Here is a 72,089-nt window from a genome sequence, read left to right as displayed (position 1 = left end):
AACTCAAATAGGGCTTTCTGTGTAATGAGCAGAGTCTTAAAGATTATTCTTTTCCTTACAGGGGGCCAATGAAGGCTCCTCAGAAGGTAGGGCACATGCGCATTTCGAGGGACCTCAAAGATGGTATGGTCTGCTGCATTCTGGACAAGCTGAAGCCTATCCAGCAAATAGCTAGGCATGCCAAGATAGAGACCGTTCCCGTAGTCCAGCCTGGATATAATTAGAGCTTGAATCAACTGTTGTCTGGCAGCTCTGGATAGAAAGAACAACAATTTCTGCAGAAGACACTGCAGAGCAAAACAGGTGCCTACCACTGCATTAACTGAGTGTGAAAAATAAACCCTGCTTGGTTGGTTGTGCATGTTTGTGTTAAGGTTGGAGTTTTCATCTACTGGCAGTTGAGTCGCCATGATTTACTAGCACAAAGCACAAAGGGTTGAAAATCTGCTGTAAAGTAAGAACGTGCACAGAGTAGCATGGTCCATGCTGATTCCTTGCAAACTGTACTCTATGAGGATGGATATCTGTGAAGTACTTTCTCTCAGAGATCTTTTTTTAGATCAAGCTTTCGAGACCCTTGAATATATTTTAGTATATACTTCTTTTTAGGTCAAGCTTTCAAGATCTCTTTTAAATGTTTTAGTACATACTTCTTTGTGGGCTTACTGCTTTTTATTGGTTTGTTTCAGTGTCCTTAAAAATCCTTGCTTGCCAGTGGTCAATCTTTTCTATTTGTCCCTCCTTTTCAAACCATGGAGCAGTGTCCTCAGTACTTGTACCCTTCCATTTGTCTCATTGTAGCATCTGTTTAGGGACTACTTTTCCCTTTCTCTCAGAGCATTTGACCAGAGAGCTAGATGTTTTCAGTTGTTCTGAGCTCAGGCTTTGGTTTATTTTAACAGGGCTGTAATTCTTGTTATCTACTCCCATTTACTGTGCTCCCCGTGTGCCTGCAGAGGTACTTAATCTCCCAGTGCCGTTCCCCTCCTCCCCATGTCAATTCCCTCCACCCCTGTAAGTACTGGACTAGTGTTTACATCTTCAATAGCTCACGTTCTCTTTCACTCTGCATGGTGTCCTTCCGGCCCGCTCCTCCGATTGGCTGGCTTTAATCCTGACTGCAGAGATCCAGCATTGTGATGAGACATCCTCTTTCACCAAGACGTCCTGCGGTCAGAGCGATTTCATATGGGGGATTGTAGTGTGGCAGCTGGGTCAGACATGTGCTATGCATTGTGCCAACCCTGCCACCACCACCACATGGCAGGGTCTTCTTACTGGGAATCTGACTGCACTTAGTTCGCAGCGCAATATAAGTATTTTCAGTAATTCATCCATTTAATTTCTACGTTCACCAACCCCTTCTCCCGCCCACCCTTTCACTAGATTGTCAGTCTCTGGCTGGGTTTCTATTTCTGGCTCTCTTACACTATCCAAGCATGTCTGTTTTCATGCAACTCCTTCCCTCTTTCATGCATTTCCTTCTCCTCTCTCCGTCCCTCGCTCTGTCCCTCCCTTCCACCTTGCTCTCACTCTTCCTGTCACTCCTTTTACTCCGTCGTTACTTCCTCCCCTCTGTTCCTTTGTTGCACCTTTATTCATCCCTTCTTTTTGCCCTCTCTTCCTCCTTGATGCCTTCTTCCCGCAACCTCACCTTCCTTTCTTCTTTCCTCCTTCCCTTTTCATCTCCTGTGTTCTCATTTCCTTCTTTCACTCACTTGCTTCATCTTTTCTCATTCCGTCCTGTCGTTTATGATACCCTCTCTCCCGTGAACCCTCTACACTCCGACCCCTGGGTCATACTACCGTATTCTGAATCGAGCAGCACCCTGACAAACATTCCCCATTTCGCTCTGTTCCAAGCTCTGTAGCGCAATATATTTTATGGATCACTGACAGAATTTCGACCTCAGAAATATCGACCTACAAGAATATCGAGTCAACAATATCGAGGGCAAAAATATCGACATCCTATCTACAACATGGTAAGTACAAAAATATCGAAAAAATAATATCGATGTAAAAAATATTGATGTCAAAAATATCGATTTTTTTATATATATAAATGTAAAAGTAAGTATATAACACTAATAAATAAAATATACATATTTAAAAGTATCTAATAATGTTTAAAATTAATAAATAATACATATATATTAATAATACATTAATTAAAAATATACAGTAAAGATATAATACATATGTACTGAACAATAAGTATTAATAATTAATTTACTAATTTATAAATTAATGAAATATATTCTAATTTACTAATACATTTACAAACATAAAACAATAACATAAATAAAATGTAAGTAATATAAAAAATAAAATAAACGTGATATTTTAACAATTAATTATATAAAACGTTGGATAGCGTAAGGGTAAAAATTACTATTCCTACTCCAGAGAGTGGAACAGTAGGGAAAGCGTTTGATAGCGTAGGGATAAAATTACTATTCCCACTCCAGAGAGTGCAACAGTCGAGAAAACTGACCCTGAACCCAAAAAACACCCCTTTACCCACGAACTGAAAACTGACCCTGAACCCTAAAAATAGCCCCTTACCCAACAACTGAAAACTGACCCTGAACCCTAAAAATACCCCTTTACCCAAAAACTGAAAACTGACCCTGAACCCTAAAAATACCCCTTTACCCAAGAACTGAAAACTGACCCTGAACCCTAAAAATACCCCTTTACCCAAGAACTGAAAACTGACCCTGAACCCTAAAAATACCCCTTTACCCATGAACTGAAAACTGACCCTGAACCCTAAAAATACCCCTTTACCCAAGAACTGAAAACTGACCCTGAACAAACTTGTTAGGTAACAGGGAAATAGGGCGCACAGCTGAGAGTATGGCTAAAGTGTAGAATTCAAGCGTATCTAAATTGATTGCTACTAGGCTGGAGAAGGGATGTTACCTATACCCCTAAGGTATCCTGAACTTATCCAAGATAAAACTTTATAGATATTCCTGCCGAGCAATCAGAATTATTTGACGGTATTTATGAACAACATGTATAATATTTTTGCAAATTTCATAAGACAAGTATGAAAGCAAGAGTCCAAAGTCTCATCCAATAAGTTTCCAGACTCCCGGGTCTTGTAATATGACGATCCGTATTTTAATTTCAACTCTCAAAATTCAATCCAAGTTCAAATTCAAAGATCCAAAATCACAATTCCATCCAAAATACTGGGTGCAATGTTCAAAACAATATTCAAACTTCCAAGGAAAAACAGTCACTGCAGCCAACACGTGTTTTTCGTAGGGCATTAATCTCATGCCACATAACTTCATCAGGGCTGCAAGCCAAAATGATAAAATAGTAGTGAATATACCGACAATAATCAAGCTAGGAAAGTACTTAAAATTAAGTCACCACCTAAGTGAAAGGAAAACATAGTACCCTTAATCTCGTGACACATTAAAAAATACAGTAGAATTACAATATGTGACAGTCCCGGTGTCTGATCAGTAAAAGCAGCAAAACAATCTGAAATATTGCCAAATTCAGTAAATGTAGTGGTAAGTTACCTAATTTACAATAAAGTTTCCATCATCACCCTGAACCCTAAAAATACCCCTTTACCCAAAAACTGAAAACTGACCCTGAACCCTAAAAATACCCATTTACCCAAGAACTGAAAACTGACCCTGAACCCTAAAAAAACCCCTTTACCCATGAACTGAAAACTGACCCTGAACCCTAAAAATACCCCTTTACCCAAGAACTGAAAACTGACCCTGAACCCTAAAAATACCCCTTTACCCATGAACTGAAAACTGACCCTGAACCCTAAAAATACCCCTTTACCCAAGAACTGAAAACTGACCCTGAACCCTAAAAATACCCCTTTACCCATGAACTGAAAACTGACCCTGAACCCTAAAAATACCCCTTTACCCATGAACTGAAAACTGACCCTGAACCCTAAAAATACCCCTTTACCCAAAAACTGAAAAGTGACCCTGTACACTAAAAATACCCTTTTACCCAAAAACCCAAAAATGACCCTGAACCCTAAAAATACTCCTTAACCCAAAGTTAAATAATATTATTTAATTAGCAATAATAACTAATTAACAATAACAATAAAGTAAATATATTAGCACATAAGCTGTAATTAATATAATTTAATAATTAATATCATTTTTCCCCAATTAATTAATTAACGGTAACTAAAAATTATATATATAAATAAATTACTCTAATTAATGTAATTAACTAATTAATATTATTTAATTACCAATTAATTACTAATTTAAAATATGTACAAAATTATAATAATTAATTAACTAATTAATATTAATTATTTGCCAATTAATTAGTTATAAATATTTAAAAACATATATTAATTAATAAATTATTATTAAATTACTCCCCACCCTATTCCCCTATAAACCCACATCCCGCTACAGAAAATATATATCAATTAATCAATTAATTATTTCCCAATTAATCAATATTAATTAGCAAATAATTATAATTAATTAATTAATCCTACTAATTATTAATCAACTTACCATAATTAAATTACTTCCCACCCTATTCCCCTATAAACCCACAACCCGCTCCGGTACTAAAACATCAAATTTCCTTATAAATTTATATATTAATATAGAAAATGTATACACATATAATAGTAATTATTTTAAATACTTAAATTAAACATATAGCACATACATAATAAAAAACTATAAAATAATACAAATATCGATATTAGTGTCATCGAAATTATTAACATCGATATATATGCTATCGATATTACTAACTTCGATATTACTTACATCGATATTAAGTATTTCGATATTACTTACCTTGGGTCGATATTCTGTCCTACGATATTCTTGCCTTCGATATTATGCTCCTTCGATATTTCAGACTCGATATTATGGTAGGTCGATATTTCCAACTCGATATTTTGACTGTCTACCATATTTTGTCAATATGTGTAAATTCAAAACTGGTAAACAGAGACTGTTTACATTAAATAGTCAAGCAAACTGTCACTCCGCTGAGAAGTTAACAGGGTTATCGTCTGTCCGGTTTCTAAACTTTGAAGTATTCTGATTCCATGTAACGAGTTTCCGGAGCCCAGTACCTTAACTACAGGTATACGGCAAGTGCGCCACGTCTCCTCTTCCCTCGGTTTCACTGACTAGTCTGACTGACCCCTCCTTACTCCTGTTCCTCGGGGTCCTTGAGTGCACGCTCTGTTCTCCTCCCTGTGTGTTCTTGACTGTGCCTTCCTTTCCCAATTCCCTCTGTGTGCCTCCATTCCTGCAATGTCCCTCAATACACCCTTGTAGTGACCTCTTCATCAATGAGATGACATCCAGGAAGTGGTATGTAAGCATTTATTTGACTCGTAGTTCAGGAGATAAAAGTGCATGCAGCAGAACAAGCAGGTAACAGTACAATGAAGGCACGACATTCCTACAATGCTCAGAACAGCACACGAGATTCCATTACATAGTACAGTTCTAATAAACATTAAAGAAACATACCATTACCCCCTCATGGGTCCTCCCCGTCCCAGTCCTAACAACGTGAGGCAGTCCTGCCTCCACCCAGCCAATCACAACGCCAGTATTCAAAAGTTACATAAGCCCCTCCCACCTACCACCATGCCTGTTTTTTTTCTGCTCCGACGGCTGTCGGAACGCTGGTGCTCCCGGTTCCTGTTTCTGTTTCTGGCTTTCTTCAGGACGGTGCCGTGAGTGTTTCATTTGCAGTTTTATGCGTTTGCGTTATTTACTGTGTGATTTTCACAGGAGTATTTCATTTGCAGTTTTTTACTTCTGCATTGTTTCCTGTGGGTTTTTCTCTCTGCGCGGCTGCTCCGGTCCCCCGGTCAGCTGCGCTCCTGTTCTGGGGTCAGGGACTCTCCCCGTTCATGTGCTGGGCTGGGGCGGGGAGTTTTCGTGGTGTCCTGGCCCCGGGTCGTTCCGGCGCTGTGGTTCTAGTGCAGCGTCCGGCCCCCACGGTCATGGTCTTTTGACCTGGGGCTGTGGGTGGAGACTACAGGGCTGCCCATTGTAATTTTCACCGGTCTCACGTTGTGTGATTTGGTGATTGGGGGCAGTGTTGCTTGGAGGTTGCTGGGCACTTCCTTTGTTGTGTGGTGAGTTCCTGTTTGGTTCGATTGCTCGGGTTCACTCACCATGTGTGAAGGGTCGTCTTCACCTGTGCCTGCCTGGGCTGTTTCCATGCGGCATTGTTTCCAGGTTCTGTCGGTGGATGACATTTTTGCAGATTCTGGGGCTGCGCTGAATACTGTGAAGGGCTACTGGTGTTCACGAGATCTTCCTGCCTATGCTGTCCGATTACCTGGGTTGATATAGTTTCAATCTGTGCTTTTCCACAGTTGTTGGTATTGGCTGCCCAGTATGCGCTGCCAGGGCCTACTTTGCGTTGTCCTGAGGATAGGTCTTTATTAGGGTGATGCTGGGTTGTGGCCCTGGATCCCTGGATGCTGTGGGGTTTTCCGCACAGTTTGTTTACTCTGTGGGGGTTGACCTTTTCCTTCCATGTTGTCCTGTTGGATATCCTGTCTGTTGCATGGCTTGCGGCAGTTATGCAGGGTTTTCCTTGTTTTCTGGGATGGTGGTTTCGCCTGGCGGACTTTGTCTCTCACTTTCCTGCATTTCCATGTGTTGCTTTTTCTTTTGGGGTGCGTGCTGGCTCTTGTTCGGCCTGTGCTTCGCTGTTCCTTCTCATGGGTTGTGTGGAGTTTGGCTGTTTGCGGGCCTTCCTTCCTGTCTTGGCTTGATGGGTTGAGTCTTCTCCTCGGCTGACCTGGTCCTGGCTTCTTGGTCCACTGTCTGTTTTTCTGTGGCTCCTTGGCTTTTTGGCTCCCTCTACTGACAGTCTGTGTGGTGGTGCTCTGTCTTCCTCTCGGCCCTTTCGTGGTCGGGGGTGGGGGAGGCTGTGTTCCGTTTGGTTCCCGGCCTCTGTTGCGCCTACGGCTGCCCCTGGGTGTTGGTCGTCCAGGGTTTTGGGTATTGTTGTGCCCTGGGAGGGTGGTCTCTGTGACCTGGTGGTTGCGGTTTGTGTCTCTTTTTCTTTGGGTCTGTGTCCCACTCCTGGTGTTCATCTGGCAGTGGGTTCCCTGTCTCCGTTGCTGTTTTTGTTACGGTTTTGGGGGCTCGGATCCATTGTTCCTGGCTTGTTGGTCTGGTTTGCTTTCCGACTGGTGGGTCCTGTCGGTCTTCGCTCTTGGTTTCCGGATTCCTTTCCGGGCTGTCCCCCTTTTTGGGCTGTTTTCACGGTTGCTCCGTTGTCCTTTGACCCGTGTTGCATTTACCTTCTTCTTTGGGCGTCTGTCTCTTTTTGTCTCTGGGCGCTGTTGTGCTGGTTCCGGTGGCGGAGCGGGCCAAGGTTCCTCTTCCTCTTTGTTCTTGGTCCTGGCGCCCGTTGGTTCCTTTCTGCACGGTTCTGTGTCCCGGGGCTTTATACCATTTGGTGCCGCTGGTCGGTTGTTCCCCTTGCGGTCTGTCAATCCCCTCTTCCTGGTGGGTGTTTTTTATTTTTTATTTTTTTTGGGCTTCCCTGGATTTGGGTGTTGTCTGTTTTTCACGTTCCATCCGTCTGGCTGGTCCGCGGTTCCTGCGGTTTGCTGTGGATGGGTTCCTTTCTCTGTTTCGGGTGTTGCCTTTCGGCCTCTCTCCTGTTCCCCGGGTTTTTTCCGTGGAGCTGGCTCCTGCTGTGCAGGTTTTTTGCTGGTTGGCGGTTCCGCTCTGCTTGCACCTGTTCTTTGTACTGCAGGGTTAGGTCTGGTCCATGCCTGGGTGGGTGACCGCCTGGGGGGTGCTGTTGGCTTTTCCCTATGTGGCTTTTGTCCGGTTTCTGCTTCCACCCTCCTTGTGACTGTTCTGGCGATGGTGGCGTTGTTGCCTTGCTCCAGTTACTGGGGTTCATTGTGGTTCTGGCCATTTTTCTTCTGGTTCCTGTTCGGGGCCTTCGGTTTCTCGGGGGCCTGTTCGTCACTTTCCGGCACGCTTATTTACCGCCCTCCCGCCCCCCCGAATCAGTTCCACGTCTGCTTACCCTCAAACATAGCCGAACGCCTTAATCCCTCATCTAACTTTACCGTTTTAGGTGATTTTAATTTCCATTTCGACTCGGATTTGGACCACATAGCCACTACTCTAACAGAAGACCTCGCAGCTCTACAATTGACCCAAAAAGTTACCTTCCCCACCCATGTTAAGGGTCATCTGCTGGACCCGGTTTTTAGCAACTGCATCGGCCTTACAACAGGATCACCCATCCACTTGCCTTGGACCGATCATTTTTTGATCCCTATCAGCTGGTCTGCACTGAAACCCTCTAAATTGACACCGACCACAAGACTCACTAGAGCTTGGTCTCACCTCGCAATTGACAAATGGACTAATTTACTTGCTGAGAATCCCCCCCTAATCAAAGATAACCCTAACCTTGCTAATCTGGCTTATTCTAATTGGATCACTCAGTCTCTAGACGTAGCTCTCCCCAAAAAAAAAATCACACTAAAACGACTTCAAAAAACTGCCCCATGGTATACTGAAGATCTCAGAGCCAAGAAACGCTGCTGTAGGCAGTCTGAAAGAAGCTGGCGAGCTGATTATTCCTTAGAAAAAAAAAATCTCTATCATGAAGCCATCAGGGAATACAAAATGTTGATAAAATCGACCCAAGCCGCTTACTTTTCGGAGAAAATCTCCCTTGCTAAATCCAAACCTAAGGAAATTTTTAAGATCATAAAAAAACTGACCAAACAGTCCCCCTGTGATCAGGCAGATAAGTCCACCACCCATTGTAACGACGTCGCTGAATTCTTTCATCAGAAAATAAATACCATTTACTCTGCTTTCCCACCGAACAACCTCACCCTCTCAATTCCTACTTGTCCCCCCATGACTCCCACTCTTCACTCACCTATATTAACACATTTCCCCCCACTAGAGCTAGCTACTCTTGAGCCCCTAGCACGGAGTGTTAAATCTGGTTCCCCCAACGACCCAGCACCTCCAGACATAATAATGGCAGCATCTCAAACTACTCTGCCTAAAATTAAGGACATCCTAAACGCCTCCATTTCATCTAGCGTGGTCCCGACTGCCTGGAAGCAGGCTATGGTCAGAGCCCTAGTGAAGAAGCCCAACTTGGACCCTAATGATCTGAGTAATTATCGCCCCATATCCCTGCTCCCATGGATCAGCAAGATTCTGGAAAAATATATCAATAAACAACTAATCACTTTCCTGGAAGATCACCAACTACTGGACCCGACCCAGACGGGCTTCAGACCCAAGCATGGGACCGAGACCGCACTCCTTATGGTCACTGAGGAAGCGAGAAAGATCTTGGATCAAGGAGGATCAGTGGCAGTGATCCTCCTTGATCTCAGCGCAGCCTTTGACACGGTTAGCCATAACACTCTGCTATATCGCATGTCCCAGGTTGGGATTGAAGACAAAGCCTTGTCCTGGTTCAAATCTTTCCTCCAAGACAGATCCTTCTGTGTGTTTGAAGACGACTCTGTCTCTGCCAGCAGACCTTTGAAATGTGGAGTCCCTCAGGGATCATCTCTAAGCCCTGCACTTTTTAACCTGTACATGAGGCCACTGGCTGACGTCGTCCGTCCGTATGGGATTAAGATCATTTCCTACGCGGACGATACGCAGCTGGTGGTCTCCATGACTCAGGAAGCCACTCCATCGGCTCCAGGCGGGCTTAGAGAGTGCCTTGAGGAAGTGAAGACCTGGATGTCCCTTTCTTCGTTAAAACTGAATGGGGACAAAACGGAGCTGATGCTCCTGGGCTCCCCAGACCCCAGCATTCCCCCCTCTTTATGGCCACCCAGTCTGGGCCCCCCACCTACTCCCAAAAACAGCATTAAAAGCCTTGGAGTGTGGCTGGACAGATCCCTGTCCTTTAATACGCAGTCCACAAAACTTTCGGCCACCTGCTTTGGCATCATGAAAATGCTGAAAAGAATCCTCCCCCTCCTTCCCTGGGATGCCAAACAAACTGCCATACAAGGCTTAATTCAATCGCGACTCGACTTCAACAACATACTTTATCTTGGTGCCCCCGAATCCACCCTCAGAAGGCTCCAGATAGTTCAAAACTGCGCAGCACGCATTCTATTAGACCTTCCCCGCAGACAGTCAGTGAGAGCAGGCCTGACTACCCTCCACTGGCTACCGGTGCGACAGAGGGTCCTGTTTAAAGCCATGTGCACTGCGCACCAGGCCTTCTGGAACACTGGCCCTAAAATTACCCAAGACTTAATTACCCATTATGTGCCCAACAGAAGCCTCCGCTCCAGTCAAACATTTCTTGCAAAAACCCCCAAAATAAAAAGATCCAGATCCGGAGGCAGGACCTTCTCCTTCAACGGTGCTAGAGCCTGGAACGCCCTCCCACTGCACCTTAGAGCTAATTCCAACCTCTCAACCTTCCGCAGACAACTAAAGACCCATTTATTTCACTCAATCTAGCTAATCTCATCCCTAATTCTCCTTCTAAGCCTGCTGTAGGTATTCGGTTCTCCTAGCGCTTGGACGCCTCCGGGCAGCAATTCGCGCTATACAAATGTACAAAAAAAAAAAAAAAAAAAAAACTTTGCAGGGGGTTGTTTTCACCCTCCGGCTCGGTTCTCTTCCCTGTTGGCTCTTTTGTGGGTCCTGCTGGGTCACCCTTCTGCCCTTTGGGGTTGGTTGCGGTTCCAGGAGGTGGTGGCTGCCTCCACGGCTGTGGTTCCTTGGGTTTGCCTGTTCCTCCTGTCCTTGGTGTTTCTTCTGATTGGCTCTTTGGGTCCTTTTCCATGCAGGTTACATGGCTCTGGTTCCTCTCTCCCCTGTTCTGGTTCCTACTTTGGCCTGGTGGCTTTGCTCTCCCGACCTGGTGTTTGGGGTGCGTTTTCAGCTCCCTTCTCTCCTCTTGTTGTCCTTGGACGCCTGTCCTTGGGGTTGGGCGCCACGTTGGGGTCCTTGGTGGCGGCCGAGTTTTTTGATTCGTGCTGGCCTTCCCGTGGCTATTTGCTGCTTGGGCCTTCTTGGGGGGACCAGTTGCATGTCTCTGTTCCTGCTGGCTTCCATGTGTTGTTTCCACGACACTATGGCTCATTGGTGTGTCTTGTGCCTCTGGTGGTTCGGGTTCCCGCAGCTCTCTCTGGGCCGTGTCTCCTCTGTGGGCTTTGAGTTTGTGTTCAGGACTGTCTGCGTTTTCGTTTGTAGACGCTGCTTGGGCCGTTTCCTCCTGTCCTCTGTTTTGTGCCCTCTGTGCTTGCTTCAGCGGCGCATTTTCTTTGTTTGGTTCAATTTGGTGTGGATTTGCATGGCCCCTGCACATTTCCTTGGCCTTCGGGCTTTCTGTGTGCCTTCCCTCCTATTTCTCCTCCTGCATAGTCTGGGGATGTAAGGGGGTGTGTGTAGGTGTCTGTATCGTTAACCTCTCTGTCTTTGATTTCTGCTCCTGCTGCTGCTGGCGGGGGTCGGGTTGGGCCGGACTTCATTGACTCCGGCTCCGCTTTTTGGTCCACAGCTGGTTTTTGCCCTGATGTCACTTGCTTCTGACGGCCTGGCTCTTGTGCGGCTGTGGTTGGCGTCTTTGGGCTGTTCCTCTGTGGTGGCTCGTGGCATCCCGTTGTCACGTCAGCCTTCGGCCCTTGGGTGCTGTGGTCGTCTTTGGGGTTCTTTTTTCTCTTTGTGTTATTCCCGTTGGGTCGTTCCTGTGCTGGGGGATCCTACCTCTGTGTTGGATTTTCTCAGGACTATTTTTTTTACAGGGCCTTGCCCCTTCCGCTTTGTCTTCTCAGTAGGCGGCGGTTCGTGCTTGTCGGGGTCCTGGAGCCTCCTTGGTGGTTTTGCCCCTTTGGGGAGTCGGTCTCTTCTAGGCTTTCGGCTTCGTTGGCCGGTCTCTCCTGTACTCGTGCCTTCTTGGGTTTTTGCCTGCTGTTTGGGGGGGTCTGCTGTTGCCCCCTTTTGAGCTCTTGCTGGTGGCTGTCTTGTTCTGGTTGTCAGCTACTGTGCCTTTTTTGCTGGCCATCACCTCTGCTTGTCGGTTGGGTGCTTTGGGTGCTCTGCTCGTTTCTTTTCCCTGTTGGGAGTTCCTGTCGGATTGGGTTGGTTTGTGGCTTGTTCCGGTCTTTCTGCCTGGGGGTTCTTCCCGTTTCCTTTGGCAGCTGGAGGTGTTTTTCCTGTTTTACCTGCTGGGGGGGTCCCTTGTTCCCCCTTCCTTGGTGGTTCGCTGGACTCTCCAGTTTTTCCCACCTTCGTTCCCTGGTGTTTTTCCATTTTCTCCTGTCCTGTTTGTCTCCTGTGGAGGTGTGGCTTGGGGGATATGGTTTTCCGGTTCTGGGGTTGGTCTGTGGGTGCGTTTGGCGGTCTGCCTGCCTTTTCGGTCCTTTGGGTCTGCCTCCTCCGTCTCTGGTGCTGGGTCGTTAGACACGTTCTGTGCCTGCTTCCTGGGCTGGGGCGGCAGGAGTTTTCTATCCGGGAATTTGTTGGGCGGCCACCCGCTGTCCCGTCTCGTATTTGTGCTGCCTTCTTGGCTTGTTGTTTTGCATGCCTCTGCTGGCTGTTTTTCTGTTGGCGTCTTGGACGTTGCTGTTCATTGATCTTTACTGATTTGTACTCTGCTTGGATCCCTGGTGTCCTGCGTTTTTTGTTGGTTCTCTGCTTGTGAGTTCCTCACGTTGTTAGGACTGGGACGGGGAGGACCCATGAGGGGGTAATGTCTTATTACTTACCGGTAATCTTCATTACCCCGATTAGGGTCCTCCCGGTCCCAGTCCTGTACCCTCCCGCCCTCCCGCTGTGTTTGTGTCGGAGTCTTGTTGATAACAGGCATGGTGGTAGGTGGGAGGGGCTTATGTAACTTTTGAATACTGGCGTTGTGATTGGCTGGGTGGAGGCAGGACTGCCTCACGTTGTTAGGACTGGGACGGGGAGGACCCTAATCGGGGTAATGAAGATTACCGGTAAGTAATAAGACATCACCACACATCCCCCTTCTTTATAACACAAAAGAAAGGAAATAAATAAATATTTACAGACGAACAAAATCATCAAATCTGCTAGGAATACGAATAGGTCTGCCAAAACTGCTAGACTTAGTAACCCCAGCATTTCGTGTCACTTCTGCAGAAGGAAGGTCGGAAATTGCTTCTGCAGGAATTTCTGGATCAGAACTAGGACCACCAATAGTGTTCGCATCAAGACAAAGGGGTTCAAGGGAACCATTGTCCCTCTCGGGCTCTGATGAGCTAATCCCAGGCAAGACTGCACAATCAGGAGGTTCAGCAACACCCTGCACACCCCCCTCCTTTAAATTTGAAAAAGCATTTAACCACCAATAATCTCTACAATTATCCTCACAACCTTTTGAAATAAAACCAGCCTTAGCTAGAGCTATGCGACTCATGTGGTGAATGCTTCCATCCTCGAATTGAACAGTATTCTTCATAACCTTAGTGATTAGCATAGGATCCAAAAATCTGGATTCCAATTTTCCTGATTTTCTTCCAGATTTGACTCTGGCCCATTGTCCAACTTTCACAGACACTTCTCTAGTACCATGTTTGCTATCAAAGAACTCCTTATTTTTCTCTTGAAAGATACTAATGGAGTGCCTAACTCGATCCACATCCCAATTATACCTTTTGCTTCTGCCCATCCAGCCTGGATTAATTTTGCAGTGGGGAAATCTTCCACGCATTAAACCAAAAGGACTTTCACCAACAGTGTCGTGAATAGTTATCCTATAAGACCAGATAAGCTTGTTACGTTCATCCTCAAAAATCTTATTGGCTCTTTTTACCAATTGCAAAACCCCTTTAATAACTCTGTTCACCCTTTCAACAACAGAATTACCCCTAGGATGGTACAGTGCTGTAAATTTCTGTTCAATTCCAATATTGCCCAAAAATACTCTCATAGCTTCAGACTTGAATTGGACGCCATTATCCGTTAAAATTGAAGCTGGAAAACCTTCTTTTAAGAAACACCCTTCCAGAAACCCAATTACCGTTTTAGTGTCCACGGTATGAACAACTTCCACTTCTAACCATCTAGAAAAAAGATCAACTAAGACCAAAATGTATCTCAAAGAACCATCCTGCCAATAGACAGGTCCAAGAATATCTAACGCAACACACTCCCAAGGTAAATTCGGACATCCCAGGGACGACAAAGGAGGATTTAAAGTCTTCTGGGTTTTGTCTGCACTTTCACAACTGAAACATTCACAAACTTTTCTCTCTATATCAATATCAATCTTAGGCCACCAATACAAAACTTTTATTTTCTTTTGGTACGAGCAATTCCTGGGTGCCCTTCATGGCCTATATCAATAATCTTGTCTCTTATGCCTGAAGGAGGTACAATCCTTCCTCCCCTGCAAACAAAATCCATCTCCACACTTAATTCATCTCGCACCTCCCAAAATGGCCTCAATTTTGGATCAACCTTAGCTTCATTTGACCATCCATTAGCAATTTTGTCTTTGACTGCATGCAAAATTGTGTCATCTTGGTATTCCTTCTGCCAAACTTGTTTAGAAAGGCCAGGAACATCATCAAACACACCCGCTACATAGTAATCTTTCCATGGATCATTGTCTAATTCCTTGAGCGGTAAAGAAAATCTGCTTAGAAAATCCGCTATGACATTTTTTGTACCAGGAACATACTGTACATCATACACTTAATCCTGTAACCTCATTGATAATCTAGCAATCCTGGCAGATGCTCTGGATAGATCCTCCGTGGTGAGAAGTTTTGTCAAGGGTTTATGATCAGACCGTAGCAAAAATTTCTTTCCCCATACGAATTTTCTGTAGTGCTCCATGGCCCATACACACGCTAATGCCTCTCGTTCTATGACTGAATACTTCTCTTCAGCAGGAGATAATGAACGAGAGGCAAAAGCTATAATCACTTCATTCCCAGAACTGGACACTTGTGTAAGGACACCCCCAATACCAGTAGCACTTGCATCAGTGGTTATAATGGATGCAGCATGAGGATCAAAACCCTGTAACATCGGTGCTTGTGCAATATCTCTTTTTATGTTTTCAAACGCTTGTTGACAAGCATCACTCCATTCAAACGTTACCTTATTTTTCATCAAAAGGCGCATTTCATACGTCTTTTGGGAAAAATTATTAACAAACTTCGCATAGAATTCTGCTAAGCCCAAAAAGGATCGCAGATCATCCTTAGATTTGGGTGCAGCTGCTTTGAGAATGGCCTCAACCAATTCTGTCTTGGGTTTGATACCAAAGGTGCCAATCTCATGTCCCAAGTATGTGAGGGACCTTCCTGAGAACTTACACTTAGTTCCTTCTGCCACTAATCCATTGCTTCTGAATATTTCCAAAACCTCTCTAAGGATAGTGTCATGATGTGTTTTGTCTCTCCCCATAATCAAAGTATCGTCCTGAAAAAACACGACTTCAGGAATATGGCTGAATAAGTTAGACATCATACGCTGAAACACTGCAGCGGCTGATGCCAACCCAAAAGGCATTCGCTTAAACCTATAACAGCCAAAAGGTGTGCAGAAGGATGTAAGATGTCTACTGTTTTTATCCAAAACCACCTGATGATAAGCAGCTGATAAGTCAAGCGTAGAAAACCATTTTGCATTTCGTGTTAAGGAAAGCATTTCATCAATCCTCAGTAAAGTAAACTGGTCTACTAAAATGTTTTTCTAGACAGAATTCCCACAATGAGGTACTCACGATTAGAGTTGAGAAGGCGAAAGTTTACAGATGAATTTCGAAACACAAGGAAAAATCGTAGTGGTACTTGAAATTACACGTTGTGCCCATCCTCCTTGCCAAATCTGTAGTGACCTCTTCATCAATGAGATGACATCCAGGAAGTGGTATATAAGCATTTATTTGACTCGTAGTTCAGGAGATAAAAGTGCATGCAGAAGAACAAGCAGGTAACAGTACAATGAAGTCACGAACAGCACACGAGATTCCATTACATAGTACAGTTCTAATAAACATTAAAGAAACATACCATCACCACAACCCTCTTCTTTCCCTTCCTTCAGTGTCCTGAGCGCAGCCTTGGTGCCACAGAGTGCATCACCCTCTCAACCTTTCCTGAGTGAAGCCTTCCTGAACCGTTCCCCCGCTGTTTATAAGTGTACCCTCCATCCTTCCTTGCCCTGCTTCTCCTGACTATGCCCATCATTGTCTATCCCCTCTGTGACTCAAATAGCAATATCCAGTGGTATCCAGTGGTGGCTCCCCCGCTATGGCAGAGGAGTGTCGCCCCACTGCTTTTGTACGGTATCTTGGACTTCACTAAACTGGCTAGGGGTGAGATCCAGTCTGACTGAATAACTATTTAAAGATCTAAATATGGTAGGACGAATAAAATGGGTGGGCAGGTCACAGAAATCCTTACCAGGAGATTGCATAGTTCTGTTGTTTAAAACACCTAGACTGGTGGAGACCGTCTTACATAGAACAAAGCCTACTTATATTACTTTAAATATGATCTCTGCACTCCAGCTAGGCTATTTCTACCAACCCAGAGCAATGACGGCCTAGAGTAGGCCTCCCCTCCCTAATCTTTATCCACCACCTACCAACCAGCCATATAATGTGTCAAGTTATAATCGATATCAAGAATTAGAAAATCTGGATGAAATAAACTGACCAGTCGTGGTGAGTCAGGTGGTAACTGAGCAAAGACACAAGGGGATAAATGTTGTTCTGGAGGGGAGGGAGAGATTAATCAAATTGCAGGCTTAAGTTCCCCCCCCCCCGATGATCAACCTGCTCGGCAATTCATCAGAAATAATGGTGATTTATCGCCAATTATTAGTTCATAGAATTCCCCTCATCCTCTAACGAGAATATTGGCTTTTTGATTTAGAATGTGGCAGGGCTGAGTAATAAAAACACTAACCCTGAGTGGTTAGAATTCGTAGAAAATGGTATCTTTATTTGCCTTCAGGAGACTTGGTTGGTGGAGCCTGTTCACATGAAAGGGTATGGAACTTTCCATGTCCCCGCTCTTCCATCCCTTCATGGTAGACGCAAAGGCGGTCTATGCACTTTTGTCTATAATGATTTATCACCTGTAAGATTAGTAAAAGAATTCATTAACCCTTTTATTCAAGTGCTTGTATGTGAAGAACCTGGCCTGGTAAGGATAGCTGTGATCAATTTGTATAATAACGCCCCAAATGGCGAAATTATAATACATCTACGGAAGGTGTATAGTTACCTGGAAAAAATGATAGTATGCAGATTGAATAACCTATGTGGCACGGCTAAAACCCATTGTACTCATAACTGTTTTGGAGATGAACTAAATAAACTGATTTATAAAACAGATTTGTCTTTCTCAAACGAAATTTCAACCCTATATGTCCCTTTGAGGTGTACTTTTAACGGGAGGAATAATCATAGCATTATTGATTACGTCTGAATCTCAAATGATTTGAGTTGCTATGCTTTTAATGATAAAACTTACAACATATTATTAAACGATCACTATCCGCAATTCCTGAAAATTTTAAAGGGCCTATTAATTATGAAAGAGAACGGACATTGACATGCCCCTGACGGAGTGTTTGAGTTAGCCACTCTCAATGGATATTTGCTACAATGGCATCAAGTTACCCTGGAGGGTTTTTGGGTAACCTAATTAGAAACAAGAAGGAAGCCTTTGATACCTGTTTAGATGACACGTCTCAATCAAATGAGATTATTAACGCTTTTTTATCCATTTCTCAGGCGGTAAAGAAGAACTTGCAAGTGACAGCGAAAACTAAGAGAGCTAAAAAGGGCTGGTTTGACACACAATGTACTAAGGCTAACAAGAAGCTTAGAGAGGCACTACACAAAATCTCTCGGTGCAGAGCAGAGATCCATCATTGTAGATCCGCCTATCAACAGACCATGAAACAAAGGAAAACTATACTAGGATAAGGGAAGAGGCCTGGAACGCTTTATGTAAAGCTAGTGCAAAGAATGATTATAATCTATTCTGGAAGATAATACACTCTGCATCATTGAGGGAGAACACCGTCCCCGGGATTGTGGTTGCGATACCTGAGGTCGAGTGGATTAAACACTTTTCCACCATATATGCTGCTACGACCCCTAAACCTGTTACTACCCAAGCCACTAACATTTATGGCAAGTCAGATTTAGACCTGGGTCGATCTTCGAGTATTATCCCATTTACCCTAGAGGAAGGGACCAGCGCTATAACAGCTAGCAAAGGAGGGAAGGCTCCTGGCCCAGATGCCATCCCTGTGGATTTGTATAAAGCTAACACATCTCTATGGGACCTCATCCTAACTGTTGTTTTAAGGGCCTGCTGTGCCTCTGAATTTCTTCCTACATGGGCAGAATCAGTAATAGTGCCTATCTACAAAAAAGGGGACCAGCATAATCCAGCCTGCTACAGGCCGATCTCACTGCTTGACTCCTTAGTAAAAGTAGTGGGACGTAGAATTTTAAACAGGTTGCAAGAGTGGGCTCATTCAAGAGGTATTCTGACTGACATATAATACGGGTTTCGCTCTGGAGTAGGAACCATTGAACAGAGCCTTAACCTGAGTATACCAGTAGGGAAAAATAACAAGATTAAGGGTGGAGGCCTGTGATCTGCCTTTGATTGAGTAAACCACTGTAAGCTATGGGCAATAATGTTAAATATGGGTGTGGACACTACTATTATCTCCTTCCTGAGGGATCTGTACTAGGGTTAGATGTGGGCTTAGGGGAGAATGCACACAGCCATTTAACATAGATACAGGGGTGAGACAGGGTTGCTTTCTTGCCCCCTTTTAATTCTCACTTTACATTAACAACGTTGGCACTGCAATGACCCTGCAACCTAAAGATCTTGCTCAAATCGGTCATCATCCGGTGCCCGCCCTCCTATACGGAGACAATGCCTTTTTGAAGGCACGCACCCCAAACTCCATGCAGGCGGTGCTTAATGATTTTGTAAAATATATGCAAGACCTTTATTTGCAGGTAAATCAGAACTAAAACTGTTATAATGAAGTGCCGTAAAAAATCCAGTACTTACCACCCTATTAGAATCATGGACAGTACTACTGAATTTACAAATACCTTCTCATACCTGGTTGTCCTTTTTAATAAAGCTGGTACATGGAATCATGCCATCAATACTAGGGCACTGCTATTCAGAAGTGCATGTATGGCCTTAAGGAATTTTGCCGATAGATTGGGCACAAATCCCCCTAGACAGATGCTTACTATATATAAGGCAAAATATGTTAGTAAAGCATTATATGGAGCTGGCATATGGGGGTATGCAAACTCTACGGCTCTACAAACAGTGGAAAACAACGATGTTTATTTGCTACGCCAAAAAGCGTTTCTATTTTTGTGTGTCACATCGAGCTGGGTAGAACATTTATTGCTGATTTAATTAAAATTCAACCACTTCTGTTGTGGCACACATTTTCATCATCTGAGTACACTGCCCAAAATCAATCTGTTATAGCGGATTGCTTAAAATCAACCTTATACACAATAATTCCATGGTTTAGATATATAAAAACCTTTTGCCAGGATTTGGGGCACCCTGACTCTTTTAATAAATCAGAATCTCTAGCTGTAGCCAGCAGAAAAGATTTAAAAGCTGACAGTGTAAAATACTTAGAGAACATAAGGATGTCCACTGAATTGTTAAATCCAACTGTTTTAAGAAACCAGCTTATTTTAACTTGTTATGATTTGCAATTATATTTGAGAGTAATACCGATTCAAAAGCATAGATTTATTTTAACCCATTTTAGAATGGATGTTTTTCATCGTATGGTCACTTTCCCAGAACTAAATGACTGGTCCTCAAATCTATGTAAATGCCCCTGTGATGGCTCCTCAACACAGACCAGCGCATCTTTTCCTACAGTCACTACCGACCATTGACATATGTGTACGAATGTCATACTTTTTATGGAGCAACTTTTATGTCCAAAAAAATATTTTGCAGGAGGGCATGAATACTTCAGACGGCTAAGAAAAGTGTGACTCAAGATCCTTGTAGGTAAACTGAATGTTCTGGCCTTTCAAAACATCCACTCAGTATTTTAATAGTAATACGATCTACTATAAGTGTTTTGAAATAGGATGGTATAGCGGACCCATTAGTGGGGTTCTTATCCTCCTGTATTCCTTCATTATTATTGTTTGATCATTTGTATGTATTTTAATGAGCGTGAACCAATATAAGGTATAGATGAATTTTAAATCGGTACTTACTGTAAATATTTTTAAGGGGATCATTATTAAGAATGTATTGAGACCTGATAATGCTTGACAAATTTATTAATGCTTATTTACCAATCACTATAAGGCATAGATGAATTTTAGATAGGTACACACTGTAAAGATGTTTTAGGGGATTATTATTAAGAATGTACTAAGACCTTATAAAGCTTGATATTTTTTGATGCATATTCACCTGTGTGATAATGAAATGAGATTTGATACTGTACTACATATTTATATATGTGCATTTTATATTTTGTTGTGCTTTTATGGTCATGTATATTTGACTGAATAAAGATGATTGATTGACTGATTGACTAGGTGATTGCATGGGTGTTGGGGTAATGTCTGGGTAATTGGAGGAGAGTTTGAGTAATGTCTGGGTGATTGCATGAGTACAGGGGTAATGTCCAGGTAGTTGCATGAGTGTATTGGTAGTGCCTGAATGATTGCAGTAGTGCATAGGTAGTGTCTGGGTGATGTTATAGGTGCATGGTACTGGCTGAGTGATTAGAGGAATGCATTAATACTGCCTGGGTGATTGAAAGAGTGCAAGGGTAGTGTCTGGGTGATTGCATGAGTAAAGGGGATATGTTTGTGGAATTGGAGAAGTGTATAGGTAATACCTGGGTGATTGCAAGAGTGTATGGGTAATGTCTAGCTGATTGCATGAGTGTACAGGTAGTGTCTTTTAGAAATGGGGGTCTCTAGTTAGAAATGGTTTGCACCTTTGTCCAAATAGGGACCCTTGCTTCTAGTCAGGGAAAGAGGGATACATTCCTAAAATAACCCCGGCTCACCCCCTTGTTAGCTTGGCACGAGCAGACAGGCTTATCTCAGAGGCAGTGTGTAAAGCATTTGTGAACACATACAGTAACACAGTGAAAACACTACAAATGAACACCACACTAGTTTAGAAAGATAAGAAGGCTTTATCTAGACTTAACACAAGACCAAACGACAAAAATCCACAATACGGTATTAAAAAAAGACTTTCAAATGGTAGAAATAGCTTCGTTCAATGTAGATGGTAAAGGTGACACTTTACTCGCAAAGTAAATTGGATGCGTTACGCAAAACAAACAAAAGGGTCAAAATGAAGGTGATGTGTCAGTTCCTTGCCTCGGGGGAGGTGATGCGTCAGTTCCTTTCTGCAGCACAGGGGAGGTGATGCGTATCTTCCTTACCGGAGAGGAGGGAATGCCCCCATTATTTACTGCGTTCTGGTTACGATGCGACAAGATGGCGCCTCGGTGCGATGTGATGATCCGGTGCGATGCGAACAGATGACAACTTTGATTCGATGCAACAACTTGGATGCGATGCGTGCACGCCCGGCGACCGTGTGGCGAAATCGGTGGTTTCATGAGCCGTGACAGGCCCTGCGACGTGCTTCTACGGAGATGCAATGGCAACCTCTGCGGTGCCGACACGCTTCTCCTGCGATGCGACACACTTCCTCGAAAATGTGACAGCAAACAGCTGTGGCGGCACGCTTCTTCAGCGATGCGACGGCAACAGCAATGGCAGCGACACACTTCTTCCTTGTTGGGTCACGCTTCCAGCTCCCAGCGACACACAGTCTCTAGAGGTCCTAAAAATAGCAGCAGGTACCTCTCTGCAGGTAGAATTCCCAGCAAGGAAATTCAGGGGAGCTGGTGGTGAAGCCTTTGTGCCCCTGAGACTTCAGAATAGGAGGCAAGGTCAACTTCAAGCCTTGGAGATCTTCCTCAAGATGATAAAGTACACACAAAGGTCCTTTTCTCCTTTCCTTGACAATAAGTAACCACTGCAGGCCAAACCCAAACAGCAAATATCACAGGGGCAGTCTCCTGGTTCAGCTTTCTTGGTATCTCTCCTTGGCAAAGGTTTGTCTTGATTCCGAGAAGTGATCTAAAGTTTTGGGGTCTGGGCCCCAATATTTATACTACTAAGTCCTTTGTTCTTTGAAGGCAGAGAGTGTCTGTACATAGTCAAAACCAGTTCTGTCTTCCCAGGTGCAGCTCCCTGGCAGGAGGTAGAGACAACATTGTTGAAAGCAGACCTGGCCCAGGTAGCTGAAAATAAATCTCCTCCCCCTACTCTATTCTATGTAGGCTCAGCCAAGTGAAAGGAAATCTCCTTCCCCTACTGTCTATTCAACCCAGGTCATATTCAGCCCAGCCCTGACTCATCAGACTGCTGGAGCCAAAGCCCTCTCCAGCCCATGTCACTCACAAACCAGACATAGAATACACAAACCTATCAGAGGCGTACTGGATGGTTAGACAAGAAAATGCCTACTTTCTAAAAGTGGTATTTTCAAACACAGAATGTAAAAATCACCCACACTAAAATATGTATTTCAACATTCTGAGTTCAGGCATATGAAACTCGTTTTTCTACCTCGTTCCCTGGGTCTGTTAGGATAATAAGATGTTATAAACCAGCTAAATCATAGCTAAAACATAGGAGGCAACAGCAAAAAATGGAAGGGAGACCCATGCTAATGCTGCCAGGTCTACCAGTGTCTGTATGCTATTATAATTAAATGGTAACTGGCAAGGTGATTGGAGAAGTGCATGGATAGTGCTTGGGTGATTAGAGGAGTGTGGGAATGGTGCCTGAAGTGCAAGGGTATTGCTTGGGTGATTGGAGGGCTGTGGGAATAGTGTCTAACTGTATAGATGAGTGCATATGTAGTGCTTGAAAAATGGATGAGTGCAGTAAAAGCGACTGTAAACATTAGTTCACATTAGCATGCTTATTACATTATTTCATCTTACCTTTTTTACTAAAGAAGATACGAAACTCAGTGGAACTATTTTATGGTACTTTTGTTGTAAATTGAATTTAAAATCTTTTCAAACTTTACCATTACCTTCTGTAAAAAAGAAGATGAAAAACTGTTATTGCATATAATATTATAGTTTTAATAACACAACATAATTTTAGAATTACATAACATATTCAGTTTCCCTTTTTTGCTGTTCTCAGATTCTACTGAATTTAACCATACACAGTGATTTCAATGTAGATCATCATACAACAGCGGGGGTAAAACAATATCAATGAGATTGTAAATAAAACTAAAACAAATCTGCGTTGAAAATATTTACAAGTGTAACCATCTGTTTACCTATCTACAGTTTCTAAATTACATTCTTGATTCTTTTATTTCCCTCAAGTACATTTTGTAAAATATACACTCATGTATATCGTGTATAATATAAAGATCAAATATATAAACTACTTCTTTCAAACACACTTTTTGCAAATGCATTAAGAATTAGCACAAACAATATTGCAAACAGTAATTGTTCACATCTTCCCAATAGGTCAAAAAATGTTTCCAAATCATTTGCATTGAAAATATTTTTAAAAAAAACTCATAAATTCATGTTCACATCTTGCCAATAGGCCGAATGATGTTTTCAAAACTTTGGTATCAAAAATATCAGATATGAATTTGGTAATTTGTAAGGCAACCTACGTTTGAATTCCAAATGGGTATCATTGCAATGTGTCCATCCTTTGTTGCACTTTATATGCACAGCATAGTGTCCAGATGTTGTAGTAGGTCTTTCATGGAAAATAATAGCCACTGTTTAAAAGTTCTTCCTGAAATTGACACTTAACTTGCCACAAATTTGTATTTTTAGTTTCCAATTTTCTTCCATCTGCTCTACAATATTTTAGCATTAAAATGTCATATTGTCCAAATATTTCTATAAATAATGCTGACAACATTTCTGATTTACGAGAACATTTCATATCTTGATTAGCTGTTTTTACTAATTTGTTAAAAGACACTGATTTCATCAGAATCAGTTTCAAAATTAGGCACATTCTTGATCCATAATAGCATGTGCATATCAGGAGCAGCTCTGGCTTGGTACTCCTTTCTACAAAAGAAATCAATAACTTCTCCTAGAGGTGGATTATTTTTATTACAGATAAAAGACATCATAGCTTGAAACCTGTGATTAAAATATCTGCACACATTTACAGGATCCAAGAAACACAGTTCTCCGGCTGCCTTTGATTCAATGTTTTTTACATTTGAATTTGCTTGTCGTAGAAATTCAATTAAATTGTCCCATGCATATTCAGCACAGCTAAGTGTAACAAACCACTTAGGGGTTCCTAAGTTTCTTAACATACATTTAAGTTCTCCGGGAAGATGATACCAATACTCATTAGTCCCACGTTGACACGCCATCAAATTAATGAAATGAGATTCTAAATGGTCGTCTTTGTGTTGAACTTTGTCCAAAAAATCCTTTGCAGTAATATGTGTAGATGAACTTCTGTTTTTAATATGTAGTTCACTGTGTATGAAAGTCCAGAAGTCACTTTCAAACAGAAGATGAAATATATATGGAATCGACACTGTTGAACTCTTGGATCTTCTGAGTATAATCTTGTTGTACGATATTCTGAAGCCGAAAGCTGTACTGGTCGTTCATCATATCGGCCACCTCTTCCAGTGGGGAAGAACTGTGGAAAACAATGAGCTTCTAACTTGTTTCCCATGCACTCATGGGAGTTCCCTCCACTTTCTTCATTTGAAATATTTCAATAGAGTTTCCTAACACTTCTTTTGAATGTAGAGAATGTATACTGTAATTTTCACACATTTCTTCACTCCTGGAGTTGTCCACTTTTTCCATTTGGCCGGTTGACATTTCTGTTCGATCTTCTAAAGATATTTCTTGTTCTTCCACATTTACAGTTTTATAATAAATATTGTTTCGTACAAGATATAATGTAGCCTTTTGAAGTTTGGTGACATCTACAAACGCTTGCCATATTTTACAACTGTTTGTTGTTACACCATTAACTAGAATAACTACAGGTTGACTTTCCGCTCTCTCTCTATACCGACAGTTTCTATATTTTTCTTAAAATCTAAAGGTAAATACACAACTCTTCCTTTTAAACCTCTTTGTAAATGTGTTGAAGGCAGCTTACCTGTTTTAGGGTCCATACAAACTATAAGCTGAAACAGGTGCACAGATTGAATAAGAATGGATTCATATGTATTTAAATATGCCAGCACCGGATGAATAACTACTGACTCTAAGTTATTAAATACTGCTCTAGCTGGCATTTTGTTCTCTTCTAATTTTTTGTAACAATATTTACAAATATGTTGATCAGTACCCAACTCAAAACGACCTTCCACCAACAAATAGGCACTGAATTGCTCCCATTTATCATTGTTTTCCTTTTCACTTTTTAAATACACATCAACATTCCTAGTTTGACTTTTATAGTGAGTACGTCGACAACAAATGCAAACATAGTTTGATTTTTCACATGAACGTATCTTAAACTTTGTGATTTCTTCTCCAAACTTCTCAGTAGCAATGCCTTCCACCTGTTATTGAACATCTATACTTATCAAGCTCTCACTTTCTGAACACTCCGCTGTGTTTATTTCATTTAGAGATTATGCAGGACTTTTTAAGTAGTACACTCTTCCTACTAGCTTTCGCATTTCTGAATGATGTACTGTTAACATTCTTAAATGATGAAAAGTATTTCGACACACTTTTCTAGAAAGACAAGCCAGAGAATGACCCTGAAACTGAGTATATTTTCTCACTTTACAAGGATCTGGTCCTTGCAATATCCTATGCTTCTGTTTAATACTTTTATTGACATATTCTCGTAAGAAAACTTGTAATATATCAATAGATTCCTGTTGAATACTACAAATACTACTAAGATCCCACTTACACACTGGAGCTTGTATACGTCTCCCATGAACTTCTTCAGCTATTACTTCTTCAATATCTCTAGGAACCATCTTTTCCTTTTCAATTGGACAACCATCTGTCACTTCATAACAACGACCACTGGTATTAACTGCATGAGCTAAATTATTTTGTTGAAAATAGCTTTTTTCATTAAAAAAAGGCTCAGTACTAGAAATGTGCTTCCATTCACCCAAAACTTTTTTGCAAATGTTACTTCTATTAACCAGTCTTTTTTTTTTGCTTTTATCCTTCATAAAGGGCATTGTTTTATTCAATGTTTTCATTCTCTTCAATACCAATATAAATCATTTTCGTTTCCATTCAAAAGCTGTTTCTACTACACTTTTAATCTGTTGTTTATTCTTGTAAGCTGCTGATCTTTTTTTATATTTTTTACAGTTTTTCAATACATTTTGGAGTGTTCTACTTTTATACATTCTCTACCTAATGTCTTTATATTCAGATTTCCCATTAATGTGTCCTTTATTTTTTCCTTCTGAGTGGTTGTACAACTTTTCTTTGTCTTTTCCACATTTTGAAAATTCATTACGTTCTTTAAAAGTCTTTTAACAAATTCTTTAGTTCTCTTACCAGAAGTCTTTTTTTTCATTGCCACATGTTGTACTTCATCTAATTTCTGCTTTTCTTTCTCTTTTAAATAGTACTGTTTTGTTCTTGTCATTTCTTTTGAAGTTTTTGTGTCATACTAAATCTTTCTTACTAATAATGGAGAATATCTGAAAAAAGAAAAGATTAGAAACTTTAAATTTTTTACAAATATTATTAAAATAATTATATACAAATATTCTCATCTATAAATAAAGAAACAATTTCAATTCAATTGCAAAGCTACATTAGAGACTGCACAATTCCTTCATTTATATGACATCACAACCACTGAAAACAGAACGAGACAGCAGAACTAAAGGATGTCTCTACTACTACCCAAATCAATCAGGTTCAGATGTCTAATACATCACACAATAGATATATAAGTAGACACATACGTCATTCAGAACATCATAAACTCACTTAACATTCACAGACAGGTGTTTCTAAGTCAAAATAACACCTAAAGTGTTGAACTTACCCAAATATAAAACAGCAACCCTTAACATGTCCCTATTGTAAGTCTCACCATATTCCAGAAATCATCCATACATATCTTTGTACGTTTTACTAGTGACACCATATATAAAACAAATTTACAAATAGTTGTATACTTGTGTTTTTTCACAGACTCATAGAAAGTACCCTAATCAATAAAGGATCTGCCAACATGTCTTTAACCTCACTTTTGTGTTGCAGCTTCACAATTCTGCGACTCCTCAACGTGTTTGGCATACCCTAATATAAAGCAGCAAACCTTCAAATGACTCTGTTGTAAATCTGAACATATTCCTAAAAGCATGTCTTGCTAGTGGAATCACATATAAAAGAAACATACAAAGTAGCATAATCACTAATCCCTCTGCCTATATATAAAACACAAATATACCTATATTTGAAGATTTCTTTTACATATAATGCTGTTAGTAAAAACTACAGACATATGCATACATGCTTTCAGGTAGATGGTGAGACATACAGGAGAAACATGTGAAAGATTGCTGCTTTATATTTGGCAAATCCCAACACTGTATGTAGTTATAGAATAGTGAAGCAGCAGCACAAAAGTGAGGTTTAAGGCATGTTAGCAGATGGATTAGTTATTAAGCTACTTTGTATGAGTCTGTAAAAAGCTACACTTCAACTATACCTCATAATTTTCATTATCTGCTTCAAATGTAAAATGCAGTCTGTCATGTTTAAAGGTCTGCATGATGTTGTGAATAAGGTATAGCTCTACTTGCATTTGTATTCTAATACGTATTGTGCATTTAAAGAGGCTAGACGTATAAAACACAAATATACATCTATTTGGATATTAAGCCTATATAGTCTTGTGACTGAGGTATGTACTTGAACATGCATTTTGATACGTATCATGCATGCGAAGTTCATAGAAATATAAAACATAGGTTTACATCTATTTGTATATTACTTTTATAGATGAACTTGCTAACAAAAGGTAGTGACAAAAACGCCTAGGCCACGTCAATAAAGCAAACAGTATACACAGTATCTATGACATAAAGAAGACCAAGGAAGATAGAAAAGATATATTCAAAGTTGTTACAGTTTTAATAATTTCTTCCCATATTATCTAAACAAATGATATTTATACAAAACATTAAAAAAATTAAACACACTGTGTAACGCATCACATTTAATCAATATGTATAAATAAAGGGTTAAAAAGTGGCAATATCTTTATTAACTCTACGTGCGTTTCAACGTATATAACGCCTTCTTCAGGAAAGCTACACAATTATCTAAAAATAAAGAAGAGAAAAGAGAACATACCCAGATTCCACAAATTGTTATCCGTATCTTGACATGTTTTCTCAAGAAAAACCTCTATTTAAACAATTTGTATCTCTTTTCACATATATCCTAAAAAACATAATGTGTATCAGTAGCAACAATCTATGTACATAATCTGGTGGTCATCCTATGTATCACACATTACAATTTTATATTTATCTACGGTGCTATATCTGAGTGCACAAAAATGAACCTTAATGAAAGAGGCCTATTAGATAGTGAAGGCCTGTAACATTATATAGTCAAGAAACAATTAGATAGAAAATAATTAGCCTATCACTCACAGATCCTGTTTCAATGTGATTAGTTCCTAGTGATTAAAACCTGCAATTACATAGTTGGTGATTGTTCTTGATTCTAATAAATGGCTGAAAAAATGTACGTATCACCATTATTATGGACCTGTATAATGGGGTCTGATCATCATTAATGTACATGGTAACTGCTGTTTGTATAAGCTATCTGTATAGTTCCATTTTAAAAAATAAATTTATCGGGATTTTAACTCGTAAAGTATGCAATTGAAACCAATGAATCAATGTTACTAATTCAATAAGATCATAAGGAGATATGGACTTTTCTCTGTTTGGTAACAGTGTGAGCAATCATCATGCTCAAAAATTTGGACTGATATTAGCGGACTGAAAAACTGAAACTGGTTATAAAAATTAAAATATCTAACATTAATCTATCCCAATTGGTGTTGATTCAGTGGTATTATATATGTTCATTGAAAATGGATAAACCACAGTGACGAAAAGGAATTACCTGATAAAAATGTGGTGCACCGAATGTGCACCAATGTCTTATCAATTTTAAAATCAACAATTTCACGAAAAGGTCGGATGTCTACAAAAAATAATAAAAAATGACTATTTTTGATAGTAAATTGATTAAAAAGAGATAAAGATATCCCTAACATAGATATAACTGTGAGTTTCCATAATCTTATGATCTAAGGAGAATTCTTAAGACCAATACCTGGTTATCAGACAAGCCTTGTGTAGGTATATTTGAAAAGCGACCTGGTCCCGCTAAATGTTAAAAAAATCAGTAATTTGATATTCTGGAAAGCCTCTGAAAGAACAATACACCGACTATCGTTGGAGAACTTGACTGCTAAAATACCTTATGTAAATAAGATTTTTTTTAAAAGCAAAACGGCGGCGCTCTCCTCAAACAATCGGCGTTGCTGATTAGAAGCGGTCCATGCTTCTTTCATCTGAGTGGCTGTCATTGCCCCCAGGGTTACCTGCTTTGGTCACGCCCTCCTCCGTTGGATGCTGCATTCGTTTTGTTTGACCTTGTTATAATGGTTGCAGAGAGGCATGTAGAACTGTATTTTCAAGTATGGCGGCCGCGCCGTGCCAAACAAAAAAAAAAGACACGTCACCTACCTCAATGTTTTTAGTGCAGCTGTTTGTCCTATTATTTACATCAAAATTACGTTGTCCTTATTGGCAGTAAATTGATAATATCACCCGTTTAGGACGTCGCTAAACTAACATGCAATTTCGGGAAGGTGCTTGCTCACCTCCAGTATACTGCATCTGAAAATGAACCAAACATTCATTCATAGGGTGCATTGTAACATGCAGGCCTGCATGTTTGTTGTGTTTGGACGTCTCTAACGTCGATCTGTTTTCTGCCTGTTGGATTCGCTCTGACACTGAAGGTTTTAGAAACCGAGCTGATAACACCTTAGAAACAGACAAGTAAAGCAAGCGCTTTACGTCAGTGGTGCACCCCAATTTACCAGCTATATATTTGTATGCTGTGGGCTGAGCCAGGCACAGTGCAGACCCTCCTCCCCCGCCCCATGAGTATCTCCTGCAGTTTCATTCTGGTACAACAGAGGAGTCCCTAGGTAGAGCTAGGGGGTCCCCAACCCCTGCAGACATGGATTGGGAATATGATATAAAAGTGAAGCTGACTTCGGTCGCAAGCGGGTAACAACCTCAGAAGTATTTAAGGTACTGTCTTTTCTATGTTGGTAATAACCCATTAAAATGAAGCGCAAAGTCCCTGCACTATTATGTGCTGTAAAATAAATATGCCCTCTGATGAAAAATACAAGCAGCTTTATCAGCTTCACTGCTTTCACTTTCACTTTCTATGTTGTGTATTTCCCCGGCTCCTCCACCCCACACTCTGCTCTCCATCCCCCAGGGCTTTAAGTGGGATGACAAAACTGGTGGGTCTGTCAAAAAGGCGTGGCCAATAGAATTAAGGGCGTGGCTTAAAACACTTAAGGTAAAAAATCTGTGCTTAGCATAGTGTGCCGTCCAACGTGTATTTTGCTGTTTGTCATTGCATCCTTATATATGATACAACAAGTAACATCATACCTACAACAATTCAGGACTATTGGCTTTGTCATTTGTTGTTAGTTACATAAGATAAACAGCAACAACTATGGCTTGTATATAATATTGAAAAAGCTTCCACTTAGAGCCCTAGTGACACCAGGGCAGTGTTGCTCAGAGAGAAAATTAGTCTCTTTAAAAGGATTTCTCTTCCCCTAGAATGCTCACCTGGCATGACGTCATGCCATAACTTCTTCACTAGTGAGAAGAGAGCAGTGTGAGCACACGCACATCGATGTGCCTGCTGTCACTGCAGTCTGGAAAAAAACGGACTGCAGTGACAGCAGGCACAAAACAGAGCCAGATAGAGCCCCGTTTTGAGGCCCCCTTTAAACAAGCACTGGCGTTGCCAATAGGTCTCGCAGTAGGAAAGTTGGAGCTATTACAATTGCAAATAACAATGCCTTTTTTTTGTTTTCATTTCAAAAACATAAAGGGCTTTGTCATTTACAAAACCAATAGCTCCAACTTTCCTACTGCGTGACCTATTGGCAACGCCAGTGCTTGTTCATTATTCTGACATTGCGTCTGCTGGAGGCGAACAGCACCCTCACTACTAGCCCACTTAAGCAGCTCAGTCCTCCATCTCTTACTGCTGGAACTCTCTTTCGATTTCCAGTGCATTGTTATTTCCCTTTTCACCAGCACAAGACCCATATCTACAAGCTTACTTGTTACCTTCATCTTGGAGGTGTGAGGGAACCAGTGTATTATGCATGTAGCCATATCAAAGTCAAATTGGCGCTCCATAATTAAATTTAATAGGTCTCCCACTTCTCCCCAATAGCTCCCCAAGTTTGGGCATTCCCACAACATAGGCTCCAATTTTGCTCCTACTCTAGTGCATCTAGGACACATCACATTGCTAACATAATAGTATTTCATGATCTTACCAGGTGTCAAATACACTCTATGTAATACAAAGAAATGTACCAGTTGGAACCGTGCGTTCCTTGTGCCCTTCCACGCCCTACGCAGAATGTGCCCCCATGGGGCCTCCGGAATGGGCTTCCCAATGCTCTTCTCCCATTTTATGCGCAGCGTATCCAACGGGGCTAAACCCTCCATCAGCATCCTCGAGTACAAGCATGTAACTGCTTTAAACGTATCTTTAGCCATCACCACATACTGACACGCCATCGTTATGTTGGGCTCAGTCAATCCCCCCTTCCACTGCTTCTGTATTGCACGCACCAGCGCTGCATGTATCAGAAAACCACCCCACGGGAGATCAAACCTCTCCTGCAACACCTGATAAGGCAGAAGTACTCCATCCTTGTATAAGTCCCCCAGCACTTGGATCCCTGCCTGCTCCCATTCCCACAATGACGCCCAATCTCCTCAGTGGGGCAATTCTTTCAGCATCCCTAGGGGTATCTCAGGTGCATAAGAGTGCTGCACACCTGCTCTCCGTTGGCTCCTATTCCAACACAACCTCAGAGACTTCTCTTCCACTGTAAGATCCCTCAGGTCCACTCGCTGCTGCAATACTATAAAAGACAGGACATGCCTCGGAATGCCACCACCTCTTGCGGATTCAGGGCCCCGAAATTCCATGGCTACCGCCTGCGTAAGAACCTGTAATTGGGGCGCTATATAATACAATTCTAGGTCAGGAACCCCCAATCCGCCTTCTGCCTTTGGTCTCATCAATGTTTTTAGAGCCACTCTGCGCCTCCCTGATCCCCAAATGAACCCCACTATCATGGACTTCAAGTTGGTGAACACCGAGCATGGCACACATATAGGTAATGTTCTAAAAAAGTACAACAACCGAGGGAGTGCTACCATCTTCAACAAGGCTATCCTCCCCATCACCAATAACGGAAGGGTACTCCAAAATGCCATGCTACACTTTAGTGCTCGTATACATCTCCCTATATTGCCTTCTAACATATCACTGGTCCCATGATAGACATGTACTCTGAGATACGCTAAACAAGATGGTTCCCACCGCACGGTCTTTGACATCCCAGGTGCCACCCTCCCTGGTCGCACTGGGAATACATATGTTTTAGACCAATTAACCCTCAGCCCTGAAACCTTCCCAAAGTCTGACAACCGTTGTGCTGCCCCCGCCAGTACGTCGTCTGTATTCGCCAAAAACAACAACAAATCATCTGCGTATAACGAGATGTATTGCTGTTCACCTCTAAAAGCTAGGCCCTTATACCACTGTCCCAACCGAGCTCACGCTGCCAAAGGTTCTATTGCCAAAGCAAATAACAGCGGGGAAATTGGGCATCCCTGCCGCGTCCCACGGGCTAGCGCATAGCGGGGGGTAATCATCTGCCCTACTTTAACACTTGCCACCACCGAAGTGTACAGCACTGTCGTATACCCCACAAACGCCTCACCCAGCCCAAAGTACCCCATCGTTTTATACAAATACGGCCATTCTAGGCTATCAAAGGCCATTTTCTATGTCCACTGAGAGGAATGCAGCCATGGGCGAGCCTTCGCAAGCTTCCCCCAAGACCCTCATGAGTCTCCTCACATTGGTAGTAGTATTCCTGGTAGGGATGAACCCAGCCTGATTCTCGTGTATCAGGCTAGTCATATGCTGCAACAGGCATGACAACAGGACCTATAGTAGCCTTGGTGCCAATATGTCTATATATTGCATATAACTTTCAACAGGTAGCCCATCTACTCCCGGGGTCTTATTCCGTGCCATCTGTTTAATGGCGCTCCTAATCTCTTCAAGCATAATGTTTCGACCCAGGTGCTTCGCCTGTTCCTCATCTACCTGTGGAAGTGTTACACTCTCCAAGAAGGACTCAATTACAGTCTCGCCTGCTGTTAGCGTACTCTCATCAAGCTTCTCATAGTACTCCCAGAACCCATGCATGAATTAAAATCCCCTCCCAATATTATCGGGCCCGCCAGAAAATGTGCCAGAGTGCCGGACATTCGATCCAGAAATCTCGCCTGATCCACATTGGGTGCATAAATACTACATAAGGTTACCTCCCTGCCATACAAGCGCCCTTCAACCGCAAAAAATCTGCCCTCGCCATCTATCGTTTGTTCAAGCATCTGAAAGGGGACCCCTGCCCTGATCCAAACCAACGCCCCCCTCGCGAATGCCCCCCTCCTGACCGGATATGCATGAACCTTGTGGTGCCTTGTCATTGTATGCAGTCCCCGTACATTCCAAGTAATACATCGCAAATCAGGTACTGCACCCATCAGCACAATTCCACCACTTCTCCTCTCCTTTAACACCATTGAACACACCGGTGAACCCCAGGACCCAATTCATCCCCCAACTCCCCCACCCCACCCCCCTACCAAGAACAGGTTCTAAAAGAAAACTGTTAGTCCCCATCCAAGCCATTCCTACACACACCTTGTACCTAAGCCCAGCAGTAGCCACTGCAGGCATGCCTTAAGGGCAAAGGGTGGGGCTAGTGCCAACGGGTGACCCCTCTCGCTCACATGAGAACCCTGCTGTAATCCCCCAATAAAACACAGTTGGAACTCCCAAAGAACTCCACAGACCATCCCCGATAACCTCCCGTAACAGATACAGGGTCTACGAGCAAGCCTCCTCCAGCCGACCCACATTCACTTAAATGTAAACCTTCACTCATCTAAGAGTCCGCCCACTGTGGCTGGGGTGACCTGCGGGATTTTACCACTCTCTGCCTCCGAGGTCTCTGCGTCCGACTGTGCTTTGTCCTTCTCTGAGTCTGTACTTCCCGGAGACTGCAATACCGGTTCGCCGGACAATGCCATCACCGCATCCAATACTTCCTGTCTCTCCAGCTCAGTTTGTGAATGCGACGGCTTCCTCTTGTCCAGTTGGTGGTGTCGAAGGCGCTGTGACTGACGTTGGGGAAGGCCCCCATGGGACTCCTGAAGGCGCTGATCCATCCGGTCTGTTCCAGCCCTATAGGTTTCCAGCCACACCCAGGCTTCCTCCGGAGTGTTATGGAAATGCGTGCCCCCATCCAACATTATCTTCAGCTTCGCCGGGAATAACGAGTATTGAAGGCCTTCCGATCGCAGCTCTCTCTTAACCACATCCCTGCTAGAGATTTTCCCCTGCTGTGCTGGACAGCAATAAAAATGGGTGTGGTCATGACGAGCTCAGCTCGTCATGAGCACAGGAGCACTGTTGAGCATGGAAGGGGTTAACTGCCAAGAAAGATGCTCAACGGCGCTGGATCTCCAGTGTATAATCCGGGAATATAGTCACTTTACTATTTTCAACCTGATAAGGCCCATCCGTACGTGCCTTCTGGAGCAAAAAATCCCTGTCCCTATAATGGAGGAGTTTAGCCACTACTGGGCAGGGAGGACGCCCCGGCAGCGGCAGTTTAGCCAGCACTCTGTGCACCCGCTCCAATGTGTAGAACGGTGACAAACCCTACTCCGCCACCACCGTGCTCAGCCAGTGTTCCAAATATTTCACCATGTCCGCCCCCTCTACTTTTTCAGGCAGGCCCACCACAAGGATGTTGTTTTGTCTATTTCGGCTTTCTGCATCTTCTGCCCGTTTCTCCAACGCCTGTATACGGTCCAGTGCGTTCGTCATTCTGCTTTCCAACACAGTTTGGGCCGGCGCCACCTCCTGCAATGTTACTTCCACCTGTTTCACTCTGTCCACCAGCTTAGAGTGGTCCGCTCTCAGTAGCCCCAGCCCCGTCGCCACCTGCGCAATGTCTCGTTGCAGGGTTGTATGCAAATCTGCTATTGCCTCTAGTATCCGTTAAAACTGTTGCTGCATACCAGGGTCCTGTGATGGACCTGCCTCATCTGATTCAGCCTGAGACCGCATTTCCATGTCCGGCGGTTGGGGTCCCCCTCCTGGCTTCCCCTTTGATTTGCCCATGTCCTGGGCCTCCGGATCGTGGTCAGGCGCAAGTGGGCTTGTCACAGTGCCCCGAACCTTGCTGGGTCGTCAGTGGCCTCCGCAAATGAGTTCTGAAGTCCTGCTCACCGAGAGAACTCCCAAACCAACGCAGGTGCCCCATTGTATCAGCAGTCCGCCACTTTTGATAGGTCTAAGCCGGAGATCCCGAACAGAACTAGGCCCAACGTCCCCTGGCCTCAATCAGCAATGTCTCTCACTGCCACAGTCAAGCCATCGTTAGAGCCGAGGGGTTACCCGTTGTACCTACACAGATGGTGATCACACTGTCTCTTCGTCACCTCCTGAGCCCTGCGCCACAGGCCCCTCCACTCGTTTCAGCTCAGGGTCCACTCTTCCAGCCCCTTGATGCCACCGTGATTGTAAATGGTGACCCATGTGCCCTCTTCTCTCTGGCCCCCCGGAGTCTCGCCCGATCTTGCCCGTTCTCCACTCCGCTAGTACACAGATCTGGGCCCTCGCCGCCTACCACCGGCTCCACATTCAAATCTGTCGCGCCCCTCCTCCATGGAACGTACAGCTGCCGGGGCCAGGTGCGTGTTTTCCCAAGCCGGGGGTGCCCCCTCTTCAGACCTCCATTCCTGCCTACAAACTGCAGCAGTGCTCGGAGCACAGGCCCCCCACCGTCCGTCAGCTCTCTTCCCCGCCCCACAACATCTCATAGGCAACAATCGTTCCCCCGGTCCCGCAACCGCCTCCGCAGCCAGGGGCCGAGGTTCAGGCCGCACCCCATTCACCGTGGTAGGTTTGAGGATGCCTCCGCTCCACCAAATACTGCTCAGCGGCTCCTCCGCCGCACTTCTCACAGCCTCCGCGGCACTTCTTCAGGGACCAGGGCCTCCGGCTCCGCTCTCTCCCCGCCGGTCCGTTTCCTCAGTTGGATCGCACTTGCTCCTTGCTCCCGGGGTGCCGGTTCCCTCCTCTCTCGACCTCCGTGCACTTCACGACCCGCAGTCCACCAGCCAGTCCCACAGGGCACCTGTGCTCTGGACCCTGCCTCGTTGCACTCCTCCAACGGGCTGAACCCTGCGGCCTCAGTGGCAGCCCCGATCGCCGCACACCAGCATCGGCGCCATTTTATGCGCCGTCACTGCCAGCGCTCCCATGCCAAAAACTGCTTATATCTTGCAGCTCGCTGCTAGTTTGTCGGTGGGCAGGTGCCAGGGGAGGTCCGCATTCCTCCCATGGTGCTCGGTGTCACCAGGCAGTACAGTGAGCTGGGTAAAATCAGGATTTTACGGGGATGGAAGCGGAGCCCAGCGCTCAATCAGCCAACTCCATCGGCCTCCAAGCCAAACACCTTTGCTTCCGGAACCATATATAAATAAAATACACAAAAGATGCATACATGTGTTTTATACATCTAGCATCTTCAGATACATAACATGGATCAGCATATATCTCCTAGTAGAGACTTTCTTCAATCACAACACTATGCACACCTGAAAAATTCACAGAACACACCTCCCATTTCAAGAAACACCAAATATGATGTGGCATATTTCAATTGTACCTCTCTGGAGACTTATAAAAAGTAGCCTAATCACTAATACCTTATATCAACATGTTTTAAACCACACTTTTATGCAGCAACTTCACCATTCTACTACTACTCACAGTCTTGAGCCTAGCCACATGCAAAGCAACAACACCTATTAGTTATATATCATGCATCTTCAAATGTATAAGACCTATGACAATACATACACAAGTAGAGACATACTTGGGGGCGTGGCTTGGGCGCCGACGGGTATGGCGGCGTGAGCTCAGAGCTCTGCGCCTGATCCCGGCAATTATCCTGACTGAGCCCATCCCTCCACGAGACATCGACTGGCGCTGGGTCCCCAGGCAGCCCGCAGCACAGCTGAGGAACTCTCCTGTGTGTTCAGGAGCGTGATGTCCGGAGCGGCCCTACGCGGCCGAACAAAGTTAAGATGGCGGTTGAACACCGGAGCAGAGGACGCTCCCAGTACCGGACGGTGAAAAAGGCTCACAGCGTACCCTGAAACGCGTCGAGCGCCGTCAGGAGTTTGTTTTCACTCCCTGACGCTGTGGCTTGACGAATTGCCTACACAGATGCTCCATGCTCCGATTTTGGTGGAGGTGGAGGTGGGGCTCAAGCCGGGCAGGGGCGAGCGCTGTACTGTATGGTGGCTGAGCACTGAGTCCCGACGGAGGACTGCGGCGGAAAGAACACCCTGGGCCAGCATCGGCGGAAGAGCATTGGAAGGAGCTGGCTCGCGCCCCTGGAGGCCTGGGGAGGTGTGCAGTGGGGGATCTGGATGGGGTGACAGTAGCAGGAAACGTCAAGAGCGTAGCAGAGTGGAGTGGAGCCCAGCGCCACGCACCGGACAAGCGGAACGGCGGAGGTGCGGCCCAGGAGGCGATCCCGAGGTGAGTGCGGTGCTGGGTGCCTTGCTCCACGCTACGGAGGTGGGGCGGGCTTCAGGCGTTCAGCGCTGTGCTTACTGAGGGAGTGGGGGCCGATAGAGTGGCGCAAGACCTGGGCATAAAGAGCGGTGCACGACCTGAGCAGAGCAGAGAATGAGTCTGGGCCTGCAGGGGTACACCGCGATCAGTTGTGGCAGTGGACTGAGGCACTCTGTGGACCCCTGGTGCTCTGAACAGGGGGGGGGATAACCACTTCTTGAGCTTCTCCTGGAAATGGCACTATATCTGGGGGCTCACGACTTGTCCTCAGTGTGGTGATCTTGCAGTGCCTTGCCGGACTCTCTCCTGGACTTAGCGAGGGGCCCACCTGGGAGCGCCGCGAGGGGGGCGCCTGCAGCTTTATAGGGACGGGCCTTCCTGAAAGACTCTCCTTGTGCCGGTACATAACCTGGCGGCTGCACTGCATCTTTAAGGGCAGGACTACGCGCCTACCACGGTTGCTGGAGGACTGGCAGGGGGTCTTTTGGTGTTGCGGGCTGATTGGGGGTGAGTCAGTGGCGGCTTGGAACTGTGTCTTATGCCGGCTTGGACATCAGAGATCTATCAGCCTCAAGGCACGTGGCATTGACGGCACTGGGAGTGCGGTGGAGGTGAAGGAGCGGCGGTGAGGCCATAGAGGTGACGCATTCCTTCTGCGGTCCGGTAGGGGATTTAATAGCCACGATGAAGCCCAAAGGCAAGAAGGACGAAACTGTGGACCCGAGTGGTGCTGCCATCGCGGAATGTAGGACGGGGGGGGGGCCGACCCGTGGCTCCAGCAACAGTTCGACAGGATCTTAGAAGACATAGCAGCCTCTAAGGACGCCCTACAACAAGACATTGCGCAAGTAGCTACTGGTCTGGGTCTCTTGAGGGCGGACCATGCGAAACTAGTGGACAGAGTCAAGACCAATGAAGATACCCTCCGAGACTTAGCACCGGCGCAGTCGGCTCTGGCAACAAATTTGGAGGGCGCGCTGGATCGCATAGGGGCCTTGGAGCAGTGGGCAGAAGATGCAGAGAGCCGCAACAGGTGCAACAATGTAAATGTATTTGAGCTTATATAGCGCACAGCTATCCGCAGTGGGTTTCCCGGCGCTTGCTTAGGGAACCCGTCCTGGTATTCCCCTGTGAGATAACCCCGGCAGGGTATCCACAAGGTGAAAGCCAGGCATCCCGCCGCGAGGGGCCGTTGTGGAGATTAAGCAAGCTATTGCCCAGAGTCGCAGAGTGTGAACCCGTGAGTCGAGAAGGCACCGGAGCGAGAATTATCGAGTCCGTGGAATTTTTAGCCCAAGACCCGCCGAGGTGGGGAATTGAACCCTGGTCCAGGGCCGATCTCAGCTTCCGGGTCTGCCGCCTCTAACCCCTGAGCCACACTTCTCCAATGTACGCGTGGTTGGCCTTCCTGAACAAATTGAAGGGACGGACATGGTGGCATATTTGGAGAACTGGCTCAGGACGACGGTGGCGCCGGAGGGATTGTCTACCTTCTTCACGCTTGAAAGAGCGCATAGGGTACCAGCACGGCCCCCATTGCCGGCCCGTCCCCCCAGGCCGGTGGTTGCGAGGTTGCTTCACTACAAGGACAGGGACTTGCTGATCCAAAGAGCCCGCTCAGCTGGCCCATTTGCGGTGGAGAATAGTAAGGTGACGATCTTTCCAGATTACACGCAGGACGTCCAGAGGCGCCGCGCGTCGTTCCTGGCAGTTAAAAAAGAGCTCAGGGAGGAGGGGATCCAATATTCATTGATATTCCCAGCGAAGCTGAGAATTATTGTGGATGGCCTGACACAGTTTTTTCACACGCCGGAGGACGCATGGACATGGATCGAAACATACAGAGTGGGAACAGATCGTAAGGAAAACTGGCGATCAGAGCTATCTAAAGTGCCACAGGTCCGCCAATCCCAGAGGCTGCGGAAGCGGAACAGGAACTTGCGAGCGCAGCTGTTGTCGCAGGTGGCGGCAGAAAGACAAGGGGCGCTGGAGGCTGCAGCGGCTATCACTGGCTCCCAGAAACCTGATTCAGTGGCAGGAATGGACACTGAGGAAGAACTGTAGTGATCGGAAAGTAGAACACTCTGACACAGACAGTACTAAGGGCCCGGACGTCACGCCCAGAACAGCAGACGGAATGCTGAATGAGTAGCGGAATGAGGGGCAGATGGAGGCGGGCATATGGCCTTGGCCAGTCGGGCCACTCATTCTGACTATTGGGGAGAGGGGAGCACTTGATCCTGTGTACACGATGTGCGAGTATCGGGTGGTGGAGTGTGTAGCTGGCGCTGGTGCCTGTCGGGCTGAGCTGCCCCCAATTGCCCATAAGGCAACCTGTAGTGGCTACTACAGGGTGTAGGTGTGAGTGTGAGGGTTTAGTTTGGATGGGGGCTGATATTTGTGTATTAGGTCCTGTTCTGGGGGTGGGAGGGGGTTTGTTGAAAGGGTAGTTGTTGTTTGGGGCGGCAATTCTGGTGTGGCTGGCCGACTGCGGGACACTTGGAGGTGGTGGAACAGGCGGGATGGGAGTGTTACCTGAGCTGCGTTGTATCATGTGGAATGTTTGTGGTTTGAATTCAATGGCTAAAAGATATAAGGTCCATGCATATCTAGTGCGGAGAGGAGTCCACATAGCTTTGCTTCAGGAAACCCATCTTACTGAGGGGGAGGGTCGGGCGTAGGTGGAGAGGTCAGGTCTTTAGCACGTCGTACTCGGCGTTCGCCAGGGGGCGCTGATTTGGGTGCGGGTGGGTGTTCCGTTTCAGGCCACAAGCCATGTCTTAGACCCAGAGGGACGATACGTAGCGGTGGAAGGGAGGTTGTTTGGTAGAGATGCTATACTTTGTTGTATTTATGCTCCCAATGTGGATCAGGCACGCTTCTTCGATGGCCTCTCTGGGACACTAGCACGTTATTTGGCTGGGCCGGCGATTGTAGGCGGGGACTTTAATTCCATAACGGACGTGGCTCTGGATCGATCGCATCCGCCACTGCTTGATTCCCCAATTAGGAGAGTGGCAGGGAAACGCTCGGACTGGCAGAATAACTGGGCCTGGTGGATGTGTGGCGTACACACCATCCTCATGACAGGGACTACTCCTTTTTTTCGGCTCAACATGAGTTGCACGTTCGGTTAGATGTTATACTATGTTAAGGTCGGTGGCCCAACTGGTAGCACATTCCGAGTACCTAGCTAGGACCCTTTCTGATCACAACCCGCTGTTATTGTCCTTCAATTGGCAACAGGAGAGATCAGCAATACCTACGTGGCGGCTCCAACCCGACATCCTGGAAGACTCCGCCTTCCAAGGAGTGGTTAGGGAGGGCATTGAACACTATTTTGAGGAGAATCAGGGTACGGCCTCCACTCGTGCAGGGGAATGGGACACCTTCAAGGTGGTGATACGGGGGCTCTGTATTAGCAAATACTCAGGAGTGCGGAAAGTGATTATGAACGATGTGACCAAAGCAGAAGAACAATTGAGGGAGGTGGAGAGGCTGAGACCGGAACAGCCCACTCTTCAGGACAGGCTTGTGGAAGCAAAGGAAGCGGTGGCGGCTGAAGTAGAGCGCCTCCGCTGCTTTGACTACAAAAACTATATGATAAAAACCCATGCAGAGCGTGATAAAGTGGCCGCGTTGTTAGCACGGTTGGCTGACCCTGTGCAGAGGGGGGCTCCAATCATGAGTATAGAGACTGGAACGGGGACCATGGTTTACACCCAAAGGGAGGTGTCATCGCGATTCCTGAAGTACTACGAAACACTATATCAGAGCCAGCTCGATGGAGAGGAGGCAGAGATAGACGACTACTTAGCCGAGATTCCCCTCCCGACACTGGACGAGGAACAGGCGAAGCTGCTGGGGACGGATGTTACTCTGTCGGAGATCCGCTGCGCGATCAAAAGCATGGCCCGAAATAAGACGCCTGGCGCGGACGGGCTCCTCATTAAATTCTATTCACAATATGTGGACATCTTGGCACCCAGTCTGCTGGAGGTCTATCAAGAGGCAAAGGCGGTGGGTCACTTGCCCACATCAATGCGTGAAGCGTTGCTCATTCTCCTTTTGAAACCCGGGAGGAGTGCGACAGATGTGACCTCCTATAGGCCGCTGTCTATGCTGACAGTAGACTATAAAATCTTGAGTCGTATTTTAGCGACCTGATTATTACCCTATATGACCACCTTAGTACACTCGGAACAGGGGGGATTTATATCGTCCAGGAATACATCGTTGAATATTCGGAGGATGATCAGGATTATGGGAGGGGACCACTTTGAGGCGCGGTTGCCCGCTGCTCTGTCAGTGGATATAGAGAAAGTGTTTGATAGTTTGGAATGGCCCTTCCTCTACAGAGTGCTGGAGAGGTTTGGTGTGGGGGACCACTTTGGGACTTGGACGAAAGTGCTATATTCCTCGGCGAGGGCTAGGGTACGACTGGGGGTGGTGATATCAGCCTAATATCCGGTCCTGAGGGGGACGAGGCAGGTATGCTCGCTTTCTCCCTTATTGTTTGCCCTGGCAATAGAGCCCCTTGCGGTACGAGCTAGATCGGGACTGGTCTATCGGGGGCTATGGTTACAAGACACACCTCACTTTATATCCTTATATGCAGATGACCTGCTCTTGTTCTTGGACAATGCGAACAAGGCACTGCAGGACGCGGTGTCCCTGCTGTCGCAGTTTGGGGCCGTGTCGGGCCTGAAAGTAAACTGGCGTAAGATGTGCCGCTTCTCGTTGCAACCGTGTGCGCAGCCTCCGCAATTGTTGGGCGCGATGAAGTGGGAACCAAAGTGCCTCACGTATTTGGGGGTTCGAATCTATCACGATGCCACGGACATGCTGGACGGTAATGTAGGGCGCTGTATTGGTGCACTGAAAGGGAGCATGGCATTCTGGTCAACGCTTCCTCTGTCAGGGAGGGTGGCCCTCATCAAGATGGTGGCTTTACCTAGACTGCTTCACTATTTCAGGACTCTGCCAATCTGGGTCCCCCCACGCATGTTCAGGGACCTGCGCTCGATGCTCATGGGCTTTCTGTGGGGAAATGGGAGAAGGAGAGTAGCACTGACAACACTGATGCGCCCCAAAGCTGAGGGCGGGATGGCGATTCCTGACTTCGAGCTCTATTACTTGGCCGCCCAACTGCAGATACTTACACAACATGTGGCGTTAGAGTTTAGAGGCCCAGAGCAGCTGCTTGGGGCAGGGATTCAGAGACATGTCCTTTCCTACATAACCCTGCAACAAAAAATTAACTTACGAGGCCTGAAGCTGGAGGAAAGAACTCTTAAACTTTGCTGGGGTAGGACCCAGCGCAGGGCTGGGGTGGTGCACCATTATGCACCGGAAATCCCATTGGGGATGTTGACCGCTCTGCCGCATGGTGGGGATTGGTCTCCGCTTATGGAGTGGGAGCAGCTAGGGCTCCAAGTAATAGGAGACTTATATGAAGATGGGGAACTGATCCCATTTCCGGCCTTGCACGACAGATATGGTTTACCAGATGGTAGTTTTCTGCTCCATGCGGCTGTCCTGGCGGCACTCCGACAACACTGGAAGGGAGGATGAACCGAGCCGGTGACTACCAAGGCTTGTCAATATGTGGTGATGGCAGCAGGAACCTTTAAAGCGGTGACCTGTCTTTATTCTAGGATGTTGAATGAGGGACTCAGCCCACTTGTTGGCCTCAAACAGAAGTGGGAGGTGAGCATAGCTAAGCATAGCTAAGCAGATACCTGACACAGTGTGGGGACACATTATACGGAGGGCGTGGAAGGGTAGTAGAAATGCACGCTTTCAACAAGTGCAATTCTTTATACTGCACCGTGCATATCTGACTCCAGGAAAGATGACCAAATATTTCCGGGTCCAGGACGCAGCATGCCCACGGTGCCTTGAGCTGGGTGCTGACTTAGACCACATGCTCTGGAGCTGCGCTGCCTTGGGCACCTATTGGGCGGAGGTGGGGGACCTTCTTACAGAGATCACGGACAGGCATCTGAATTTTGATATGGCAGTGTGCCTGCTACATTGGTTTCCACACACAGCCAAGACTAAAATTACTAGTCAATTCATAGAGCTGGGCCTACTTCTAGCGAAAAGGGAGATTACATGGCATTGGAAATCGAAGAAAGGGCCACTGTATGGGAGGTGGAGGTCAGAGCTCTGTAAGTGGGCGGATAGTGAAGGTTCCATTAGAATGAGACAGGCCAAGGGCATGAATAACGACAAGGCGCTAGAGCTCGCCAGGGCATGGGTGGCGCTGGTGCAGACTTTACAGGACCACCAGGAGGGAGCTGAGGATTGAACAGTATAGAACGTCCATGTGCTATGCAGGCAAAGTGCGTGGTGTTACATCTGACTGTCCCTATAGCCGCTGTTATGTTATGTAAATGTCTGGTATTGCCCACACCAATTGCCGAATGGGGGGGAGGGATCCGGGTTTAGTTGGAAGTAAAATTGAACATGTACTTGATAATGCTATGAGGAATAGATGATGCTGTGGTTTGTCTGTGGCTTAAAATCAATAAAATATGTTTAAAAAAAAGAAAAGTAGAGACATACATCAGTCACAAGTTCCTGCACACCTTAAAAACTTGACAGAGTGCACTTCCAATTTGAAAGCGACACCTACATTTATGCAGTATACTTCAATTGTACATTTCAACACTCATTTAGGCTTTGGAGGCCAGGACGCTGAGCTCATGTAAAACCGAATTGATTTTTATCTGATTTTCTCCGTGTTTTTAAAACTCTTTTAAAATTCTTTAAAGGGAATTCTTTGGAGGGCTGAATCGCTGTCATTTGGAAGCTTATACGTTTTTGCTGCAGCATCCATTGGACTACGGCTATCGTTGAAATCTCATCACTGAAATAGTCAGTTTTTAAGTTGTGTGCTTGCTGCTCTCTGTCCGCCCGCACTCACTGGGCTGGTGACGAGGTTGGATCGTGTAGGGACTGCGCTTCCGCCTGGCCATTAGGTCAATTGCCTGGGCCGGAAGTTCACAGGGTGCATTTCCGCCTTTGATGGTGCACCTGGGGGATTTAAGCACGGACGCAGAGCGGCCGCGCAGTGGGCGCCTACAGCGGGTGTGCAAAAGACACGCCCGCCTGCGTCCATCCGTGCCTGGCCCATGCCCAGGGCCAGGGATGCTGTTGGTGTAAGGCCTCACTCTGAGTTTATCTCCACGACTACGTATACTGGGGAACAACTACGAGCTTTTAACAAAGATAGTAGGTACAATGCACTCATTGATACTAATGCTCACCGCAATATGGCTCATTTTAACTCTGAAACCTGTGGGTACTCATTTAATAGTTTAAAATCTCCACAGTCTTCAGTTAGTTCTAAACAATTATCCACTGGAAAATCAGACTCCATGTCCATATTAGGATGTCTTATTAATGCACGATCATTGTGTAAACATGCTTCTTAATTTGCTCTTTTTTATCAAATCAGAGGGTATAAATGTAGCATTTATTACAGAGACTTGGGGAGACATCGCAGCTGATCCTGACTTAGCGCTGGCGGTCCATTCTGGGTATACTCTATATAGGCAAGAAAGAGTTGGTAAAAGAGAAGGAGGACTGGCTGTCCTGTTTCCTTGCACTTGGAAAGGGATTTTTACCTCCCAGCACAATGACCCACATTTGGAGTCCCTACTTTTTAAATTGATAATTGGTAATCATTACACCTTCAATGGCCTGCTATGTTACCGACCGCCAGGCTCTCCCGCTAATTTTTTGAAGGACATTGGCTACTCTTTGGATGTCCTGTCTCAATCACCAGATTTTACGCTTCTGGGGGATTTTAATGTTCATCTGGAGGACCCTCTGGACAGCAATGCGGTCTACCTTTTAGACATTGCAAAGAGCATGGGTCTTACCCATCGGGTATCTGGCAACACACACTTGGCAGGTCATCTGTTGGACAGAATTTTTTCTAATAATGACCAACTGAAGTTTCTTCCACCAATACCAATCGTTTGATCAGATCACAAAGCTTTCATATTTTCATTTCCAGTTCAAAACCTTCATACAAAGAACATAATAAATAGACAACGGCAAACTGTCCGTCCTTGGAACAAATTAAATGTGGATACGTTTCAAAATGCTTTAATACAAAATATTCCACCACCATCAGATGACCCAAATGAAGCTGCAGCGGCATTTGACGAATGGTGCAGGAAATCAATTGACCAAAGTCTACCAATGCATCTCCTGTCATAGGTCTGGACCTTTGGAGCCAAGGAATACTGGAAAACATAGGCTACAAAAACAAAAATGCCGCAGTCTGGAAAGGAGGCGGAGATTACTTCCCGATTCGGAAAACAAAGCTGACTATAAATCAGCCTTATTGGAGTATAAATCCCACATCAGTAAAGAAAAACAAGTTATTTTACTACGGCAATATTGACAGCCAAAAATTCATCAAAATAACTTTTTTCAACAGTAAAGAGATTAGCTAAATGCGTTGTGGCTACTGACTCTCCTAAAACTCAGGCGTTCTGTGAAACAGTGGCTACATACTTTCAAGAGAAAGTGAAGGAGGTGTATGACAGTTTCACTGACCCAGTGGTCTATGGAGCAACTGCTGTGTCAGTGGACCCAGAAAAATCAGAAATTGCACCCATTGCGTCAGGCATGGACCCAGCAAAATCTGAGACTGCATATACTGCGTCAGGCATATATGCTGAGGGTGGCAACAATAACAATACTCCTGAACTATCCACTTTTTTTTCCACTGACATTGGAACCGACAACAAACCTGTTGGAATCGATTAAATCAGGTTCCCCATTGGACCTCTGTCCTCCTAAAGTCTTTTACCTCTTACCTGAAACATTTGCATCTTATCTGATGCCTATTTTTAATAAAATATTTTTATCTGGCATCTTTCCTACCTGTTGGAAGCTGGCTTCTGTGCTCCCTCTTCTGAAAAAGCCAAATTTAGATGACACTGATCCTAAGAATTATCGTACGATTTCTAGACTTTCGCTACCTGCTAAAATGGTGGAGAAAGCCATGAACAATACTCTGTCAGAATATATAGAAAAAAATGATCTCTTTGATGATACTCAAATCGGGTTTCGCAAACATCATAGTACCAAATTGGCACTAATTACAGCCTCCGAAATGATCGGGCAAACTGTCGACTCGGGGCAGTGCATCACGTGTGCTGCTTGACCTCTCGGCGGCATCTGACACCGTGAGCCATCAGAAAGTTTTGGAAGTTCTGAGGGGGATCGGTGTCAAAGGGAAGGCTCTTATCCTTTTGGAGTCATTTCTGTCTGGTATAGAACAGTTTGTGGCTCTAGATAATTTCAGGTCACCAAATTTTACATTACCCTGTGGGGTACTGCAGGGATCATCCCTGAGCCCCACGCTTTTTAACATTTATATTGCACCACCGACAAAATTGATTGGATTTCTGGGGTTCTCTGCTGTCTCCTATGCGGATGATACTCAGATTATCGTCTCTGTGTCTGGATCTCCCACTGATACTGTAATGCGGTTCCACTCCTGCCTTTGCCAGGTGGGAGAATGGATGGCTACCAACTTTCTGAAACTGAACTCCAGTAAGACGGAGGTGCTACTCTTTGGGGCTAAACTAATTTTTGGTCACCAGATCTTTGGCCTCTGGAATTGGGACCACTAGCCACACCAGTGACCAAGGTTAAGAACTTGGGAGTCACTTTTGACTCTAAACTGTCATTTGAACTGCATGTTAATCAGGTCACCACCCTCTCTTTTTATACTTTGAGAATTCTTCAGAAAATCCTTCCATTTATTCCAGGTAAGCTTCGCAAGCTGGTGGTCTCAGCACTGGTCCTGTCGAGAGCCGACTATTGCAATAGGCTCTTTATTAATCTTCGCAAAAAATGCCTAGCCAAATTTCAGGTTGTCCAGAATGCTGCAGCTAGCTTTTATTGAACATCCCTAGAGAAGTGTGGCTCAGTGGTTAGAGGCGGCAGACCCTGAAGCTGAGATAGGCCCGGGACCAGGGTTCAATTCCCAATGCGGCAGGGTCTTGGGTCAATGTCCGCGGACTCGATAATTCTCGCCTCGGTGCCTACTCTAACCTTGGGCTCCACTCTGCAACTCTGGGCAATAGCTTGCTTAATCTTCACAACGACCCCTTCAACGCCGGGGATGCCTGGTCTCACCTTGGGGGTGCCCAGGAGGGACCATCTCACAGGGAAAGCCAGGACGGGTTCCTCAGCGGTATACAGCTCCGGGACACCCCGGTGTGGGTAGCTGTGCGCTTTACAAGTACACCACATTTACATTTAAATCAGTGTCTTCGGCACTGAAGGATCTTTATTGACTGCCAATAAAAAAACATATAGAGTTCAAAGCTCTATATATTGTTTTTAAGACCACTCAGGGCATAGGACCAGGTTTTCTGAATTGGAATCTGTTGTTCTGCATTCCAGCTCGTAACTTTCGCTCATCCGCATCTAACGATCTTGTTGTTCCCAGGATGAACATTTTTTCCTGGGGAGGGAGAAGTTTTCTGTTGGGTGCCTCTGGTTTGTGGAATTCTCTCCCATCAAATTTTAAACATGAGAACAATCTGTTAGCATTCAGAAAGGCTTTAAAAACCTGGCTGTTTAGATGTTGAGATCTGTTGCACCTCAGCCTCAATGAGTAAGAGCCTTGACACCTCCGGGTGAATGTTTCGCGCTCTATAGGTTGCCTTTTCATTTCATTTCATTTCAACACACCAATACTAACTACCATAGTCGCTAATTCATCTTCCAATACACACATTTTACTATACACAATCTATTTCAAACAACAATTAAGTACAATCAAACAAATTACAAAACACATCTTTACATTTAATAATATATTTCAAACATCACAGTTCCTGAATAATTTTTAAACTTTGAAAACAAATCTAATACAAAATACACCTCACAAATTTATAACTCACCTTCAAATAGTTTTGTAGAATATGAAATATCAGAAACTCATAAAAGATTTTCTTATGCACACAATCAATGTAATGCACCACTCTCAAAAAGGTAAAACCAGTAATGGCAAACTTACCTTCTCTTCCTCCATACAAATAATTGTAAGTAACAAATCACATTAATTCCTACATTATTTCAAACTGTGGAATACATATCTAGTGGTTAGACTCATTAACCCTTACCAACTAACTTCTAAAAGTGCCTAAACTGGTTTAAAAAATTTCTGGAGTCACAACTCCACCGTGTACCATTGCGATGGAGCCGCAAATCCATACAGGAGTTCGAAAACGTATTGCTAATAATACTAGCATTATTTTTTTAGAACACACCACTTCTAAACATAGTACTGATTTGGGAAATCTTACTTTAATAACATATCACTTATATATAAATTACAATTCTATATTTTAAAACCACAGTTAACATTCAACCCTTCCCCCATTTCGACTTAATCCCAGTTTCCATAGTAACAGTTTCTGCAAAATTCAACTGAACAGGCAGGTCACAAGTTCACCATATTTTCAAGTTTAGCACAGAAACTTGCAAATGCAAACAGCAGGTGTGTTTGACTTTTGCAAAAATATTACCTTATGCTATCTACTGTACCTTTTAAACATTTCTTAATAAACAACAAAAAACATGCGTTTTAAACAAAGTAAAATGCACCTTATTTTTGAGTGTACAAAATTCATAAACAGCCAATGAACTATCTGCTTTTTAAAAAACAGCATCTTGTCCTCCATTTTAGATACCCCTCGTTCTACCAACTGACTGTCTCAGCTACAGACATCTTTTCATTACTTCCAGACATCCTTTCAAGATGCTTCCAGTATGGATTTTGGGCACAGCTATGTTTTCTGGTGCAAAAGGTATGCTGAACGCAAAGGTATTGACAAAGACTTAGCTTTGCAAAATGTAGATATTAAATGGATTGCAAAGAGAGGATTAAAGTGGCACCAATTGATGCCTTTAGTTAAAACCTTTTTGCATCGCCAACCCTCTGACCTCATGATTGTGCACTGTGGTGGCAATGACCTAGGTACATTGACTGGGGTAGGTCTAGAAATGCTAATGAAGGACACCTTTGCACAATTTATGTTACTTTTGCCACAAACTGTTTTTGTATTTTCTAATATATGCCAAAGATAGAAATGGAAGTGGTCAAATCAATTCTGTCCGCAGATTGAGAAAGCTAGAAAGAATGTCAATAAAGCTGTTTCTGTTTACCTCAGAGACCCGTCGCAAATCTGAAAAAGCATAAATTCAATGTACTACAACACAATACACTTTTCAGGTTCAACTTTTAATTTTAAATTTTATATCTTTTTACTAACTCTATCAATTTTAATCTTATCATTGATGTCAATCACACTATCTCTTTAAAGGAACTCCACAAATGTAATACTACCTTCTAAATTATATACTACTAAATTATTTATTTGAGTTGGGCCGTGCTGAGAACCGCGTTGGGGTTGCACCTCTAAAATAGAAAGAAAGAAAAAAATGCCCAACTTCCATTATTTGGTATCCGCCCTGGGCATTACCTCTTTAAAAAATATATATATATTATAATAATATTACAGGAGGGCGTGACCCCCCTTCCCTTGGCCACTTTCGGCTCCGGGGAACCCATCCCCGGAGCATGGCCAATTATTTTTAAATTCTTTTTTTATTTAATTTTAAAGGAGGGGTACTGCGCAGCCCCCTCCTTCGGCCCTTTTTGGCCCCGGTGACCCCATCCCCCGGGGCTTTGCCTCTGTTTTTTTTTATAAGACAGGAGGGGGGCCACATGGTCCCCCGTCCCTGGAGCACTATTGACCGCAGGGACCCCATTCCACAGGGCTGGCCCTCATATTGGAGACCGTGGGGGGAGCCCCAATGCCCCCACGGTCCCTGCTGGCTCACCGCCTCCTGCAGGAGCCGGCATTGCTTTTGGACAAGGGGAGCTGCAATATGAATGAAGCAATCTGCTTTGCTTCATGGAAGCGAGAGCAGGTTTTCTGCTCTCGCTTCCATGAAACAAAGCAGTGTTTGCAATGACAGGGCAATGCCGAAGCCGGAACTGGGGGTTGGTGGTCCCCAGGGCCAAGGAGGGCTCCAGGAAGGGGGCTTCGGGGTCCACCTCCCAATGTGCACATTGCCCCAGTTAGGTGGTGAGTATTAGCAATGGGGATACCCAATATAGTGCAGAACCTGGGAATAATAACATGAAACAAACAGTGGTTCTGCCACAACACACTTTACAAAGCTAGACATTTTTTTGTATTCCTTTCTAAGTTAAGATGTCAGTCAATGCTATACATAATAGTCTAAACACATAATCAAAGTAAATAGCACAAACTATGTTATTCATTCATTTATATTAAAGCAAAAAAACAGATCATAAACACATATTTGTCTAGTGTAAGAGATGAAACAGTGTATCAAATTCATAACATAAATACATAAATGACATTAACAATAAAGCATGGAGAAAAAAACATGGAGAAAAAAAACATTTACGCACGGATAAAAAACACGTAATCATTCTCAGAATGACCTAGAAATTATTCATAATCATTTTTACTGGTCAAAGTGGAATGTAAAGCTTCTAATTTTATGTCGACGTGTCGACCTTTCTGTATCTGTTCTAGATAGAAACATCAAACGTGGGTCTTCTTCAGGACAAATAAAACTAGACTATGTGTAGCCTCAATACAATAGTTCCAAAGGAATCCAATAGGTGGACACCTTATTCAATTCAAAAGGGCTTCTGAATTGCTCCTGGATGAATAGTTCCTGGATGGATGGTGGACAGTAATGGAATGGTCAAACTGTGCTCTTCACTCATCTTTGGCGTCATGTGCTTAGTATTGTCAAAGATTGTTTGAGGCAAGGATATTCCACTATAGACGTTTAAAGTCGGTTTGCTGTGAAGACAAAATCTGAAGACTTGTGAGTTTATCTCTGATAGATTAGGCATCATTCATCTCTCAGTTTGGTATGATTTACAACTTGAAAACTTTAGTCCCGGTATAATTCATTCCCGTGGGCATGCAGCTTGCACATCCGTAAACAAGTCCTCTCCTTGAGAATGATTATGAATATTTCTAGGTCATTTTGATAATGATTACTTGTTTTTTCTCCGTGTCTGAATGTTATTTTTATCCATGCTTTATTTTTAATGTCGTTTATGTATATTTGTTAGAAATTTGATACACTTTGTTTCACCTCTTACACTAGACAAATATGTGTGTGTGACCAGTTAGGTGGTGGTTCCCGGTGCCAGGGGTTCGCAACAGAGCCCCATATTTCCATACAGAGTGCCCCGGGGAGGTGGTGGGCCCCTGGGCAGCGTGGGGAGGCTCAAGCCCCCCACACTAATTGGTACTGAAAGCCCCGGGGAGGTGGCAGTCCCCGTGGCTTGGGGGGCCCAGGAGGCCCGCCCATATTTTAGTGAAGCCCTGGGGAGGTGGTGGTCCCCGGGGCTTGGGTGGGCCTGCATGGCCCCTGCACATTATTGATGAAACCCCAGGGCCCCCACTAATTAATTCAACATTGCCCCGGGGACCTGATCCACCCGGGGGCTTCAGGAAACAAAGCGCGGGAGCCAGCGCTTCATTTATTTTTTCCCAGCCGGATTCGCGCACCCAGCACGACTCCGACCAAAAAGATAAAATAAAAATAATTTTGGGGGCAGTGGGGGTTTCAACCCTGCCCCCTTTTCTTCATTTTAACCTTTTTTACCTTTTTCTTGTGACTCGGTTCTACCGAGTCACAATATGGCTGTCAACACTTTATAGTTTGGAGTGTTGGAAGCCAATCAGAATAAAGCTTATGGTCAGGAGGGTTCACGAATCTTCCTCACCCACCAGATATCAATATTTATTATTTTTAAATTTCGCAGGAACTACTTAATGGATTTACACCATTTAAAAAAAAGGTTATTTCTGAACTAAGAGCTACCTTTTTGCCAAAGGTGGTGTAATTCCGTTCAGCAGTTCGGGCTATAGCTTTGTCTAAATGTTCCTATGGAAATTAACATGGAGAAAATGTGTTTTGGGACCCCCCTTTTTTCTCGGCTCCCACTCAACAAATCAATAGAGGAGCCGACCGGAGCGCCACATTAGTTTTGAAAATGTTGTGAAGATTCGTCAAACGGCGCCAAAGATATTGGCAAATCAAAAAAATTCTGTTTTCTATGGAAACTAGATCCTAACTATAACTACCTCCTGGCGACCGCCAGTAGGTAATATATACAGACACACACACACACACCCATAGAGACACTGGTCACTTAAGAAACTAAATAGTGTACCCTGGTCTGAGGATTGCATTCTTATAACCATAGATATTACGTCTTTATATACTAGCATTGACCACAAGGATGGTTTGAAAGCAGTAGAGCATTATCTGTGCAATATACCTATCAATATGTACAATCACAATGCTATGTTCTTGGAGATGATCAGTTGGTGCTTACATAATAACTATTTCTTATTTGGAAAGGAATTGGTTCTCCAGGTGACCCACAAAACAGAACGGAGGCTCATGTTATTAGTTGGATGCAATACATCGATGATGTATTTGTAGTTTGGGAGGGATGCAGAGATAGTGCAATGGCATTTGTAGACTGTATTAATGCTAACAAATTACATTTGGAATTTACTGCACAAATGAATCAATATGCCATTGATTTCCTAGATGTATATGTATATGATGCTGATAACAAATTGGTATCCACCTTATATCACAAAAGCACTGCAGGCGACTCGACACTACATGCCTCTAGTTTCCATCCCAAACACCTGATAAAAAGCATCCCATATGGAGAGATTTTAAGACTGCCCAAGATCTGCAGCTCAGAGAATGGTTTAACTTGATGCGAACAAGAAACTAAAAAGAGATATTATGATAGGGGTTATGACATCAAAACCATTGATCATGCTATAGCTAAAGCTAATGAAAGCACTAAAGATAGTATGCTTTCATTAACGTTGAGTAGTAGTGACCCCATACATGATATGGCCAATCCAGGGCAGAATGAGGAGCTGAAGGTCAGACTTATTACCAAATACAGTCAACAAGAGAGAAAAATAAGATCTATCATCAATAATAAATGGCCTATAGATATTACTAATGCTATATTGGGCCAACGACTATCAAACAAACCTACATTAACTTTCAGATGGGCTCTATCTCTGAAAAGTATGTTAGTCAAAAGTAGCCCAGTGGTGGACACTAAGAATACAAAAACCAACTGGCATTGACTCAAAAACATTTTTTATAAATGCAGTTCATGCAGAACTTGCTGATTTGAGGTCAATACAGTTGACTACATGTCTGCCTTTAGTCCCAAAACCATAGAGCTGAATGGCATTTACAACTGTAGAACGGAGTTTGCAGTATATGTCCTCGAATGGACCTGTGGGCTGCGCTATGTGGGTAGCACTAAGCAAAAGGTGCATTTGAGGAGATTGCAACACTTGAGGGCGATTGTCAACTCTGACCCCACTTATCCGGTGGCAAGGCACTTCATACTGGAACACAGCAATGATCTCAAGTGTTTGAAATATTTTTTAGTAGGAGCTGTGCCACCTCTGAGAAGAGGAGGCAATAGGGAAAAAATGCTTCGCCATTTGGAATCAAGGTATATTTTGGAATTGGATTCTAAAACACCTAATGGTCTTAATAACAGTGAGGACTTACACAACTTTTTATGAATTGTTTAATAGGAACATATAGGAGTCACTATTACACCATTTTAATCAACAAACAAAGGAATAATTAATTTCAGTCATCAATATGAAATACTGCTTGATGATAGAAGCTATTTCCATCATTATAGGTTTCTGTAAAGCTTATGTATTAGGCATAATTAGAAAAAGTCTTCCCCCATAAATCTGATATGACTTGACACAGTAATGCACACAGCACTTTGTTTACACTCAGCACTTTTCTTGGTTAGCACTTTAATAATGTATACTCGACTGTCGAAGGCCTTAACTATGTATTCATACATTTATTTTTACATCTGTTCTTAGATACAAACTGTAAAAAATCATTTAAATGTTTTTATAATCATTCATCATGTGTGCTCTATTTATAAGTTGTTGTTCATGAATCAATAAGTTAACACACTTTGTTCTGTACATTAATATTACCACATCTGTGCAATTTTGCTCCCAGTTTGAATTATTTCTACTAATGAGTATACATTTGAAGCAATGCATTTACGCTTTTAGTATAATGTCATTTGGTTTTACAACTACTGTGAGTGAATTGAAAAAAAAATGATCCTATTTATTGTGTAACACCACAATAAAGGAAATGTGAACGGTCTGTTTTCCCAATGAATGAACACAAAAACACTATGGGCAGTCTGTTTTCATGGCGATTCAAAATGTCAATCATGTGGTGCTTTACTATGTTTATTTATTTAAGCTCACATTGTAGCGCACCCTTTATTTGATCAAGCCCACAAGTGGTGGCCGAAAAGTGTCATATCAACAGGTTTGGAAAATGAATCTCTGATAAGCACAACAATGTAAAGTCTGTGCCCTTTTCAATGCAGGGAGCTGCATTTGAGAGTGTTAAACAAATATATATGGAGTGAATCGATATAGAAAGAAATTCTGAAAGAAATGGAAATCTACGAGTGCAGCGTATACTTGTATAAAAATTAATTCTTAGGGCTTGGATCTGGATCCAGCTCATCACGCTAGCATTGGTGAGTGCGTCGCAGAGGAGGATTCTATTGTGGAAATATATATCTTCACTTAAAAAACAAAGGTTACAGGGATGTTAATATATATTTATACTTATATGTTCATATATCCAAATATATATACAGATATATATGTATATATATTCACTATACAAACAAAGTTTACATGGATGATGTATATATCTTCATTTATATGTGTACATATATATTTATATATGTTTATATATATATATATATATATATATATATATATATATATATATATATATATATATATATATCTCAATCAATACACTCCGCATTTCCTACATCCAAAGGTACGGAGACTGGCCCAAATTTCCAGACATTTACTCCTTTATTCGCTGTGCTGCCATAACGTTTCTGCTCCCAACGGAGCCTTGATCACATGACGTGAGGTGTTCAGAGGCCACGCCCCTTTTTACACCTCTCTGCAATGCAGCTCTGTGGCACTTACGGGAGGTACCTGGTGGGCTAGTTGGCCATCAGGGACCCTCAGGACTCAATGGGAATTAATCTCCCAAATTACAACGGGCCAGGGGGTGGTTTGCACAGTGGTACAGGGAGGGGGCGGGGCCAGACAGAGCAAGTGTGCAAACGGACCCCCTGGCACAATGTAACTTGAGGGATTAAGTCCCCTTCAATCCTGAGGGCCCCTGGGGCAAACTAGCTCACCACTTACCTCCAGTATGTGCCAGGGAGCTGCGTTGTAGAGAGGTGTTCAGAAGCCATTTCCCATTTTACACCTCTCTGCAATGCTGCTCTTTGGCGTTTACTGGAGGTACCTCATCGGCTAGTTGGCCCTCAGGGACCCTCAGGACCAAAGGGGAAATAATCCCCCAATTTACAACGCAACAGGGTGCGCGTTTGCATAGTAGTGTAGGGAGGGGCAGGGCCAGACATAGCAAGTGTGCAAACGCACCCCCTGGCACATTGCAAATTGGGCGATTAAGTCCCCTTTAATCTTGAGGGTCCCTGGGGGCAAACTAGCCAACCAGCTACGTCTAGTAAGCACCACAGAGTTGCGCTGCAGAGAGGTGTAAAAAGGGGCGTGGCATCTGAACACCTCTCTGCAACGCAGCTCTGTGGAGCTTTCTGGAGGTAGCTGGTGGGATAGTTGACCCCCAGGAACCCTCAGGACTCAAGTTGATTTAATCACCCAATTTACAACACTCCAGGGGGCACGTTTGCAAAGTGGTGCTGGGAGGGTTCGTGGCCTGATGTGACAAGTGTGAAAATGTGCTCTGTGGTGGACTAACTAGACCACCAGGTACCTTCAGTAAGCGCCAAGGAGCTGCGTTGCAGAGTGGTGGTCCAAAGCCACACACCCTTTTTACACCATTATGCAACACAGCTCTGTGGTGTTTACTGGAGGTAGTTGGTGGGCTCGTTGGCCCCCAGGGACCCTCAGGACTGATGGGGACTTAATCCCCCAATTTGCAACGCACCAGGGGGTACGTTTGCACAGTGGTGCAGGGAGGGGGATGGCCTGATGTGACAAGTGTGAAAATGCACCCTGTGGCGCATTTTACATTGGGGAATTAAGTCCCCTTGAATCCTGAGGGCCAACTAGCCCACCACGTACATCCAGTAAGCACCACAGAGTTGCGCTGCAGAGAGATGTAAAACTTGGCATGGCCTCTGACCAGCTCTCTGCAACGCAGCTCTATGGGGCTTACTGGAGGTACCTGGTGGGCTAGTTGTCCCCCAGGGACCCTCAGGATTCAAGGGGAATTAATCTTCCAACGTAAAACCCACCAGGGGGCATGTTTGCATAGTGGTGAAGGGAGGTGGCATGGCCTGATGTGACATGTGTGTACTTTGCAATCACTTCGCTAAAACCCAAGCACTTATAAATTTACCACGCACACTCCTTGCAGCACTCTAATCATCCAGTCACTACCCATGCACTCATAAAAAGGCCCATGCACTAACTCATGCACTGCTACAATACCTTGAACAGTACAGTCCAGCCATCGCTCTGTCACTACCCATGCACTCCTCCAATCACCCAGTGCACAACATGTACTTATCCAATCACTCCGCCAAAACCCAGGCACTTATAAATTCACCATGCACTGTTCTTGCAGTAGTCTAATCATCCAGTCACTACTCATGTACTCATGCAATTACCCAGGCACTAACTTGTGGCAAATACAGAGCCTTCTCTGTAACATGCTAATTACAGGGGTACCCCGACGCATAGTGTTCCTAGTATATGTTGGTGTTTTCACTGTATTCTAAGTGTATTTTAGCATAGCACTGGCTCCGGTCCTGGTTATTCAGAGTCATTTACCACCAGTCCCCGTCAGTAAAATGTTGGGGGCACAAGAGGACTTTCTGCTCCTCTGTTGGTTCTTTCTGCACATCTCTTGCTTCTTTCTGCACTTTTAAATGTGCTAAATGCACTAAATGCACTAAAAATACTAATTCAATCACTGTCACTGAGCCGGGCTCCCGAGTTTCCTTCAGTAGCTCCAGTGGTTTTGGATCTCTTCCCGCCGACATGTTTGGCAAACTTAAGGGCAGATTTTGCATCCGTAAAGTAATGGGCCATGCCATTGTGCGAGACCTTTAGTTTGGCTGAGTAGAGCAGGGAGTAGTGGATCTGCGCCTGCATGAGAATGCACTTCGCTTTGAGGAATTCTCTGCGTGCCGCTTGCACCACTGGAGTAAAGTCAGGGTAGAAGGAGATAGTATTACCATTATGAATTATTTGTCCCTTCTCCCTCGCCAGGTGCAAAATAAGGGCCCTGTCTTGATAGTTCTGTAGTTTAGCCAGGATTGGCCTCAGTGTCCCACCAACAGGAGCTTTCAGCCCCAGGGACCTGTGAGCCCTTTCAATCACGAATGCTGTAGACAAGTGAGGATCAAACATCTCATGCAAGAGGTCCAATACAAATACCTCCATTTTGGAAATAGCGGTGGTCTCTGAAATTCCAGTAATTCGGAGGTTATTCCTTCTAGACCTCACTTCTAAATCATCATTCTTGGCCCTAATAACACCCAGCAGTTTATCCATATTCAAAAATTGGTCCCTGGTTTCCACCTGGAATTCATGGAATTCTGTGTGTCTATTCTCCAGACTGTCTAATCTGGTCTTGTGGGTATTCACCTGTTTCTTCACGGAGTCTAACTGCTCTGTCAGGGTATCCAGCTTTGAGTCAATGTTTCGCAAACTGGAGCGCATTTCCAGCATAAGTGTCTGCAGGTCTTCCCCTCGAACCTCTGCCTGGGAGCCACTCTGTGTGTCTGGATCAGGGTCCGTGTTTCTCGTAGAACGTTTGTTATCAAAGTTCAGCTTGGGCTACTTGGTATCAGGTTTGCCCATGTTGCCGGCAACCAGTAGGTAACTCTGGGCCCACAAATCTACTCCCGTATGCCCACCCACCTCACAGGCAGCCGAAGAACAGCAGGTCAAGCCCAGCCTCAGAGTTCCAGTCACCTCCACTCCAGCAGCACACCACGCAGTGCCTAATCGTACTCTTCTGGCGGACAAATTGCAGCAGATTAACTTGCGTGGACACTTCGGGCGGGGCCTCAACCTTAGTAGCATCAGCACACCGCATGCTATACTCCGCCTTTAGCGTGGGCAACAGGGAAGGTGGTGCGTAGATCAGGCCGGGGCTCCCATCTGGCACCTACCTTCCACCGCCCGTGCACCTCCTCATTTAAATTCAGGGGTACAATGTGGTTCAGCAAACTTTCCTTTTTTTTTAAAATTTTGTCCTCATTTAAAGATAATATGCTGCCATTAAAAGCAAGAAAGATGTTTTTTTTCTGACGCCTTGAAATGTCCGAAGGATGAACTTTTAATTACCGGTCCGGTTTCACCCCCACAGAGGAGAAAGGATACTATGTATCACCAGAGCCGCACCTTCAAACTTTTCTATAGGGTCTCAGAACCCCAGACTTGAAAAGGAAAGCGGCCCTTATATTCTCACTTACCAGTGAGTGGCCCTTTTCAGACTAGTCCCCTGGACCATGTCTGAAGCATATTATTTAATCATAGGACTCAGAAATATAAAAATCTGCTTAACAATTAAAGGAACATAAACATAAACTAGAATATTTAAAACCCAGTTTCTCATAATATATGTCGAGCTCCTGTCTCAGCCCACTTATCCCAGATTTTGCAAAATTGCCTGCTTGATCCAGACGTGCTATCCTCTGAATGGAATACATCCATTCATTCTCTGTAGGAGGGCATGCTAATATCCATTTAATACATAATTTCCTTCGAGCTAAAAGAATCAGGTTAAAAAACAGAGGTTTATGCTTCTTTGTTAGTTTTAAATCACCCCCCCCCCACTAGGAGGTATCCCAAAAATTACTGATTTAGAGGTTAGTTTTATTTCCATCCCCATAACATCCGATATGGTCTTAACTACTTCAGCCCGGAATTCATTTATTACTGGACAGCTCCAAAACATATGGACTTTGTTAGCGTTATCTTCTCCGCATTTGGGGCATTTCTTGATCTCCCGATTTCCCATCTTTGAGATTTTTCGCGGGGTCCAGTATGCTTTATGAGCTGTGAAAAGGTGACTCTTTTTTAATGGTGCAGCAAATATACATGACCAGAGAAGTGACATTGATACTTGCCCCATAGATTCGAGATCTTCATCTGGCAGGTCCTTCTTCCAAATTTCCATAAATGAGGTCTGCTCCTCTTCTCCATTTTATACCAGTAGCCAGTACCATTCTGCCACCTCCTTTTCCTTATTGCTTTTAGAGCAAATCTTTAGTGGCAAGTACGAATTGCCTATCAGATCTTTTCCAACTGCCTTTGTCCAACTTGTTAATTGGTAGTATTTAAACTCTGAAATCAAGTTTCCAGTTAAAGCTGATAAATGTGGCCAAGATATAAGTTCTCCGACAATTAACAGTTGGCCCCAAGAAAAAATTCCACAGTTTCTCAGAGGTAGCGCCAAGGCATTTGTCAAGCATGCTGGTATCCCCGGAGAATTCCAAATCGGGGTTATATCGTTATAATATGGAATTTTTAAGAGGCGACTTACTTGCGACCAAAGTTTTACAGATGTCAGCAGAATCTTCAATGTAACTTTTTTTTAAATTTAGGGTTACCAAATTTTAGAAGGAAACCATCGGCTTGTTGAGATAGGGCCCGTGTAAGTGCTTTAAAAAGGGGAGAAAACGCACTGTGTTCCAGCATTAATTGTCGGAAATTTTTTAACTGAAATGCACACATATACAAATAAAGATCCGGGCTAGCGATCCCACCATATTCTTTTTTCTTTCTAAGTTTTTTTCTGGGAAATCCTAGGGCTCTTAATTCCCCATATAAACTTTGTAAAAAGGCCCTGCGCCTTCTTAAACCAAATTTTTGGGAACTCAAGGGGGATAGAGTTAAATAAAAAGGTGTATTTAGGAAGAATGGACATTTTCAATAAATTGGATTTACCCAGAAAAGAAAGAGATATAGCCCCCCAGGAATTTAAGAGTAGACTTACTTCTTTTAATACTTTATCAAAATTGACCTGCGTAATTTTATCTATATTGTGAGTTATTTCAATTCCCAGGTATCCTATCTCCCTCTTTTCATAGGTGCGTACAAACTCTGTATTCCATTTCATTAACTCTGTTTTTTGTTGGTTTAACAGATATCCTGAGACCCTTCCAAACCTAGCAGCAAACTTTCTCTGCTGTGTGCTTCGTGTAGTCACCCAATACAGCGACTTAATCGTCCACTATTATTCACCAGTGTGCATCCCGCAGCACACTATAGCGCATTACACCGATTCCCAGGAGCAGTCCAGACAATGTGGTCCAATCTACAGAGGTAGAGCTACGCTTCTCAGTTTGCTCTCCTCGCTCCCTATATTTTTGGTGCCATGCGGGTCCCTTTAGCACACCAGCTGCTTCTGTTCTCCTCCCCACCGGGCTCCAACTCCAGTCTACAAAATGGCGGTTGGGGCCTTGCGAGTCTTGTCCCTCCGAGCCACTCTGATGAGCCTCCACCACCCAATGGTGCCGCCTCGCCCTTCGTACCTGTGAGGGTCGTTGTTTGGATGGCTGCTGCTCTTGGCCCACAGTGAACAAGCTCTTTTTGCGTTATGCGGGCACTCGAGCAGACCAGCCGCCTCTGTTCTCCTCCCCGCCGGGCTCCAACTCCGGTTCACAAAATGGCTGTTGCGGCCTTGCAAGATTCGCCCCTCCGGGTCACTCTGGTGGGCTGCTTTCACACAATGGTGCTGCTTTGCCTCTCGCACCTGCGGGGATCATTGTTAGGACAGCCACCGCCCTCAGCCCACTGCTGCGCCTTTCGCCGCCATTCGAGCCGCCCTAGGCGCCTTGGGCCTCCACAGCCACGGGCTTGAGTGTCAGCACAGCCCCGCCGCCGCAGGGGTCGAGCTCCGAAGGACTCTCCACCTCCAGCAACTTTGGCAGAGTATGTGCCCCGCTTACAAAAGGGGTATCGATGTGTGAGTTGGTGTCCCCCCAGCTTGAGGGGGTTATTGCTGTACCATTTCAGCCCTCCGTTTGCAGGATTTTCTCCCGGCCAGCGAAGCACGCTTACAAAGTGGCCATTCCGCGGCTCGGCTAGCCATGCCCCTTCAGGGACCTTATAGTTAGTTGGACATTTCACTTGTGCAAAACCATGAAAATCCCCCTGTTATAGATAGTTCAGCTAACTATAACTCGCGCCCCCGCAATGCACTGCCGATGACGTCACATATTACATTATTCATGACATGGTCAGTGACATCACTGATGACATCACTGATGACATCTCAAATGACATCACTGATGACATCACTATTTTTTTTGTAAACCGATTTTTATTCAATGTCAGCATAGCAAGCAGTACCATCACAAAGATACATATGATTTATCATTATGTTGCAAACAGTGGGTATCAACAATCATAATTATAGCCACATATTTCTGCTCTCGGCTCCTCACCACATGTAGCCATCATCACAGGGGGCAACTGCATGCATCGTTCCTATCAGAGGTCGCAGAAGTTCCACGTTCTATATCCCTATGCCTGGGGTTCAGCATCTCAGTTGCCCTGTCCAGCCCTCACTCAACACCCAATAGATGAACAAAACTCTCCCCCAACCAATGACATCACTGATGACATCATCCACGTCAAAATCTGATGCACCTCCTCACACTCTAACATAACCTTTGATACACCCACTGTAAAATACAGACTACCATTCTCAAAACCATCACCACACCAATACCAGTTACTACACACTGATTCCTAGGTCTACAAACACATCTACTCATTCACCCATACAATCACTCAAACATACAGTCACTCTTCAATACAACACTTTCATATGAACTGATGCACCTATAGAGATACTCACACACTGCCACTCAACCATGGAGTTACTCACACACCTAGTCAGCCATGCAAAGAATTAATCACACTCCCATTTCCTCACCTATACAGTTATACACACACCACCTCACTTATTCACACATACACTAACACATACTTACTCACGCATACAATCACTGATACAAGTACACACTCATCCATACAGCCACTCTCACAATCACTGACTCTCATGTATAGTCATTTAAATACTCCAACTCTGACATACATTGCATTTTACATATGTAGTTACTTGGACTTGTATACTGAGACATCCAATCTGTCACCAACATACCCATACACACACTCAACCGCCCATACAACTGTTTACACATGCACTCTTGAACCCATACACCCAATGAATCAACCACTCATACATCTATGCACAGTCACACACCTCCCACCCACCCACACACACACTCGGTCTCCCATACAAATACTCAGGCAACCAATCAATAACCCATATAGACACTCATGTAGCTACTGACCAACACATGCAGCAGCTTACACAACAATAGACATACTGATGCACACATTCAGACAGTTTAGTCACTAACCCATGCATTCAGTAAGACACATTTAATCATTCCCTTATATAGTCAGTCATGCACCTACTAAATCCTTCATCCAGACACTTATACACCCACTCATTCTTCAAAACACCTTGGTATATATATATATATATTCAATAAAAAAACCATAGGTTATAGACCATATATAGTTAGGGATTAGCATTTATAAACCTTATTTTACTCGCACAACACCATTGAAATTCGCATATATAGTTAGTTGCACTAACTATATATCGCGCACCCGCAATCCACTGCTGATGATGTCACATATTACATCATTCATGACATGGTCAGTGACATCACTGATGACATCACTGATGACATCTCAAATGACATCACTGATGACATCACTGATGACATCTCATTTGACATTACTGATCACATCACTGATGATATCATTCATGTGATAATACGTTGACCCTCTTCAGACTCTAATATAACCTTACATACACTCAGTGTAAACAGACACTCACAGACTGTCACTCATCCATGGAGTTACTCACACACCTAGTCAGTCATGCAAAGAATCAATCACACCTCCATTTCCTCAACTATACAGTTATACACACCTTACTTATTCAAACATATACTAACACATATTTACTCTCTAATACAATCCCTGATACAAGTTCACAATGATCCATACAGCCACTCACACATTCACTGGCTCTTATGCACAGTTATTTATATATGCCAACTCTCACATGTACTGTGTTTTACATATGTACTTACTTTGACATGTAGCACTAAGATATCAATTCACTCACCAATACACTCATGCACACAGTCAACCGCCCATACAGCTAATTCCACATGCACTTTTGAACCCATACAGTTCTAGTGAATCAACTGTTCACACATCTATGCACAGAGTCACACACCTCCCAGCCACCCATACACACACACTCAGTCTCCCATACAAATACTTGGGCAACCAATCAATAACCCATATAGTTACTCATATAGCTACTGATCAACACATGCAGCAGTTTACAGAACAACAGACATGAGGATGTACAAATTAAGACAGTTTAGTCACTAACCCATGCACTCAGTGAGACACATCTAATCACTCACTCATACAATCAGTCATGCACCTACTAAATCCTTCATCCAGACACTTATACATCCACTCATTCTTCAATATGTAAGACATATTTTAACTCTACAGAAACATACAGTCACTGGATTTTGTCATCAGGGATGTCATCAGTGATGTCACTGACCATGTCATGAATGATGTAATATGTCAAGTCAAGTCAAGTCAGAAAATTTATATAGCGCGCTACATACCCAGAGGGTCTCAAGGCGCTTGAGGAAGGGTGGGGAGTTATTTGTCAAATATCCAGGTTTTGAGTTGTTTTCTGAAGGCAAGGTGGTTTTGCGTGAGGCGGAGGTGAATGGGAAGGGAGTTCCAGGTTTTTGCCGCAAGATAGGAGAAGGATCTTCCTCCCATGGTGGTTTTATTGATGCGAAGGACAGCAGCAAGGGCTTGGTTGGAAGAGCGTAGCTGGCGTGTGGGGGTGTAGAAGGAGAGTCGTGTGTTGAGGCAATCGGGTCCAAGTTTGTAAAGTGCTTTGTGTGCGTGGGTGAGGAGGAGGAATGTTATTCTCTTGTTGATGGGAAGCCATTGGAGGTCTCTCAGGTGATCAGAAATGTGGTCTTTGCGTGGGATGTCTAGTATAAGTCTGGCTGAAGCGTTTTGAATGCGTTGGAGTTTTTTCTGTAGTTTTGCGGTGGTGCCGGCGTATAGGGTGTTACCGTAGTCTAGTCGACTTGTAATCAGTGCGTGGGTGACCGTTTTTCTGGTTTCGGTGGGGATCCATCGAAATGTTTTTTGAGCATGCGAAGAATGTTGAAGCAAGATGATGAGACAGCGTTGACTTGTTTGTTCATCGAGAGTGAGGAGTCTAGGATGACGCCCAGGTTTCGTGCGTGGTCCGTTGGGATGGGTGCTTTTCCTAGGGCGGCTGGCCACCAAGAATCGTCCCAGGCGGAAGGGGAGGTACCTAAGATGAGGACTTCTGTTTTGTCTGAATTCAGTTTCAGACGGCTGTGCTTCATCCACTCTGCTACTTCTTTCATTCCTTCATGTAGGTTTGTTTTGGCTGTGTTAGGGTCTTTGGTTAGTGAAAGGATCAGTTGGGTGTCATCAGCGTATGAGATGATGTTGAGGTTGTGTTGGCGTGCGATGGTCGCGAGGGGACTCATGTATACGTTGAATAGGGTGGGGCTAAGAGAGGATCCTTGTGGTACGCCGCAGATGACTTCGGTGGCTTCTGACTTGAACGGTGGGAGGCGGACTCTCTGAGTTCTTCCGGAAAGAAACGAGGTGATCCAGTCCAGAGCTTTTCTTTGGATTCCGATGTTGTTGAGGCGTTGTATAAGTGTGCTGTGGCAGACAGTGTTGAAGGCTGCGGAGAGGTCAAGAAGGATAAGGGCGACTGTGTCTCCATTGTCCAGTAAAGTTTGGATGTCATCTGTTGCTGCGATAAGGGCGGTCTCAGTGCTATGTTTGGCTCGGAAGCCGGACTGTGATGGGTCGAGGGATTTGTTGTATTCGAGGAAGGAGGCGAGCTGGTTGTTGACAGCTTTCTCGATGACTTTGGCCGGGAATGGTAGGAGCGAGATGGGTAGGTAGTTTTTGAGTTCGGTGGGGTCTGCTGTGGGTTTTTTCAGGAGTGCGCTGAGTTCGGCATGTTTCCAGCTTTCCGGGAATGTGGCGGAGTTGAGGGAGGAGTTGATGACGTCACGGAGGTGTGGTGCTATGATGGAGTCTGCTCTGTTGAAGATGTGATGAGGACAAGGGTCTGTGGGGGATCCTGAGTGGATGGAGTTCATCAGGCGAATGGTGTCCTCAGTGGAGATTGGGTTCCAGTCATGAAGGATGTTCAAGGGGGGTGAAGGCGCGGCAGAAGGTTGGGTGGGTTGGTCTCCGGGTTGGTTGTCGAAGCTGTTGTGGATGTTAGCGATTTTGTCGTGGAAGAACGAGGCTAAGGAGTCGCAAAGGGTTTGGGAGGGAGTGATGTCATTGGAGTTAGCAGTGGGGTTGGTGAACTCTTTGACGATGTTAAATAATTCCTTGCTCTTATGGGCGTTGTTGTCGAGTCTGTCTTTGAATGCGGATTTCTTGGCTGTCCGGATCAGTTGGTGGTGTATACGGGTGGCGTTTTTGAAGGCCTCCTTGGTGCTAGTGTTTGGGTCTTTTTTCCAGGTCTTCTCAAGGGAGCGACAGAGTTTCTTTGATTTCTTAAGGTCATCGTTGAACCAGGGGGCGTTTTTTCTGCCTAGTTTGATTTGACGTGTTTTCAAGGGTGCTAGGTTGTCGGCGCTGTTGGTGAGCCATTGTGTGAGGTTAATGGCTGCTTGGTTAGGGTTTGATGAAAAGGCAGGGGGATTTTGAAGAAGCGATGTGGAGATCTGGTCGATGGTGATTTTGTTCCAATTTCTTCTTAGAGTGGGTTGAGGGAGGCAGTGGGTTGTGGTCTTTTTGTATTCAAAGTGAACGCAGCTGTGGTTCGTCCAATGGAGAGTTGTGGTGTGACTGAAGGAGATGTGATTGCTGGAGGGGAAGATGGGGTCGAGTGTGTGTCCTGCGTAGTGGGTGGGGATGTTTACTAGTTGTTTGAGTCCGAGGTTGGCGAGATTGTCCAGTAGGGTGGTGGTGTTGCTGTTGTTGCTCTTTTCCATGTGGAAGTTGAGGTCTCCCAGTAGGATGTAGTCTTCTGAGGGGAGGACGTGTGGGGTGATAAAGTCGATGATGTCTTCATTGAATTGTGCGCGCGGACCTGGTTGCCTGTAGAGGAGTGTGCCTCTGAGCGTGGTCTTGGGGTTGGTGTGGATCTGGAAGTGAAGGTGTTCGGCGATAGCGAGGCTGTCGTCTGAGGTGGTTGAGACACGGATGGAATTCTTATGGACGATGGCGATGCCCCCTCCTGTTTGGATGGGGCGGTCTTTTCTGATGATTTTGTAGCCTTCCGGGATGGCTATGGTGATGTCTGGAGCTGAAGAGGCGTTCATCCAAGTTTCTGTTAGGAATGCGACATCTGGAGAGATGGTGTCAAGTAGATTCCACAGGTCGATGGCGTGTTGGTGAACCGAGCGGGTGTTGAGAAGGATGCACTTAAGGTGGTTATTGTCGGGTCTCTGTTTGGTGTTTTGGGGTGTGATGTGGGTCGTGGTGCATGCGTGTTTGCAGGAGAGGCATGTGAAGGGACCATGGGTATGTCCCGGTGTTGCTAGGGCACAGGTAGGGAGTCTGCCAGGGTTAAGTGCTAGGAGGGTGGATGTGTCATATGTAATGCGGGTTGGCTGGGCATAGCGGGGACCAGGGGGTGTGGCGCTGGGCGCGGTCTTGGCGCGGACGGGCGTAGACGGGGTTACCTTTGGAGCACCTTTGGCGCGGCCGCAGCGCGTGGACGCTGCGCGTTGGGGCATTCGACTTAAATGGATAGTGGAGGGGGCGGAGTGTGGGAGGGTCAGCTGGGAGACGTTAGCGGGGAGGGTAGGCGGGACAAGGGAGTAAACAACAAACCAGGTTACAAAATGGAGTTTGGAAAGTGAAACTTGGACAGACTTTGGTTAGTTAAAAGCTAATTCCACAATGTAATGCACACAGTCGAGGCGGCACAACACGGCAGATTATAGATGGCGGCAGTAGCTACAATCACATGAAGTTGCACCAAAATGCACAAAATAATGCGAGGTATGGCGCTAATAGTCAATGCGCTATGTTTAAATTACAATATCTATTGTGCGCCATGTTACCAAGTCAAATACACTCAGGCGCTGTGTTTATATGTCGAGCGCGATGTTGAGAATGCAATTTAAATGCAATTTAAATCGAGCCCGATGTTGAAAGCTACTTTCAATCACGCGCGAACTTCAATATGCTAATTCAGTCGAGCGCGAAGTTAAATGCTGCTTTTCAGATACGCGCGATGAAAAAATGCAATTGCAAGCAAGCGCGATGCTCAGATGTCTACGATACCACAGAGTGCAGCAGATATCTTTGGTCAGGGAGCGTGGGGGGAGCGACCGTCCAGGATTAGTTCCAGATGGTCACAGCAGTGAAATGGAGGAGGTGAACACTGTATTCGTGGGTGGGAGGGTCAGCTGGGAGGCGTTAGCGGGGAGGGTAGGGGGGACAAGGGAGTAAACAACAAACCAGGTTACAAAATGGAGTTTGGAAAGTGAAGCTTGGACAGACTTTGGTTAGTTAAAAGCTAATTCCACAATGTAATGCACACAGTTAAGGCGGCACAAAAATGCAGATTATAGATGGCGGCAGTAGCTACAATCACATGAAGTTGCACCAAAATGCAGAAAATAATGCGAGGTACGGCGCTAATAGTCAATGCGCTATGTTTAAATTACAATTTTTATCGTGCGCGATGTTACCAAGTCAAATACAATCAGGGGCTGTCTATATATGTTGAGCGCGATGTTGAGAATGCAATTTAAATGCAATTTAAATCGAGCCCGATGTTGAAAGCTACTTTCAATCACGCGCGAACTTCAATATGCTAATTCAGTCGAGCGCGAAGTTAAATGCTGCTTTTCAGATACGCGCGATGAAAAAATGCAATTGCAAGCAAGCGCGATGCTCAGATGTCTACGATACCACAGAGTGCAGCAGATATCTTTGGTCAGGGAGCGTGGGGGGAGCGACCGTCCAGGATCAGATCCAGCAGTGGATTGCGGGTGCGCGATATATAGTTAGTGCAACTAACTATATATGCGAATTTCAATGGTTTCGTGCGAGTAAAATAAGGTTTTGTAAATGCTAATCCCTAACTATATATGGTCTATAACCTATGGTTTTTTCATTGAATTTTTAAGGTTTTGTAAATGCTAATTCCTAACTATATATGGTCTATACCCTATGGTTTTTTTCAGTGAATTTCAATGGTTTTTTAATAGTAAATATCAAAAGCTGTAAAAAGTATTTTTATTTTAATTCAAAAATATATTTTATATGTTTTTAATAAAAAAAATGTATGCATCTGCCAAATCCTGACCTCTTAATAGTGCACTGTGGTGGATATTATTTGGGCACTATGACTGGGGTTGGTCTTGAAATGCTTTTAAAGAACACCTTTCTTCAATTGCCTTGGTATATTCAAATATATGTCAAAGACAGAAATGTAAGTAGTTCAACCAATTTTTCCACAATTTGAGAAAGAACGGAAACATGTGAATAAATCTGATTCTGCTTACATGAGAGACTATGGAATGGGTTTAATATACAACAATAACTTGCGTTACAACATTCAAGACATCTACAGAAGAGATGGTGTGCACTTCCCCGATGAAGGGAATAGAATATTCGTCCTTTATTTAAAAGTGTGCATTGGAACATACTTGTAGGTACCTAAATTAGCCATAGAACCCAATAGCTCTTTTCAGAGCTACCCTACCTCTGATCATTCAAAACGTTTATCTTTTTCTTACTTTTTTTTTTTCACCAAAGTACGCTCCCCGGTTCGCTTACCGGTGCGCGTACCGGGCGCTCCCCCGTGAAATAAAATATATATATATTTTTTAATTTTTGCATGTATCAGCGTCCTAATCCCCCCTCCGAAAACCTAGAGGGTCACAAAGTGTCTACCGTGCCCCCTACCCATTCCGAACATTGTTTGTCCTCCATCTTGTGTCTCAATTCTACCGACACTCAAAATGGAGGACTCCCGTTACGCTGCCGGTTCACGTAACGGGGCGCGCACCGGTGAGCGCTCGCTAAAAAAAGGTGGGAAAGTAATTTACAGAAAAACCACTAGAGACACTTTCATCAAATATAGAATAGCCCCTACTACATAGCAGTCCCTACCATTTACCCAAATTTGATGGAATTCCATTGAGAAAATTATGCTGTAAGCCTGACTAAATATCCTGAGGTAAATTACCTAACAAAAACACTTATGAAGTGTTACAATTGACAACCAATCAAAATACTACTTTCAAAATCTTCTATTATTTCATGACATTTGATTGGTTATGTACCTGAATATATATAAAGAAAGAGAGAGAAACACAGCCATTTTGAGTACTACTTCCTGAAGTACATATCAAGTGCATTTCAACTTAAACTTCTTTTTGAAAGGTAAGATGTTATTTTAAAAACTGAAGTATGTTCTGTACTTTAAGTTAATTAGGAAAACATTTTCTGATAGTTATATACTATCCCTCTGTAATACTTATAGAATAAGATAGACTTCTCTGTTTTAGTTATGGATGGAGTTAGGCTTCTCTTGTATAATTAAAAATTGACTTAGGCTTTATCACATACATTTTTTTATATTTCTACTTCCAGTCTGATACCATACACTGCCCAAAGATAAAATCACTGTTTAAAAAACCAAACTACCTGTCTGTACTTAAACCCAACAGTGCCCTATCTGTACTGATATATTTTTTTAAATTCATTTTACAGCACAAAAATGGAAGGAGAGAAAAAAATAACTTGGAAATTGTTGCAGAATGCAACAAAGATACAGAAAATGAATCAGAATTCTTTGATGAATCACGGGACTTTGAACTTCTGCAATGTGTTGAATCTGTGGATTTCCTAATTGAAAAGGAGACAAATTCTGACAAAGAAGTTCTTTTTAATTTTGAAAACAAATCAGAAAAATAAATTTATATATAATAATTCAAAAATTGTTTGAGACATTATTCATTTTTATATGTATTATTTAAACTAGTAGCAAATTGATTATAATGTAAAATTAGACTTTAAATATACTGTGCAACTTTAAGTTTGCTCATAGTTACTTCCTTTCTTCCACTATATCATCTCCAATGTGTATTTAACATCTCTTTATCATCTCCTGCCTCCATGGTGTTTCTGCTTTCCTGACAGACTACGCTATGAATCCCATATACCACACTAACTTCTGAAACAACATGCAAGATATCTACAAAGGAAACAATGTATTTTTATTTTTAGACTCTGCATGTTGGTACTTAAATAAAAAAAAACAAAAAGAACAATCAATAAACATACAATATTTGAACATTCTTTCATCCTATTTTCCCAATATTACGCTTCCCGGACCGCTTCCCGGTGCGCGTACCGAGCGCTCCCCCCGCAAAAAAAAAGGATATAAAAATTATTATTTTTTAACCCCGCGAGGCCCTTTTAAAGCCCCCTCATCAAACCTAGGGGGTCAGGGAGGATGTACTCTGCCCCCTTATGCTCATTTCCCCCTTTGTTTTTGCCACATCTTGTGTCTCGATCCTACCGAGACACAAGATGGCGGCCGCTCCGGATTGTTTAGAATGTTCACAGTCACCGGGGAGCCAATCCGCTTCTCCTAGCG

This window comes from Lissotriton vulgaris, chromosome 11 (assembly GCF_964263255.1).
Source record: "Lissotriton vulgaris chromosome 11, aLisVul1.2, whole genome shotgun sequence".
NCBI lineage: Eukaryota > Metazoa > Chordata > Amphibia > Caudata > Salamandridae > Lissotriton > Lissotriton vulgaris.
The sequence above is the reverse complement of the archived record's forward strand: the minus strand, read 5'-3'. Positions refer to the sequence as shown.